Raw genomic sequence first — 72,089 nt, 5'->3', positions numbered from 1 at the left:
AGGCCACGGAGCTTGCTTGCCCATCTGCCCTGCAAACCGGCTGAAGGCTTCGGCAGCCCCTGTGTACACCCTCCTTGTCGCTGGCGCCAGAGAGCCCAGGGCCCCTTGGAGTATCACTCGATGCCAAGGTTCCAAAGGGCAGCTGGAAACTCTTCCAGTTCTGGGTGCGCCCCTGGGATGAGCTGGCGAAAGCGGGTGATCTGCGAACGAGACAAAGCATCCGCTTTCTCATTGCGCACCCCAGCCACGTGCCAAGCTGCGAACGATATGTTAGCCTCCAGGCACGTGAGCACTAACTCCGTTACCTGTTCGGACTTTGACGTTTGCTTATTGACCACGTGGACTACAGCCATGTTATCGCACCAGAAGGTGACCCTGCGGTTGGCAAAATGGTTCTGCCATATGACCACCGCCAGCAGAATGGGAAAAAGCTTTAAGAAGGTGAGGTCTCGCCGTACCTCTTCCTTCCAGGCCTCTGGCCACCTGCCGGCGCACCATGACTTCTCATAAAGGACCCCAAAACCTGTGCCCCCCACTGCATCCGACTGCACTTGGAGGGAATCACTGAGTGCTAAGTCAGTCTGCCATATGGCTACACCGTTAAAGTGTTCCAGGAACTGTAGCCATACTTTGATGGCCGCCTTCATGGCTGCCATGACCCGTATATGATGATGACGTGCGTAAATGCCCGCCATGGACCTGGCCATCCTTGCACAGAAAGCCCTGCCCAGTGCGATTACCTTGCAGGTGAAATTCAGGTGCCCTAGCAGCACCTGCATTTCTCTCAACAGGCACTTCTGGTGGCTCGCCATTTCCTGTAACTGCTGCTTCAGAACGGCCAATTTATCCGGTGACAAACGGGATGAGCCCTCCTCCGAGTCAAACAGTATCCCCAGGTAAGTCAGTTGCGAGGCCGGACCTTCAGTTTTTTCCCTCGCCAAAGGGACCCCCAGTTCAGCAGCCAAGCTCTGAAAGGCCCTGAGCCTGTCCTGGCAGGCCCCAGATCCCCGCGGTCTGGGAAACAGAAAATCATCACGGAAATGGGTAGCCTCAGTGAATCTTCCGCATTCTCGGACAGCCCATTCCAGGAACATGCTGAAAGCCTCAAAGGCTGCGCACGCGATGGCACAGCCCATGGGCATTGCTTTATCTACAAACCACGCTCCTTGGAATTTTATGCCAAGCAAGCCGAAATCGTCCAGATGCACTGGCAGGAGGCAAAAGTCCGACTGCACATCACACTTGCCCATCAAGGCCCCCTTTCTGCATGCCCGAAGAATGGCTACTGCCTGGTCAAAGGACGCATATTTGATCGTGCAAAGCGCTGGGTCAATATGGTCATTAACCGAAGACCCCTTGGGATAAGATAGATGGTGAATGAGTCGGAACTGACCTTTGACCTTCTTTGGCACTACCCCAATGGGCGAAACCCTGAGGTTCTGTAGGGGCGGGTGGGAGAACGGGCCTGCCATCCTACCCGCCTTACATTCCTTAAGTAACTTTTCCCTGACTACCTCTGGCATGTCAAGTGCCGACTAGCGATTTCCATTGACCGAGGCTACTCTCACACGTGTGAAAGGTATACGAAAACCTACCTCAAAACCGGACAGCAGGTACTCTGCTGCCTTTTTATCTGGGCACCTGTGCAGCCAAGGCCGCAAAGCCTCCATCTGCACCGGTGAAGGGGCCCGGGAGAGTGCGCCTTCCCCTCCAGTCTCAAACATTCTTGATGGGTGTTAAAGGTCCAGGAGCTCCCGACCCTCCTTCCTTTGGAAGGATTGGGCCCCTCGAAAGGGCTGCTGGCTGCCACCCTCCTTGTTGCATGCCAGGCTCAAGTGCCCCCCCCCACACCTTTCGTAGGTATGGGAATAGTGGCAAGGTTTCCGGGTGCACACCGTTCGGTTGAAGTCCCAGCACACTGCTCCTGACTCTCGTCATGCTGCTCCCGCCCTTTGCTCCTTCTCCCGCTGCGCACGCATATGGGGCCCCACCCTGACCAGCCATGCATCCTGGTGCTTCAAGTCCCAGCGAGCCCGGGGGTTGTGAGATGCCATTTCCCTGAAGTACCTATCGTACTCCAGGGCTGCCTCGTCTTCCCCAAGCTCTCTGGCCTCCAGGATGTGTGCCAGGTACCTGTACAGGTGCCACCCACGCTCAGGGTATGCTGCACTAATGAGGGCTGCGTACTCGACATAACCTCTGAGCCAGTTACTGAATGACCTCTCGCAGCGTGGCACCTCTTTCTTCCTGGCATCACGGTGCCGCGCCCCGACATGCCCCTTGCCCCTGCAGGGGCCTGGCGTTTCTTCCTCCCTGCTAGTTGAAGAGCCCTGGTAGCTGACTTGACCCTCTGTGTCTTGCCGCTGCCCCCTTGGTGACGGCGAGCCCCTGAGTCTTCGGGCTGATGCCCCACTACTCCCTTTCCTCGGCTGTCGACCAGCCGTTTTTGGTGTGCGGCCCCGTCCCCGAGACTCCTCCCGCACCCTCGCGCCGGGCTCCTGATTTCCACACTGCCCAATGGGAATGGCCGCCGCCCACGTGTCCCTGACGTATAAAGTGCTTGCTCTCCTGGCAGGCCCAGCCTCCTCCCGGCCTTCCCTGGCCCCGCGCCGCTCCCCGCGAGCCACTCGCTTGGGGGCTTCCCCCTGTGAGCCGTCCCCTCGAGCTCTCTTCTTCAGCGCCATTGCGCCCTCCTCCCTTCTCCTAATTGTTCCAACCCATGAGGCAAGGCCTTCCCCTTTTTGTCCCCCCACTCCCCCGCAGCCAAATGCCGCAGTCCCCAGCGGCGCAAGTACTCTCACGCGCTCCTTCTTCTCTCTACGGTGGGGGGGGGGTGAGTGGCCGCAAAACCACTCTCCGCCGCCGCCTCACCGGCCTAATGCTCCACTTCGACGGAGTGCAACCTCCGTCAGCCATGGCTCCGAGCGGCAAAGAGGCTGGGCTAGCGCACGTGGATAGCTATTTGTAGCTCGCCTCTTCTCCACACCCCTCCCACAGCCCGCTTCAGGCCATCCTCTGCCTGCCAGCCGGCACGTCAAAGCTCTGCGCCTCTTCTTTGGCGCCAGCTCCTCCGCCCGTCAATGGGCGGCTCTGGGTAAGTCAGGGCCTTCTTCTATCCCTTCCCATGAATTAGTGCAGCCACCATTGGCAACGTGGTAGCAGGCCGAGAGGAGCAATGGCATCTTGGTTGGGACACGTTCTGCCGCAGTTGGGCATCACTCAAAGGGGGCGGGGGGCTAGCCTATTTAAGGTTCGGTGCATCACCCGCTCAGTCTCTCCGTGTCGTTGTTCCCTCAGGGCAACTTGCTGTTCTGAGGCAATCAGGTAGGCGTGCTCGCCCTCAGGGGATTTTGACAGTTGGGAAGGACGAGTGCGGTGCAGAGATGCGTGGCAGGTGCTGAACGGCCACGAAAGCAGCCATTGATGAGGGGGCCAAAACTGGGTCACCACTTTATTCTCCCTCCATGCCAGAACGTCTAGTTTCAGTGATGGGGAGGCAGGCTAGTGCTCTTAGAGCACGGGTGGCCTGGTCTGGCGCAGTTCCCAGGGCCCGGACGGATGTGGGAGGCGGTTATAGCAGAACATGAGGGAGGAGCCCAGCACCAGTAGAGCAGCTCGTGGCACAGGAGCTGCCAGGCCATCAGCGAGGAAAGGTGCTCCTTCCAGGCCTCGTAAGGTCCATGGGAGAGCTGGCCCACAAGGGGTTGCTAGGTCCTGTGAGAGGGATGGACCTGCACCTATGGACGGTGGATCCCAGAGTGATGAGGAGGAAAGCCCTAGGACCAGCAGGTCTTGGGGTAGGGCTAGGCAGTGGGCAAGCGATAGGAGGTGGGCGAGGGCACCTTCCCTTTCTTTGATAAGGGGCACACAGACAGGTTATCAGAGGGCTTCCAGCTTCACCCCCAGTAGTAGGGGGCATGATGCATGGGCCATAGAGTGGTAAGAAACTGCCCATAGATAAGTTGTCAACCCTCAGGACCTTAATTTCCAATATCCTGGACAGGCGTAAGTGCACGTTGAGGGACATTCAAGTCCTTCTTGGTCATTTAAATTTTGCCTATAAAGTGTGGCTCTGGGCAGGGCATTTTGCAGAACTTTGGCGCCTTAGCGTCAAATAATCATCAATGGGGTTTTAGTATCTCTGGTGGAGTCTACCCGATGTGTCTATGAAGGGGCAGCTGCTGACTACTTGGTCTTCACTAGAAGATAGCACTTCTATAGCCCTATAGACGAGGGCTTATTTTGCATTATTTTGCTCATCTGAGGGGCAGAGGATTGTCACATAAGTCTCTGTGGGTTATTTTGGCAGGGTTGTCCTTTTGCAGTGGGGCTTGGGACCCAGGCACATCTTTTTTTGCTAGGCAAGCCAACCAAGGTTGACTCCTGCTAAAGCCGACCTGAGGCGACCCATTTCTTTGGCTCTGCTGGGTAGGTTAATTGGGCTCTTGCCACAGATTTGTCATTCCCAGTTTGAGTCCAGCCTGTTTCAAGCAGCATTCAGCCTGGCTTTTCATGGAGCTTTCAGGGCCAGTGAAGTCGTGGCCCCATCCCGGTCGGGGAGGGGATTACATGCCATTTTATTCACTGACGTGGACTGGGCCAAGTCCAGGGTTTCTTGTCACATTAGGTTTTCAAAGTGTGATCAGGGAGGTAAGGCATCACATGTACATTTGCTTCCCATGCCAGGATTATCATCTTGCCCTGTACACTGCTTGGCTGTCTACCTTCACTGCCGTCCCAAACTACCCGGCCCTCTTTTCATTCTTTTCATTCATCAGGATGGGACTTGTTTATCCCAGTTCCAGCTTGTGGACGTACTTTGTTCATGTTTGGAACTGTTGGGCCTACAACCACAATATTATGGTTCCTATTCCTTCTGGATAGGGGCAGCCACTCAGGCACACTTGTCTGGTTATACATCTCAGCACATCAAGCAGCTGGGGAGATGGCGGTTCAAGGCTTATTATATTTGCCCAGAACATCTTTACTAATGTACGATTTTTGCAGGTCTGATTACATCAACAGTAGCAGTTACGATTGGGCGACTGTTAAGTGGTGACATCATGGTGGGGAACCTATCTCGGCTTGGAAGGTAGGTGTTGACTTATGTGGTCTGGACATCGAGGTCTGCTTTGGCCAGAGTTGCTGAGGATCGTGGCCGATGAAGTATACCATTTCAGGATGCTGGACATTCTTGTAATACACCGTGGTGAGAATGACTTACCTGTCATGTCCAGTTGTCAGTTGAGCATTAACATGGCCAATTACTTGGTAACTCTTCACCAACGTCTTTTCAGAACAATGCTGCTGTGGTCCGATATGCTGGATCACTTAAAATGGTGATCAGCTGTGCTGCCATATCGGGGTGAAACACAAAACAAATAAAGTGGTCCGGAAGATAGTTCTTGGTTTGGGTGCAGGGGTTATGCTTCACCCGGAAATTACTTTTCATTTACCTCCTTTGTTCATCTCTCCGAGTGGGGGTGTGATTTATGGTTACATGATGTTCAGTCAGGGCTGTTAGAAGTTTTGTTCCCTGGAAGTTGGCAGGAACAGGGTTCAATGGCAAGTCAAGTCAAGTAAGGAGCCTGTTGTTAGGAATTCCTGTCTGCAAACGGGAAGACCTGAGCGTGGGGGTCTCTCTAAGGAGATTGACCACCAAGTGGGTGCGGCCTACACAGTTGGGAGGCCAGGGGCCCATGGACAGGTTGCCGGGATAGCCAATGGAGGTGGATGCCCACTGGCTCCCTTCAAGCTGCCTCCCGAGTGATCAGTACCATGGCGTGGTGCGACCTGGCCTCTCAGCTGGAAGCAGGCAGGGAACATGTGCGCCACAGTTCACGGGTAAGAACAGCCGGACGGCTAAGTGTTTGGGCTTCCTTACTTGTTGGCTCTTGGGCCAACCCCCTTTTGGGGTGGTAATAAAGTCTGCGGCGATTTTACTGCCAATGCACTGCATTGCATCCTCATTGGCATAGTCACTGCCTGCTAGACAATGAATCTAAGGGGAAAGGAATTTAGGGATTTTCAGGGATAGGGAATGAATATTATTTTCACTCACTTTTTGTGATCTTTCTTTGTTATTGTGTTTGAGAATACCTCAGTTACTTTATCGAGACATCATAAAGGGTGTAAAGTAAAGCAAGCAAAGGGAAGTTTGTCCTGCAAAAATTTTGAGGGACGCACCTGAAAATGTAACGTGTCAATCTGTCTTGGCTGGTATTGAAAATTTTTTTCTTTTTATGGTTGAGGCCAGGGCCGACTCCCGCCATTCAATCTGGGATCCTCCCATGTTCTGTCCATTGTGTTTACCTGTTCCCACTCTCATCAGCAGGATAGCAAGACTGTGGCCCTGGCTGGTCGAGGGGTTAAATTGGATTAGTAGTTTGCCGCCATCTTTTAGTCTTACTAATTTTAGTCTTAATAATTTTTATTATTATTTATTATTTATTATTTATTATTTATTATTTATTATTTATTATTTATTATTTATTATTTATTATTTATTATTTATTATTTATTATTTATTATTTATTATTTATTATTTATTATTTAATTTTTAGACCGCCCTTCTCCCAATAGGTCTCAGGGCGGTTTACAACATAAATAGTTAAAACACAATAAAATCCCCATAAAAACCCCAATTAAAAGTTACATATAACATATAACATATAGCGGCGGTGGTCACAATTCTGATCTTAGTTCAGCCTGGTGGAGAGAATAATGTTCAGAAGAGGGTGGCACCAATACGATAGATCTAACCATGATCTCAGTGTTAGATATCTCAATATTGGAGGGGATCCTCTGATGGATTAGTGGGAGAGCTGCCCTGGCCTCAACCATATGCCTGGCGGAAGAGCTCCGTCTTACAGGCCCTGCGGAAAGCTGGTAGATCCTGCAGGGCCCTTAGCTCTTCTGGGAGCTCATTCCACCAGGTTGGGGCCAGGACTGAAAAGGCCCTGGCCCGGGTCGAGGCCAGGCGAACATCCCGTGGGCCCGGGACAACCAGTAAATTCATACCCGCAGAGCGGAGTGCCCTGTGGGGGGCATAAGCAACCAAGCGGTCCCGCAGGTAGACGGGAATGTATCTGGGTATTATGGGGTTTTATTGTATTTTTATTCTTTTATTGTGTGGACCGCCATGAGCCCTAATTGGGAATGGCAGTATATAAACCCCAATAATAAATAAATAAAGTAAATGTACATATATGCCATTTACATACACTATGCACATCATTTATATGTATAAAACAAGCTGATTTATTGATGGTCAAGTAGCATAGGAAATATGCACATTGGGGGGGGGGAACATTTAAAGAGAAGAAACAAAATGGCTGAAAATGAAGACTCACATATTCAGTTTGTAATAAAAAGAAACAAAATCAAAACGAGAACCTCTGAGTTGAACCACAAAATGACAAAGCTAATATCTATCTCTCTTAGTGTACACTTAAGGCTTACTTAAATATGTACCTAGAAACATAGATCCTAATTCATAAAACTGTGATGAATAGTCCTAAATTTTCTACATCACAAAGCTTTTTAGTAATCTGGGACTTTGTGTGAACTGTTCATGGACTGTTCACAGCATAAAAAAAATCCAAACTGGTTTCCTTCCTCATCTGTTTGGACTGATCCTCTATCCAGGTCAGTATAAACCTTGGAGAAAACTTTAGAACTATTTCATAAAGCATAGGAAAACAATGCCATTTTCTTTCAGTAATCTATTGATCCAAAAGGAAAGCAGAGCTGAGCAATGACAATGTTCATCCCTGAATTTTCATGGCTGCAATAATTAACAGGAGGGCTGTAGAACCCTGTTTAGAATTTATGTCTTCCAGTAAATTTAATTACTTCCTCCTATGGCTTAAGATGAGGGTGACTTCAAAATAAGGGCTCTTTGTATTAAATTTAATTACATGCATCATGGTTTGAAATGGTAGGGGTTTGCTCTTAAGGCAGGGCCGCTTCTAGAAAAAGAAATATGTCAAGTAACTAAATACTGTTCAAATGTAGATTCAAATGAGTAGTCGTGTTGGTCTGAAGTAGCACAATAAAATCAGAGTCCAAATGTAGTTAATAAATAATTGTGAGATGCTCATTTGTAAAGCTCTGCATAGAGTTTCTGGGTCTCCCACTGTAATGGGGGCCTCCCACTAGGAGAAACATTTTTAAAAGCCCATGTTGCATGTAGCATATGGTTTTACTATAGCATTTCCAGAGATCCCTAAAGCAAAATGATCTTGTTTCCAGGTTTTCTTGGAAGTGATGACATAACATGTATGACAATGGGCATGAATCTGCCCTCCTAGCTGTGGAACATATAAGCTTACCACTTCTAGGACCTCTTTTATGACACTTTCTTAAATGAACACCTAGGTCATTAACAGTGCCTTCGATTTCAAAGGACTGCACCTTAAGGAAACTAAAAGTGAATTAGTGGTATGGCTACAACCTGCAATCTTCTTGCCAATAAATTTACCTGTTACTGGAGAGGGGTTGCCTAGAAATAAATATAATAATAATAATAATAATAATAATAATAATAATAATAATAATAATAATAATAATAGCAACAATTATGATGATGATAGAATAGAGTCAGTTGAGATGTACAATAAAATAATGTAAAAATGTTGATTATTTATTATAGTGCACAATTAAAAACAGAATAAAAACTTCATAAATATAGAACTAACAGCACATAAGACCAAACATGTTTTGACCCTACTGGGACGTCGCTGCCGCCACCTGAGCCCCTGCTCTGCTTGTTTTCCTGACAGCGCCCCTGACTTTCTGCCGCCCACTGGGGGGCGCTGCCAGCAGCATCTGCACAGTGCAAAGAGGGAGCCCCAGCCATGGCAGCCGCTGGAGAGCACTAAAGGTGAGCCAACGGCAGAGTGGCAGGGCAGCCCCCGAGGTATCAGCTGGGAAGGAGGATGAGGAGGAGCCGCGGCCCGGTACCGACTGATCCATGGACCGGTACCGGTCTCCGGACCGGGGAGTTGGGGACAGCTGATTTAGGGAACCCATAGCTTTGATCCATCCTAAAGTGACTATATCCACAGATTCTGTCTTTCTGCATCATGTAATTCCTCAGGGTCTCCTGTAATCTAGCAGTAGCATTTCATAGAAATCAGTGAGCTGCAGACAGAGGCAGGAGACAGGAAGGTATCACTATCCTAATTGAAAATTTAGTCTGAATCAAATTCAGTATTTTTCTTGAGAAGTGCCCCTAACCAATCTAGTTCTACTTTAAAGACTGAATGAGAACTATGTCCCAAAGAGGAAAGAGTGTCCTTCTTACACTTAATGTTTTAGGTAGTTGTGGTCTTTTCTATAGTTAACGGGGGGGGGGGGGGGACTGACCCCAGCAGTAGCCATGGAAGAAATTTAGGACAGTCATCATAATTACTTTCTGTATCTACTATTCATAAAAATTCCCATCAAAACGATTTTCAATTACATTCCAGAAGTAGCTCATGGGGAAAGGAGACTTCATTACCTTTAGAAAAAGTTACAAACTACCTATAATTACCATTATTTTTATCTATATGAGCGTCTCTCTTCACCATTCTTATTGCCCAGCACAAGAGTTCCTTCATAAATTTCACATGCTGTGGCCTTTTAGATACAGCTGTGACACTTGTTAAATGTCCCCTAAGATATTAGTAATAAAACAGCTAAATATATAAATAGACACTTAAGTACTCTCTGGGAAGAAAAAAAAAGGTATATAGAACTGCCATTATATCTCAGTCATTAGCAATTGGTTTAGTCACAGGATGAGCATATAATAAATGCTGACTGAGGCTGTATTAATGAATCATCTCACTCATAGGGACAGACGAAGCCTCTTGATTCTTGTGCATTGTCCTTTGCTTTCTCTCCCAGATCTGGCAGCTATACTGTAAGAATCACCATATTGTTAAGGAAGTGCTTTGCAAGGGGTACAGCAAATATTGCACTGGCATAAGTGAAATGCTGCAGTTCTCCAGGAAAAGTGCATGTAACATTTTAAAGTGATTTTTAAAGACCAATAATAAACAGAAGCAAGCCTATCCTTACATTTTATATCAAAAGGCCCAAATAGAAATGAGAAAGAATATTTTATGATCCTGTTCTTCCAAAAAACGTGTTGCTTCTTTTTGGTATTCTTTCAAAGATTCCTTTCCCCCCATTGTTTTTCCATTGGAAAACACTGCAGAGAAAGGTACTTGTCCTCAGCCCACAGATGTGTGCACACATATCTGCAGCTTATTATACCCTCCTCCATGCCTGGCATTCAGATGAATGTGGCAACACCCCACTGGGAATTCTTGTATAAACTCAATTGGATTCTGCACCATTTTTATTTTGTAACTAAAGGAAAACAAAGCTAGTTCAGTGTGTGAAGGCATGCAGTGTCTGCCCTCAGCACTATTGTTACATAGTCATATGTACTGCATGGGAGAATAAAATATTAGATAAAAATTGCTGAAGAAAGTTACTGGATAATCTAAAAGGAAAAGAAGTGGAAATGGATATAGGTAGCCTTTTGAAAGAACTTAAAACTGAACTGCCAATTGATTCTCATATATATTTTTAAAAGACATTTTCTCTCTCTCTCTCTCTCTCTCTCTCTCTCTCTCTCTCTCTCTTCTATCTACACAGAGAGAGAGAGAGAGAGAGAGAGAGAGAGAGAGAGAGGGGAAAAGTCCACTTCTGGTTTAGCCCTCATCTGCCAAATTTCATCCCTGAGGAATTTTTACAGCCGAGCTGTAAATCCTTGAAATAAGGGATTTGCAGTATAAACACTGACACAAGCTGAACTATAATGGTTGTTGTAGGCCTAGCTGTACTATTATTCCTAAGAACACAGTGAATTTGGCCTTTACAAACTTACAGGTAATTCATTTTTTTCATACCCACAAAATAGGTCACTGACAAGAGACAAATTAGTTCTAGCTTGAATCACAGATCTAAGCAGCTGAAAGAACAAAGTGGCTACTGAAATTTGAGAACGTGAGAGAGTTTTACTTAGAACCACTTTCCAAGTTACTATTTTTGCTGATGGCAAGATTCTACAAATTGCTCATGTAATAGCATGGGAAGGGCTGACTGTGAGTGGAGCATAGGTCTGCCAAGATTCTAGCAGCAGCTTGGAATAGCTACATATAAGAGAAAAAATAGACAAGTTTGCTAACAATTGGGTTGCAAGATATTTTATTATTATTGTCAGGCATAGGTCAAAATTAAAAATCTCATGGTTTATTTTTGTAACCTAATTTAACTCTTGGGCTCTGGGAAGGCATGTGCACTCCAAAAAACCAACCCCAAAGGTAAAATAGAAACAAAAGTTAAGAGGAAAATCCCAATAAAATGTAACAACCAAATGAAAAATGACTAGCTGGTTTGAAATTAAGGCAAGTGTCACCCTTTCTAATGGGGAGGGTTCAAGTCAATAAATGACAGCACCCTTATGGCTTGACAAAATGAGAAATTGCTTCAAAAGAAATGATTTCAGACATTGAAAAGTTTTAAATGTAACAATATTTATCATCAACCCCAGAAGTGCAAAACATAAAGGGAAACAAAATCTTCAGTTTCCTTCCAAAAGGACATTCAGAACAGAACCAATCCTAACAAACACTGAAAGAAGAAAGTCGAAACTTGAAAGTATCGAAATAGCAGCAGCTGCTTTTTTGCTGCTGCTGCTCAGGAGTTCACTCCCTGGCTTGGGCCTGCAAAAGAATTGGCAATTTCCCTCAGTCAAGCTCTGGGCCTCCTCTCTCCTGCTGCAGGGCCAGCCTGACTGACGGGTGGGGCTTTTGCAACTAATATGTGAGCAACTTAACTTACTGCTCTTGCACAGTCACCTTTGGCTCCCTAGGCCTAAATCCTAAACTGTTTGATGGAAATTCTTTGAAATGACATGGGTTACACAAGCTCAAGTATTCCTCAAACAAAATAGAATGCAGTAATCTAATCATAAAGGTAAAGGTAAAGGTATCCCCTGTGCAAGCACCGAGTCATGTCTGACCCTTGGAGTGATACCCTCTAGTGTTTTCATGGCAGACTCAATACGGGGTGGTCTGCCAGTGCCTTCCCCAGTCATTACCATTTACCCCCCCCCCCGCAAGCTGGGTACTCATTTTACCGACCTTGGAAGGATGGAAAGCTGAGTTGACCTTGAGCCGGCTGCTGGGATTGAACTCCCAACCGCATGGACAGAGCTTTCAGACAATATTTCTGCTGCCTTACCACTCTGTGCCAAAAGAGGCTCTAATATAATCATAATAGACGTAAAATTTAATATATATTTAAAACATACCATCTTAGTACAATAAAATTAGCATTTAACACTGGTGGACTTCAGCAGGAATATTTCAGCATGTTATATAAATTCATTGCTTTATATTCTGTGGAAAATTTTTACTAGCAAAAAGGGGGAAGTGATTTTCATCAATTCCTTCTACTCTCTACAAACCTCCAATTCCTCCATAATGTTTCTCGGTGATCACCGATTTCACATAAGCAGTGTTTTAGCAATAGTGGAAAGGGAGAGGTGAGGAAGTCCCATTCCACTGATGGAAATCCCTTCTGTCATTGGAGATTTACCATGAAATACAAGCCTATAAATATGAAATTAGAACACAAATCAATATTTCAGAACTTTGCAAAAATCATGAATCAGGATTTTTGAAAAAGAAAATACCTGTTAAGCTATGGACAGCATTTAATGGTGAAAACGCATGCAAAACTGAGTAATATAAAACATATGACATGCACAATTTATTCATTCATTTAATGAATTATCCAAATAGCTATATTTTAGACTTGATTCTTACCTATAGGGAAGAACTGGTTGACAACATAAAAGTTGTGGGTGCGCTTGGTAGTAGTGACCATGTGATTTTTGACTTTATGATCATGGGGGGGAAAAGCTGTACGTAGTCACACATACAGGCTAGACTTCAGGAGCGCAAATTTTTAACAAACTTAAAGTTATGTTGGCTAGAATCCCGTGGTCAGAAAAACTTGAGGAGATGGAAGTCCTAGAAGGTTGGGAGTTTCTCAAAAGTGAAAGGAGGATCTTATAATTTATGAAGTGGAAGGAGGACCTTATAACCAAGAATAAATATAAACTAATAACCAATGCTTGTAGGGAAAGTGTTAGAAAAGCTTAAGCTCAGTATGAGCTTAGGCTAGGAAGTAATGCTAAAAACAACAAAAAAGGGCTCTTTAGTTATATTTCAATATATTTTATGTGAGGTTTTTATTGTTATATAACCCACTGTGAGATGGCTTTGCTGATAGTGGTGGGTAATAACAATAACAAAACAATATTCAATATAAGAAAAAGAATAGGGACATGGTAGGACCATTGTGGGGATCAGAAAGTGATCTTGTAACAGGTGATGAAGAAGGGTCTGAATTGCTCAATTCCTACTTCTTCTCAGTCTTCTCTTGCAAGGGGAATCATACTCAACATGGCAAAATCATTTTGTATGATGAGGGATGGGAGTTGTGGACTAGGATCATTGTAGTGGTAGTCTATAAACACCTAGTTTCTTTAAATGAAACCAAATCTTCTGGGCCAGATGAATTGCATCCAAGGCTACAAAAAGAACACGCAGATGTAATTTCTGAGCTGCTGTCCATTATTTTTGACAATTCTTGGAGAACAGTTGAAGTGCCAGAAGATTGGAGATGGCCAATTGTCCCTATCTTCAAGAAGGGGAAAGGAGGGGGGGAAAGGAAGATCTGGGTAATATTTTTAAACAAATAATCAAACAATCGGTCCTTGAGCAGCTAGAGCAGATGGCTGTGATTACTAAGCAGATGGCTGTAATTACTAAGAGTCAGCTTGGCTTCCTCAGGAACAAGTCATGTCAGACTAACCTTATCTCTCTTTTTTTGAGAAAGTTGCTACCTTGCTAGATCAGGGGAATGCTGTAGACATTGTTTATCTTAATGTTAGAAAGGCTTTTGATAAGGTTCCCTATGATATTCTTATTGGCAAATTGGTAAAATGCAGGTACCACTTTTTGTGGCTGAGGAATGAGAGAAGCAGGGTGAACATCTATTTGCTGCTACAACTTGCCATGTCATTGGCTTTTGGGTGAAAGTGATGGTGACATGGGCATTTTGGCAGGCTTCTTTTGGGCATTTAAACAACCATGGCCAGGTGTCTCTTCCTGTTTTGTTGATCTCCCACCCTCCTTCTTCTAATAGAATGTTTTATATTGTTCTTTGTGCTTTGATTTGCTATAGTTTTGGCAATTTAAGCACCAAGATGGATCGGGGGGGGGGGGGCGGAGACAGGACTTGTATGCCCACCTGGGGGCTCCCTTAAGGGATCTTGGAGGTGGAGCCATTAGCAATTTGCCCAGCTCTGGGTCTATTGTCTGGCTTTACCACAAGATGGCAAGGGAACCTCACAGTGGCTGGCACCCATTGGCACTCTTGGCTCCCTCCTCAGCAGGTGGGATGGAGGGCTGGGTTTCATCACAAAACAGGTTGTTTGATGCTTGATCTGTCCCCATGCTTGTCAGTAGTCCTTAGTTTGTTCCCAATAAAGGTACGAACACTTCAAAAACTGGTTTGTTTTTTAGTGTTTTCTCCCACACATTGTCTCCTCAATATGTCATGGGCACACAATCTTCCTCTACGTTTTTATAAAGGAAGGTATCCTCCAGTGCTGGCTTCACCAAACAAAGTTCCTTTGAGAAGGTCATCAACTGACATACAGAATGGAGAGCATAAGATGGCAGAGATGCAAAGTTGATTATTCCTTTCATTGATACTCTTCTCAGTAAAACCTTTGCAACTATCTTTCCCCTATGTACCTAGTTATATAACAGAATGCATAAGGGCTTCATCTAGTTCTGGACTGAAACCTATTTTCCTGCTTTTAATTAATGAAAGGAATTTTCAGAAATTTGTTCAACTTCTCAGTTTTTCTTATGGGGATTTAAATGTCTTCTCAGATTTGAAAATCCAGGCCATAGTCCAGCTATATATGGAAACCATATTCCAGAGAACACACAACCTATAACCTGCAATTGGGAAAGCTGTCATCACCAAGATGTTCCTCTGGCTAGTCCGATCACAAGCCAACACCTTTAGTTTCAGGCCAATGCTATCCCACAGAAGGAGCATACAAGTCCTGCTCTTTGAAATGCTTTACTGCCTTAAGAGCCATCTTATGCATCCTTATTGCCCAGGTTCCTGCTTTTCTAAGCTCTTATTGCTCTTTTCACTTTTTTTAGCTGAAGAAAGACAGGTGTCCTGTGGCCACATGCAAGTGGCTCAAACGCACATTACCTGCATTTCATTTTTGAGGCATTTATTTCAAGGGCAGAAAATATTTGTTCAAATTATGCTTACCATATTTAAAGTGCCCATCCATCTTCATTCTTGGTTTCCTGCTACTCTTAAAACAATTTTTCTACCTATCCCATTCCATTTCGCCTGGCTGACCATTTTTATCATGAATTTGTTTCTTTTGCCACCTTCTTTTCCTATTCAGTGTTCAATTTATTTTTGTTTATGGGATTTTGTTTGGGCATCTCTGGTAAGGACTGTCCATTTTGGGTGAGAAATTTCTGAAGATTTAGGGACAGATCTTGGGGGAAGTGGAACATGGGGAGGGGAAAAGAAACCTATCAGGGGTGCTGCTATGGAGTCTATCTCTGTAGTCTGGAAATGTTGTAATTCCAAGAGTACTCTATACCCCTGGAGGCTGCCAACCTAATTCTGGAATCCTTCATCCCAATTTATGTTGGCATCACTAAAATCTTATTTCCCCTTTGCCAAAAAATTGTGATGCTAGGTCCATTATATGATTATGTATGACAATTTAAAATATTCCTCAGATTTAAAATGTTACATGGTATTCATGAAGACAGTCATATTAAACATGAACATTCAAATGCATATATAAGTTGTACATCCTAATTCGTGCTTTAGATGACCTCTTTCTTTTTCTGTTGGGGCAAGTGAAGCAAAGAAACTTCATGCCCCTCTGAACCATTCCAACACTGGTCTTTTGGCTCATTTGACTGGCATATCCATTGAGATCACCAGCCACTATGATATCTTTGAGAGTACCAGACACTTGCTTTTAAAACCAAGGATTAGATTTCATTTTTTTCCATTGTCCAGTAACATTTTTTGAATGAAACCATTGCAGACACTGATCAGGTAGAGAGGAAGTTGAAATGATGACCCACATATGGAATCACTTCTCCCTCCCCCCGCCACACTATTAATCCTGAGAGCTATTTTACCTAACCATCTGTAACTTTTTTAACCTACTTAGCATAAATCTGAATGTTATAAGTATGCCTGTCTTTTCCTTTACTTAGATGCTGCTTTCTTCAAATTCCTGTTCTACTAGCTGTGCTGGAAAACTTGGGTCATGATTTGTTAAAATAGCACATCACAGTCAATGGCCACCAACACATCGTTTTCTCCACAGGGGATACTGGTTGTCTTCATAATCAGTTAATTCCCAAACTGCCAACCAACTCTGACTCTTCCAACGAGGCCTGAGGATGAGTAGAATGCATGGAAATAAACCAAACTCATGATAAATGACTGAAAAGAAGAGAGAGCAGCAGAAAACTCCTGCAGAGCCAAAACAATCCAGCCAAAGCCAAATAAACAACTGTCAACATGCTGCAGCAGCTGCAGAAAAAGACTAGCAAAAACCCAACTGTGAACAAGTGTTAGCCAACTCTTAGTATTAATCTTGCAGCAATTGATGCTGAGACAAGTAGGTCTGCCTAATCTGTTCATCAGCATCTTCCTGTTTCTCTTTCTGTCCCATTCAGGCTGCTTATTTGATCTCAGGTTTCATTTCATTTCCCATCAGGCCAATCTGTTCCTACAAACAAAACTGAAGAAAAAAGGTGCTGAACATAGAAATTGTAGCTTAAGTGTGCAACTCAAAAAAAAATCACAGAACAATATAACTGTCATGTTCTTGGAGAGGCACTTTGGGTACAATAGACCACAACTGGGGTGCCACCATAAAGCAAAACCTGTTTCTTGCTAGTGCTGATATGGGGAGATTACCTACAGAGCATGACATCCCCTGCAGATCTTCACACTTGGAAAAAGTCATTTCTAGTACACAGTACACCTGCTTTTATTTTAAAATAGCACTGCTCTTCATGTTTATGATACAAATTGACTGAAGAATAGCTGTTTTTTTGCACTTCACTTTTTATTACCTGAACAAGTTTTAAAATGGCTTACAATCACCTACCCTTCCTTTCTACACAACAGACTCTGTGTGAGGTAGGTGAGGCTGAAAGAGCTCAGAACTGTGATTGGCCCAATTTCACCCAGCTACTGCATGTGAAGGAGGAGTTGGGAATCAAACCAAGTTAATCAGATTAGAGGTTGCCACTCTTCACCACTACACCAAGATGTGTGAATAAACATTTATTTTTGTCCCTTTGGATTCAGTGTTTCTACATAATTATAATAATATCTAAAACTAAAGCTTTTCTGAGGATTTTTTAAAAAGAAAACAAACATCAGCCAAAAGTCTATATACCTAATGGGAACTGTGAAGAACCAGCACAGCTTCTGGGTTTAAAGTCACAGTGGGATTACCACAATATGTGAATAAGGTTAAATGAAAATTGTAATCTAGAGTACCATAAATACTTACACTTGGCAGAAGAGTTACAGTGTGAAAAATAACTCTGGTGTGAGATTTCTGAACCAAAGTGGAGCCGTTTTGTGATGATTTGCCCCTGTCTTTCTGTGCTGAAAGGTTTGTTTCATTATTAACTGACACATAGCCCCTAGCTACCCAGGGGCAAATCTGTGAGAAGGATTCTCCTGTAAATCCCTCAAAGAGGTAGAACTGCCCCTCTTCTGGATGGCATAGGCCAATGGCAAGCAAGTGGTGGAAAAGATGGAAAATAATCTGATGTTCAGCCCAAGTGTGGGTCAGTGGACCATTTCCTGTGCTGCCTTTGCCCTATTTATATCAGCGCACTAGCCAGCACATAGGTGAGCTCTCTGTGTTCTCTGCTTGGTGTCAGTATGAATGAGACTGAATGTGTTCTTTGAGCTTTTCCCTTGGACAGAGTTGGACAGAGCTTGGAATGAGTTTTCCATTGTTGGCAAATGTTCTTTCTTTGTGTAAGCAAATACACCCTGTACTCAGTAAACTGTGTTATTTTAAAGCCTGTTCTAGTCATCTATCTCTTCTGTATATAGGGGAAACAAGATCCTGCTGCCACCAACAGCTTGATCACTCTTGTGAGGTTGGTGATAAAGCAGAAGGCTGGGTTTAACCATAGTTTCAATTTACAAAGAGGATTTTCCAAATCCATTTCTGACAAGGACCAGCCTTTACAAAGTTACACTTTCTAAGTACATAGAAATCAATGAGTTTAGAAGGGTATAACTCTGTTTTAGTATTGCAATGTTAGACAATTAACTAGGATGAAGATGCAATGAAACAACAAGAGAGGCAACAAAGTAGCCCAACCTGTATGCACAAGTTGGGAACCTAAAATGTTGATCAGCAGCAGAATAGATATAAGTATAAAAATTAAAATGCAAATATATATTATAATACATGTGCACATATAAAAATTAAAAACATCAATGTAAATCACTCTATTGCACAAATCCAAAACATTTTGACCCATGGATAAATGACCAAATAACTAAACACATTTCAACCCCCCCCCTCCTTGGGCTCTTCTTTAGTGGTTTAAGATTTAAATGGACTCATGCAATGTTATAGGGTAAACAATCTGAAAAAGATAAATATGTATTATGAAGAGCATTGTATGCAATAAAAATCTATTAACTTTTTATATATAGATCTGTGTATAAATTCTTAGGGTGATAATTACTCACATGAATGGAAAGGCTCCCACACTAATGAAAAGTATCCAAATATATCTATGAAGAAGATGCAACTTGTGGATTGGAGTTGTGGCCTCCTTTTAGCCTGTAATTTTATGAATAATCTTCCTCTGTTCATTATCACTATGGATGCTTATTAAAACTTCTGAAACTATAGTATTTCAGGATCTTTCATACATATCCATATATATTTTAGGCCTACTATGTACATTTGGCCAAGGCATGGCCTGCAGTAAGGGTGAATCATATGCATTAAGGAACTGTATCATAAAATAAAGGGATCCAATGCTGCATTTACTTAATGTATTTTACACTATGTAGTTAACACATGTGTTGTGCCAGGATATTAGAGTAACTATTAATCTCCTCAACCAATTAATTCACCCCAGAACACTCAATCTCTAGCAAATGGGTCCCAGTGCAGCCCTTATATACTGTAGCTAAGGAAATGGTGTTAACACAAGATTGTTTTTAGATTTTCCAGCAAGGAATGAAAGGTTATAGCCAGGACATGTTCATTCCATTCTTCCTGGTAGCAGAGATGTATTTTAAGCCCAAAGGAGGCATATAAAACTGATTCACGGTATTGCTTTACTCAAAGAGAATCATCATATAGAGGCAATCTTTTTATTTCATGTAATTGTTTGAACCTCTGCTTCACATTACGAAAATTCAGGATGGGTTAAGACATAAAATAACATATGCAAACACAATAAATATAGAATATTGGAAACAATTACTTTCTAATAAACTTTTTAAAAAATTTAAATATTTGTTATTCTGGGCCAGTGCTATTTTCCAATGAGTACTTCCAGTCTTGAGTGTGCTATGATGGCAAGATTTGGAGAATAGAGGCAAAATGCTAGTTTTGCTTAAATCAGTTGGAATCAGTGCAACAGGTAATTAGGGATGGACACAAACTGGGAAAATGTGGTTATCATTTTGATTTATGGTTCATAGCATGAACCATCATAACATTTATGTACCAAACTAACTGGTTTGGTTTGTGAAGTATATGATGTGATAGAAATCCCCAGACCCCTCTCCTCAGCATGCTAGAGTCACCAAAATGCAGCAGCTCTTCAGATGAGTCTCCCCTTACTGGCTCTCCAAGTTAGGTGAGAATTGAAATTATGGAGTCTGAGTTACATCCCCAGAAAGAAAGTGCCCCTAGGAAAGTGCTTTCTGGGGAAATGACAGTTGCAGGTTCAGGAGGCTCAGAAATGTATACAAGTTCTAGACATCAAACTCACAGGTGACCTCCTCTTGATATCCCTCTGTGTGCCCTAGCAAGTACCCTATCCACACCACACAAGCAACGGAAGCATGCCCATAACTCTCAAAGCCCCCCCCCTGAAATACATAGTTCTAGGGCACAACCATCAACTAGAGCCTATTCTTCTACACAGCAAAGTAATGTAAAAAAGTTGCATTGGCAAGGCCATCCTCAAATTTCTGAAGGACAGAAAGGCAGACATCCCCAGAGTTTCACTTTCCAAAGTCACCCTATGGCAGCTTGGCATAGGGTCAAGCACAGAACCCAGCAAGGCATGGCCACAATGCTCCCAAACTCAGATACATAGATCCTCTGGCAACAGCCCAACCTCAGGTGAAGTTATTCGCCATTAGTGGAACACATTAATTGTACAAATGCTATGGAAAGGGGTAGTCAAACAAGGGCTTGCTTGTATAGGCAGATGTTTCTGAAGTGGGTGGTACTCAGGTGCTATGGATATTGTTTCACGGAACAAGTGTTGGCTGAGGGAGATTTTCTTTGAGAAAGGGTTGGGTGTGGGGCTAGTTCACTACCAGTCAGCAGAGGCAGCCATCTTCCCACAATCTGCAGGTCAGATCACCTAGAGGAGAAGAGGAATGGAGAGATAAGAAGGGGAATAACGGGAGGTCTGGATCTTACTCTCTGAGGTATTGGGAGAGCTAGCTCAGCAGTGAGAGGTCGATACTGAGGAGGGCCAACTCATCCATCCTGATTGAGTTTAAGTGGGAGCAGTAGGGGGTGAGAACATCCACTCACCCTGGACACTGGTGGGAGGGCAGGAGAAGTTAGATCGTATGAATGACCAGTACTCTATGAGATAAGCAGAAGAGTGCCCAGGGAACTCAGTGAGATATTACCTTACCATCACTTCTGCCAAATTCTCTGCCCTTACACACTTGCCATTCCCACCACCACTGACCTCCCAGTTCACACTTGATGACCAGGGCTACTCCCTGGATGGGCTCTTTGAGGCAGAGATGTTGGGCTGCAGCTTGTCCTCCTTGTCCTCTTCCTTCTCCCCTCCAGCCTCTTCCACCTGCTGTCTCTTAGACTGTACCCTTTGCAGTTGTTTACAGAATTCCTGCTTCCATTGCATGAACTCTGCATTCCAGGGGGCAATGCAGAAGAAGTAAGGTTTATCAGATCATCCAAGGAGAATTGTAAGTATAATTAGCAGCCAGGAACTCAGCACGGGATGCTGCGGGAGGCGTCAGGAAGAGTGGCGAGCATGCCACTAATGGTGTGCGTTGGAGATGGGGGCGTGCATGTGCCTTTAATAGGCCCCACATGCGCTGCCATCCCTCTTTCAGGCCAGGCAGCCGAGCAGCTTCCCTCCCTCCCTTCCTTGTTTTGTTATATTTATAGTTGTTATGTTGTTCTATCGCAGTTGGATTAGGCACGGTAAGTGCCTGTTGGCAGGGAGCCCAGTCTGCATACTGGACTCCCTGGTGTTAGGGGTCTCCTTAAAGAGACCGGCTGAGATCGAGCGCAGCCTACCTGACTGGGTGGCCAGGGGCCTGTATCTAAGCGACTCACGAGGCACGAAAGTGAGAATGAATGCCTGGTGGGCCTCGATAGGGTCTCTTCCTGGTGAGGGATTCCGGATGTCAAGGACCTGCCCTCCTTGCTGGGATGGAGTGGATCCCATGGCGTCCAAGGACCCTCGGGTAAAGCAGCATGATGGCTGAGGCATCAGGCTACTTACCATGCCAGGCCAACCCTTTGGTGGGTGGTACAACAATATGGCTGCAGCCATATTCACACCAAAGTGAGTAGTCGCATCTTCCTTGGCAGAGATGCCACCCTGCTAATCAATAAAAGTATATCAAATGCTGTAGATTACCTTCTGTGATGAATTGATTCACACCTTTTTCATTCCACCCAGGGTTGTTGGTGTACTCCTTGCATATTCAAAGGGCAGAAGGAATGCATCCTGTAAAGCTTTGTGTTCTGTTGTTAGTTTTCCCACTTGCTGGAGTTGTTTGATTAATGCCTTGATGGTAGAAAGGACATTTGAAATGTCTGGACAAGCTTAAAACTTTTGAGATCTAGATTAGCTTGGAGCTTTCTAATATTTATTCTGAAATGCTTATTTTTTAGTGTTCTTTTTCTAAACAGCTAAAGAAGTCATTATCCATCTAAATACGTTCAGATGTTGCATGTACCAAAGGACTGAATGAAACCCTCAAGGAAAAACTCCCTTCACTTTTGTTGAAATTCAGCAAGATACTATAGCTACTTTCACTGGTTTGGGGGAAAAAATACCAAGTGTATGACCTCCCACATTGGAAAATATATACTCACCATTTTCCTTTCTTCAATAGTTTCAATTAGTTTATTAATATTTGTTTTCATGCTACAGAGAATATACTTTGGAACATCTGTTGAACTGAGTGTTGGGGAATGACAATTGGCTACTAATAGCTGCAACAAAGAAAATTATGAGAAGATTGTTTGTGAAGCACAAATGTTTGCTGTTGCTGTTTTCCAGCTGTGAATATGATTTGGGGGAGGGGAGAGAGAGAAAGAAATAAACATTGAGATGGGAGGCTCTGAGGTCTCCCTGCTGTCTGCATCACATATTCCATGAATGGGGAACATCATTTCATGTTACCGGGTAGCTAAACAACTGCTTAAGTGATCGATAAAGGCCATTATCTTAAATCATAGCATGAATTCCCAATATCATACATAAAATCAATAAAACACACAAAGAACACGATGGAAATTTCCCACTAAAAACAGAGCCTGCTGCTTTGGAAATAATATTTAGTAGGCTGGATTTTTTTTTGTTTTACTAATTATGAGCTCAGTGGCAGTTTATTCTGCAGTAAATCTGCTGGTGTGAGATTAAACCTGTTATTGAACAGAGTTTTGAATCTACTGCAAGGCACTCATCACCGCTGGAGAGTGAACATTGCTGTTATCTCATTTAAAAGTTGGCCAGCAAAGCAGCCCATTTGTTTAAAATGCAATTAAGCTGGTGTCTTGAAGAGAAATTAGCAAGGAGTACTTCATTCTGAAGGCATAACAGGTCTGTTCATAGTCACATCCACCCTGTGATTCAGGGAGCTTTTGCAACCTGAGACCTCGTTCTAAGAAGCTGTACATGATACAGAAGTTCAAAAAGAAAGATTTTGATCTTTATTACAATTCAAAATTATTTCCCACAAGTTATTGCCATCTTTGGTAGCTAGTTAGAGAAAGAACTCATATGTAAAGGCAAAGCAAGGGATTCCAGGTTTTCTGATAAAGTAAATGGTTATTTGTGAACTGGATTCTATTTCTACCTCTTTCAAAACACCCAAGTTGTGTTGATCATTCTGTCTCTCTCTGTCTCTGTCTCTGTCTCTGTCTCTGTCTCTGTCTCTCTCTCTCTCTCTCTCTCTCTCTCTCTCTCTCTCTCAAAGTAAATAGAGAAAAAATGACCACTCTTATAACAATATTTTGAAGGCAGATATAAATATTATAAGTCACTTTGAAAATCAGAAGTGCTGCTATTTGTTAAGGTGTTTTTTCTGTATGAATCACACTGAAAAGTCAAACAAGTACTGAAATAGCCTTTGCATCAAAAGTGACAAATACAGCATGCCAAGCATGGTTGTGGCATTTTGTTTTCTAGTCTTTATGGACTGCTGTTTGTTGTAGCAATGTACTAGTTTACTCTACACGGTCACTTAAGCATATTCACTGTTCTAACAGGACAGGACTTTAGTTCTAATGTTTAGTTCTGGTTTGATGGCACCTTTCTTAGCTGCTCTAAACCAGCCCATAGGGCACCAGACAAGAGGGCTGGGAAGTAATCTAGTGGCAGAGAGTGAAGGGACGAGCTAATGAAGGAGGGGTAAATTACTGTAATGGCATTGATATGAAAAACCAAGCATATACTTCACTATAGCCCATTATGCACGGGCCATAATGCCCGTGTTGGCGGCAGCAGCGCTTCAGGAAAAATAATCAAAAACGCTTGCTGCCGCCACCAGCGTGGGCGCCTCCAGCTCCAGGTCTACAGAAGGCCCGCATTAAGCAAATGCAGGATCTTCTGTAGCTTCCTGGGTAAGCCGGGGCTGTGGCGGGCTGGCACTGTTCATAATTTCCAGCACCAGGCCTATCGGCCCACCCAGCCCCAACCCTACGGTGGGGCAATTTTATGGGAAGTGATTATCTTCCAGTCTTTTTTCTATAGATTTCTCTTTGGAATACTATTCTGGTTCCCACACACAGCTTTTCTCTTTCCCAAAATCAAAATGTTTGTGAGTTGTATTGGAACTCTAACTCTCGTGATAAGGCTTGAACTGTAATGGGATCCATTCTTTGTAACTACTTAGTTTACTAGATTTTGTAGTCAGTCTTCATCTCCAACTGTTTGTATAATTTTCATGAGACATTAGATCTGTTTTGACCTCTCTATGTGAAAAAGAACCTTGATAGGATATCTTTTGAAGCCAAGAGGAATAGTCTCATAGTGACTGTAGAATAATGAAGAGGTGTGTTCAACAGAAGCATTGTGAGTTTAAAAGCAACTGTACAACATTAATTCTCCAAGAGTTTATGGAACTGAAGAAAATGTATAGAGAGCAGATCAAGTTGATACAGATGGCCTTCAGTAAGAAATGGGGATTTCAGCTGTTAACAACAATAATAAGAAGGCCTTCTGATCCATTGTTAACACTACTGTTAATCCAGATTTTAAAATCTCCTGCTGTATTGTCCTCTCAATATGGGAAAACCATTTCAGGAGGCTGTTTTCCTATGCTAATATCTCTTGATTTACCAGCACCATGGCTCGAGGTATTTTTTTTTAATATATAATTTTATTATTTATTATTATATAAAGCATTTACAGAGAAATTGAGAAGAAAAAGCGACCAGCTGATATGGTTTGCCATCTCTTTTAACATACATATTCAGTTCCCATCACATATTATTCCTAATCTAGAAGTTTTTACCATTTTTCTTAGCCAAGTGATTGTTAATACATATGAGAGTATGATCTGTTATAAGAATACATTCTGTTATTATCTTAAATGATATTAGGTCAGTCTCCTTCATAAATTGGCCCTGACCCAAGAGTTACTACTGCCGTCTTGTTAATGCCTATGAAGTATGGTTTGTCATCCTCTTTTAAGCATACATATTGACATACATATTCAATTCCCATCGCATATTAATCCTGATCTAGGAGTTATTACCATCTTTCTTAGCAAAGTAGTTGTTGATACATATGAGAGTATAATCTATTATTAGGATATATTCTATTATTGTCTTAGATGATATAAAGTCAGTTCCCTTCATATATTGGTCCTGTCCTAAAAGTTACTGCTGCTGTCTTTCCCACAGGAAGCCAGGGGAATACTCCATTGTTCAACTCATCCTTCAGTTGGTCGCAGAAAATGAAATTGTGTTTTTTTCCATAGTAGTGTGTTTCTGATTATCCTTCTGTCAGGGCCAAAGAAATCTCTTACTTGATTCTTGCTTACAGTCGCCTTTGAGTAGGCTCTGAATACTTTATCAATCTGGGTCTCTTCCTCTGGTCGCACAGGAATATCTCCTGATAGCTTCCTGGTTGCTGTCGCTTTTGAATAGTCTCTTTTTATTTTGCTGATCCAAATCATTTCCTGCTCTGAATAGACTTCCAGGTTTTCGGTGCTTTCCTTCCTTGAATCTGTTTTCCCAGGTTCTTCAAAGGTACTTTGGGTTTTTACATCTCTGGCTCTCTAGCCCTCCTGCTGATTAACTTCCAAACATTGAGTTTTCGTTTGATTTATTATTGGCAAAGCTGTATCAGCTGCTCTCTCCGGACCGTCGGCTCCGTCTAAAAGCTCCCCCTTAATCCCACGGATTTCCTTTTCCAGCTTATTGACTGCTTTCAGTATCTTTGAGTTCCCTTCGCATAACAAATGGAAAAGCTGTGCCTTAATTAATTTCTCCATAGTTCCAGGCAGTCACAAATTAAAAACAGAAAGTCTCGTGAGGTCTCGCGGGAGCACGAGCGATCCCAAATTATCAGTTTGTCGATCTCCGTATCAAGTCAGCTACCCCCACTGAACTCTCTCTTTGTTTGGTTAGTGGGTATAATTAGCTGGGAGTCTCTCAGTCGGCGAAAGAGGAAATTCACTTGTAAATTGGTTGAGGAGGGGGGGGGGAAGAGCTTGTGGAAAAAGAAAGGGAAGAGCCAGAAAGCTTTCAATCCTTACTGTTGTAGACTTCAGCTGCTGTCAGCGCTGCTGTCAATCTGGTAAAAGATGGTCTGGGAAAAATGTAAGGTCAGCTGGTCGTTTCAAGCTTGTAAAGTTGTTTGCGACAAAGACGCCATCGTGACCTTGAGCACACGCCGCTATTAATCCGGGGAGTTCGGTCCCCCTACCTCCGCACGGATCTGTAGGACCCTCAGGATGCCGTTCCTGGTTCCTGGGGTGACCGGCGAGCAGATTTGCGTATCTGCTCAGGTCAGCCAGGTGCAGAAGCTCCTGACCCTCGGCATGGCTTAAGAGCTGAACAGAAGTCCAGCTTTTTATGGCGCTATCTTCAGTCGAGGTATTAATCAAAAATTTATATACCGTATTAAGGGATTAAAACGGGGAAAAGTCTTTGGCTCTGATCTAATTCCAGTGAATTTTTCCAGGCTGATCTATAATGGTGAGTCACAGTCTTAGCCTAAGTTTTACTCAAATTAATTCCAGTGTGTAAATTCCTGATTCTTGCTTGCTTGCTTGCTTGCATTGGGATTTGTATCCCATCCCTCCTAGCAGGCCTGCTTGGGGTGACTTCTATCATTTTAACATCACATACATAGCTATACAATACAGCATCTATAAATTAAAACTTTAAAAATGTTAAAAAACCTTAAAATCAATGCTCTCAGCTGATTCACCTGCATAGATTACTGCATTTGATTTATGGTTTTGGTGGGTTGTATCCATATCAAGGGAGCCCATCAATTTTATATCTAAAGCCATCTTGATGTTCATTGACTCCAACCAAATGCCTGGCAGAAGTGCTCCCTTTGAAATTGAGCCAGCTCTTGAACAGCCTACAGATATTCCAGTAACTCATTTTACCATGACAGGGCCAGAACTGAAAAGGCCCTGACTCTGGTTGAGACCAAACACACTTCTTTTGGATCCCAGGATCATCAGTTTGTTGGAACTGAATGATCATAATGTCCTTGGGGAGTGGGGTATAGTTAGCCAAGCATTCCCTCAGATACACTGGGCCCAGACCATGTATGGCTTTAATGTTTAGTATCAGTACATTAAAGTGGATACATTTGATTATTGCTCCAATATTTACAGCAGGTTTAGATCCTGCTTTCAACCAATTAGCCTTTCTTCTTTAGCAAGGTTATATTCTACTTATCTACTTAAGAAACTTTTGGAATGAATTGAATTAAAAGACATATTGGTGCATGAACAGAGAGGCTTTATGTAGTGTTCTCTACCCTTTGGGTGATAAATATTCATTTGTTGAGGGGGTGGATTCTATACGGGCTTTATTTTCCTTAAAGGGGCCTTTGATTCTATAAATCGTCCTAGATTGTGGAATAAATTAAATTTATTATGAACAAAGGCCAATATATAAAACTGAAATAGAGTATCATAGGTAAGAGTTTATTACCATGTTATAGTCCTCAAATTGTAATTTAGTAGTCTATGAGTTCTAAAATGTTGATATTTTATTTCAGACTATAGAATTAGTGAAAGACTTGATCCTCATCACATATTAGTTGGTAAGACTTGGTCCTTTAGTATTCTCGTTTTGATAGGTAAAAAAACCATTCTCTTGATTAATACTTATATTTTAATTTATAGGATACCTATTGGAAGAATGACATTTCTTTTCTCTATGCATTTAAAATAGTAATAGGAGGTGTGTACTGTTGGAAATTGGGGTAACAAATTTGTAAGGAAAAACATGTTCTTCTCTTTTGTACTTAGGAAATAATTACTGACAAAAATGTATTAACTGTATTATTTTATATTCAGGAAACAAACACTAATGAAAATGTTACATTGAAAATGGTACAAATCTAGAGTCTGATTGTTTGACTACTATTAAAAAGAAGAAATAAGGTATACTATAACTTGTAAAGTGTATAACTATTTCTTATAACCTAGGATTGGTTCTTCTTTTTTTGGCTGCTATATTCATTTTGAACCATCCTCTTTTTGTGGTGTACTCCTAGAACTTATACAGTAACTATATTTGGGCTTAATAGCCCAAGTACATTGAAGGACACTTAACAAATTGAAAAGAATGTATGACAGGGATGTTTGCTTGCTCGTTCTTTGTTCAATTTATATCTAAGCCATTTAGCATCAGTCTTTGCTGACTGCTGCCACACACCAAAACTGGTTGAGTCTTGTGTCCCTGTCTTGCTTGACATGGATGATGCTATTATTTGGTCTTGAACCAAGTTGGTCTACTAAGTGCCTTGAAATCTTTCTCCAGTTACTGTTCTTGGGAAAGCTTAGATTTCTCTGAAATCTAAGTTTTATTCAGGACCAGGGAATGGAACCAACTTCAGTCAATAAGTCCAATATTGAGCAGGTTAAGTCCTTCTCTTATTTGAGAATCCTTGGTAGATTTATCCCCCCTTTCCCAACTTAGAAGAGCATTCAGCAAAGTTTTTTTTCCCATAGTAAGGTGAGAGAATTGCATCACTAGAGCTGTGCAATTCTTCAACTTGAACGTTCTCCCCCCTTCCTTATGGCTCAGCTATTTGGATAAAAGAAAAAAGCTGAATGTCCTCCATTGTGTATCAAATGTTGTGTTAGATAAATATCCCTAGAAGCAGCAGCATGGCTCTACGCTTTCAAACTGAGACTAAAATTCTTCTGCGCTGAAGATGGGTTTCTAGCTTCTCTGAAACCCAGAAATCATTTTGAATATAAGCTTGGAATGAGAAACTGATGTTAGTTAGAATGCTGGGTAATCATGTTTCTGATCTGGGAAAATCCAAAACATTTTCTTTGATTAAAAAGTGTGTCCTATATGTTTATTACAGTAGTTTTAAATTAAGAGCCCATCAAGTTTGCTTACCTCTGTGTTTTGGTCTTTCCCCTCAAAAATTACCCTCCCCTTATGTACTATTTTACTATACCGCAATACTCCAGAGCTTTCTTATTTGCTAGGTTGAATATTGTACCCTCAATAGTTCTATGGGGAAGATTTCTGAATAGGCCTTATTTGCCCATATGGGCTTATTTGATATATCTTTTCATATTATGCTTGAATATAAGAATTTATTTTTAGAATATGTGGTCTTTGTATTAAGCTACTAATTGATCAGTTTGCCCCCTTACAACCTTACACCCCTCACTCCTTTGTTTAGTGAAAAGGATCCTAAGATCCCTCTGTTGGTCATCGCAAAATTCATTTCAGTCCTAGCCATTGCATCAAAAAAGAAGAATGTTCATCTTCTGCTGCTCAAGATTTGTTAATTCATGAGCTTCTAAAGGAACAAAAGAAAAGGTAACCCCCATCTTCTTGCGGAAGTCCTTTATGGGATCAGAAGCAATTGTTCTGGCCTGCAGGCAATTGATCTGAGGTGGTCAACGTATTTTAGTCATTCCCCTGCATGAGCTAGTGTTTGTTAACCAATTTTACTCCCTTCCTGATAATTTCCTCCAAAATGGAGCTTCTTACAAATTGCCTCACTTTTTAATTTAGATAGAATGAATGCCCATCACAAATGGAATAGTTTAAAGAAGATTTCTTACTTGCTGGGAAAATCTTAGATGCTTTGGGAAGCCTTTCACACAGCCAACAGAAATGAGAGTTAAAAGTAAAGCAAAGTTAATTTCTTTTTAATTATCTTTTCTTTCTTTTTAATTATCTTTTGATCACAGATAAGAGGGACAAATTACAAGTGTTTCTTCATTATCGGCAGAGCTTGATGATGTCTGGTACAACATGCTGGTAATGTTTCCTAGTTTCTTCAAGAGGCTTTGACAAAATTGTCAGCACAGAAGTTGTGGAGGAATGTAGTTCTTGTGCCTTTTAAAAGTGTCTATAAGAAATGCCAAAGTTTGGTGCCTTTGAAAAAAAATCAGGCTAACAGAAGATTTTTTTTAATTGCTGATCAACAGGGGCTACAAGTGCTGCCACCTTTTTAAAGAGTAGATAAATGCATGCAAGGAGCTCATCTGTGACTCTTAGCTAGAAGGATAAGAAGTGCTGCCTGCAGTAGACGCTCTGCTCCCTTGGTTCTAAATACTAAACAAGAGGATGAAGACAGAACCATCTTGTCTTGTTTTCTTTTTTTTAATGGATTACCTGGCCTCAGTGAGGGCAGGGTTAAAGTAAATATGACACTACTCCCTTTCATATATCTTTGTATCAGCCACATTGTCATCCTGCTGTCCCTTCAAGGAGCTTGAGGTGGTATACATAGTTCCTTCCAGCTAACACCACACAGCTTAAAATCCATGGATTTCAATGGAACAATAATGCAATCTTCAAATGAGTGGATGGGTCATCTCAGAAATTCAGAGATGTGTATATCGAGATGGAAATATTTCTATTAATGCTCTGTATATTTCCACATTTGTTAGCAAGTGTTTTTAATGTGGAATCTGCCAAAGAAGATAGTTTCAGAGGGTAACCACACTGGTCTGCACTAGAATTCAATTCAAGTCTAGTACCACCTTTGAGACCAGCAAGATTTTCAGGATTTAAGCTTTGGAGAGTCACAGCTCCGTTTATCATATACACATCTGAGAAAGGAAGCTTTGCCTCTCAGAAGCTTATACCCTGAAAATCTTGTTGATCTTTGCCAATAAACAATGCTACCAGGTTATGTGTAAAGTGGAATTATATGTCATACAGTTAAATAACTGTGCAATCCTAAACAGTGTTACACCCTTCTAAGCCTGATGACAGAAAGTGTTTCACAATCTGACCAGCCCTTTCAACCAGTGCAACAAAGCAAGAGAAGGTCTAAAAATAAGGAGTTCAGGATGCTACTGCCCATCTCTACTTTCCTATCTGCTAGCTGAAGCCAAGGCAGAATCCCTATCTATCCTGCCATTCTAACTGTACCCAAATTGCCCTCCTATACAGCATGCAGTTCCATAGGGCTGCCTACAGATGGTGTTCATGTCACTATTCTTAGGAAAATTAGCACCTTCCTAGCAGGTAGCAAACCTATTCAAGCCAACAGCTGTATCTGGTGTCTCTACTTCTTCTGGGGTTTATCATTAGTTTCAACCCGTGCATCTTCTTCAGATGTGTCCTTAGTCACTCTACATGTCTGAATGGTGCCAAAGATGTCACCCTAACTTGATACCTGTTATTTTTTTGGTTACCATGCATGGTTACCATGCATGCAGTTCACTGAACCATAAACTACATGGCTAATGTTGACTAATTTGAGATTACGGCTGGGTAATACCAGAATCCAGTTTTAGATGAAGAGATGGATGCAGTCTTAGATGGAAAGGTATGTTTTACTTAGCACTTGCTTATTTCCAAAATACTGCATTAAGTATTTTGACTAAGATATACTACATCTTCCACTGGGACTCTTAAGGCTCTGCAAGTCTGTCTCTTGGTTCACCCTCTCCTCTATGTTGTCAGCTATGGTGGGAGGGGAATCTTATGAGAGGCAAGAGGGAAGGGAAGTCAATAAACACTGCTTGGGGATCTGCGTCCTTTGATTTGAGAGAACATTTCCCAGATCCCTCTTTCCCCAAAGAATGCTTTTGGGTATACAGAAATGAATAGTGATGGGTAATTGGCCATCCTCTCAGCTGCTGTGTATCTCTATGTCCATATTTCCATTTATGTACCCAGTAGCCCCAAGTCATTCTTAAGCCTTTCTTCCATTTTTTGCTGTACAAACAATCACAATGTAAGAGCAACTTCAAATAGTTATTATGTATAACGGCATTCTTCCAATGATACCCCTTAGGAGCATATCCTCCAGCATTTAAAAGATGAAACTAGGTACATCTGTTTTACGTCAAACAAGTGATTCACAGTGCTTACACTAAACAAGTGAAGCAAAAGCTTTCCAGGGAGTCTGGTGGCTTTCCCTTCCAAAGGATTTTTGAAATGTTAATATCATCAAGCAACACATTTCTCTACAATCTGGAGATCACATTTGAATGCACGGGTACCATGAAAAGTTTCACCCTGTTGTACAAAATCAAACTCAAGCAGTGATATTGTCAGGATTTCAAACTTCAGCAACCCCTTATACGTGCACAATTGGTGCATACAGATGGATGGTTCAACAGCCCAAGCATATCACACTATCTTTGGAGTAGAAATACTTTTTGAGGCAAGAATAAAGGGAGGGGAGAGAATAAAGAATGAAGAGGAATTTGTGTCACTAAATCTTGAAAACAGTTTTCTAATCCTGCATAACCAATGATCCAACAGCTTCTGAGACAATGTGAGGAATGGTACAGCTTCTTGTTGTAGACAAAAGTCTTGGAACTATTGTTCACATAGTAATGGGACTAGCAATGTGTATCTTAAAGCCATTATTTTAAATAATAATTTTTGAGATGTGTCAGTCTTAAAGAGTCCTGTGGGAAGATTTATCTAATGAAGTGGTGAGTTACCTAGAAAACTTCATGCTACAACAATGTTATTAGTTTTTAAGCAGCCCCAGGATTGTTTGTTAATTTTGTTAAATGGGTTAACATTTCTGTAGGTATGGCATTTCAGACTTACCACATTCTATACATTATGTTAGCCCTGGGGGTGATGAGAGAGATGAATCCAGTTTCATTATATAGGAAAATGGTCTTTTAATTCATTCCCTAAACAAACAGGGTGGATTCTGTGTTGTGAATTTTCTAGCACTTTGTCCAGCCTTGTTTTAAAACTGCCAAGCAATTTGGCTTCCATTGCTGCCACTGGGAGACTATCCCACAATTTAATAGATCTTGGTGTCAGAAAATATTCTCTCTGCTGCCAGTTTATTCCCATGGGTACATATTTTAGCTGAAGGAAAGAAGCCACATTTTGGATGCTCCTACTGGTATTTCAGATATTGGGTGAAGGTAGCCAAAAACCATCTGGTTCCCAGCTGGTACTTTATATTTCAAGACACCTAAAACCTTTCCAACCCTCTTTGGCTCATATCTGCTTTTGAAATCAGCTCCTTAATCATTTTTAATCACTGTATTGTTTTGCTATCTGGAACATTCCTTTGTATGTATACAATTATTGGAAGGAAGAATTTAATTATAGTTCAGAACCTATTATTACTATGAACAAAGCGGTGGAACAGCTTTTTTCCCTCTCCATTTCAGCTTAATTATCTTTAACAAGTTTTAATTGTATATCTGCTCCCCCCTCCCCAGATTGTAGTATGCAATACTATCTTGGGAGATGTACAAATCTTTTGGAAAGGGGCAAGATTGGTGGTTTTGCTTGCACATAAACACAAGTAAAAATAGATCTTTAAATCTCAGCATAGACCAAAAATCATGAAAAGCAATACAGCCAACCTTGGCAATCTTTGAGAAAAGATATTCAATTACAGATGTAAAAGATTGTTTGGCTTGAGAAGCTATAAGCTGAATATAAGGGGAAAGATATAGGCATCTTGTGTTGGGCCTGAACCCTTGAAGGTTTTTCCAGCAGTGTCCACACATCATTGCACTGTGGCAATAATTCACAACTGATGTTCATATAGGAAAATCCAGTGGTAAATGATTTCTCTAGTGATAACATAATATCCAGTAATGTGTGAATACAGCCATAATACCAGAAGTCTAGAAAAAGACAGTGAGTTGGACTCAGCTATCCTCCAAGGAGCCTTTCTCCAACCTAGATAGCACCTCTCACAACTCAAAAATGCAACCACAAAACCAAACCTGAAAAGGGGGTTTTGCAAATAAAAACAAAAGACAAAAATGAAGGTTTTCTGAATAATGACACAAACGTTATGGGATTCTCTCTCTAGGAAGATTTGTTTGTTCATTTCTCTCACTGTCTTCTGCTAGTAAGCAAGGACTATGAGCCTAATACATTCATCTCTCAATTTGCTAAATTATGAACATTCATTTTAATATTTTACATTTTTTTCAATGTTTTCGTTGTTTGCTATCTTGAGGACACTGAACTGAGTGGAAAGGCAAAATAAAATATCATCATACCTAATAAAATATACAAGGTACTTCCGATGACATGCCTGCCCTTTGACTGGCCCTCAGGGGAGGGCCCTCCCCCCACTGAGGGCCAATCAGGGGCTCTTTCCCACCTCTATGCAGGGTGAGGAGTGCTGATGGCCTCTGCCACAAGTGCTCACCATTCTGGTTTGACTCACAGCCTCTGTGAAGGGCAAGGGGTGCTACCAGCCTCTGCCTTGCCCTTTGCATGATATTTCTGCCACCCTCCTGTCCTTCCAGGAAGGCTGTGGGAAGCTGGGTGCATGCTCTTCCCCGCCTCTGCTGCACCCACAGCGTTCCTGGCCCCCAGAGAAGGTGGTGGGAAGTTGACCCCACCACACTCAAAATCCTTCTGGCCTCTGGGGAAGGGGGCTGGAGCCTGGCTGCATGCTCTACCTGCAACCCTCCTGCCTTCCATGGAATGGAACAGGAGACCATGGCCACAAAGTGCTCTCCACTGGCTTTCTGGATGCCTGGAGAGCTGGGGATGCCAGGGCTCCTACTGGTTTCAAATGAAATAAAGTCTCAACATGAGGAAGTGAGGTTGGAAGTGAGTGATCACCACAGTCAGGAAGCTGGGAAGGACAACAGCCAATAAGGCTGTGTGTTCTTGTATCATGGAGAAAATATAACTTCAGTGAGATCTGGGAGGCGGTATCCATGCCCAGGAATATATCATGTAGAAGTTCCTGGAACACTGATAGTCCAGCTTTCTCAAAACCTAACTCCACAGTAAGGGTATGGCAGGCTGAATCTCCAGTTTAATGTACCTTGGGAAAGGCCCAGGTCTGAAGTCAGGCTAGAACATGGGTTGAAGCAGGTGGAGGTGATAATTGGAGAACAAGCCTCCTGGAACAGGATTGTCAATGACATGTCTGGTATGAATGAAAGAGCAATTAAAGTAAAAGCACAGCAACTCATTTTGCTAGGCTGACTATGCTGGAGATGTGGGAGGGTGGGATATCCTGATGCCATTGGCCTTCAGATGTTCATGCATCCAGTCAGGAAAGCCTAGCTTCTGACACTCAGCCTGCATTGATAATAACAGTTAGATAACATTACTTTCATCTTCTTTACATGAGATCATTACTGAATCAAGACACAAATCAATCAGTTATTAAGAAGAATGTTTTTTATGCTGCTTTTCTCTATCCTGAAGAGTCTCAAAGGGGTTTACAATTTCTTTTCCTTCCTTTCCCCACAGTAGTCACCTTGCATGGTAAATGGGGCTGAGCGAGTTCTGAGAGATCTGTGATTAGCCCAGGAGGCTTCATGTGGAGGAGTGGGGGATCAAACCTGGTTCTTCAGATGAGAGTCCACCAGTCTTAATCACTACACGATGTTGCCCAATACCTTACTTTCTCCGGTGAGTGATAAGGCACAGGAGCCATTTTTCAAACTGCCTTTGTATTCCGTTTTAGTAATTGGTTGCTAATGGTTTTTCCCCTGACATTTCAGACAGACCCATTTTAGTAACTGGCTGTTAATAGAATTTACTTAGCTGTTCATACAAACCCACTTATGTTGAATTAGTAAAGCGTGGTTGAGCTGCTTTTTAAGGAAACTGCTTTCTTCCATTTTCTATCCCTTTGTTGCATTTCTGAATTGCTGTGGTGTACTGTTTAAAATGCCCATAGCACTTTCTACATTGCCTTTTTCCACTCTGTGATCTTCTTCAGAGTTTTTTTTTTAACCTTCTAAGTCAGACTCTGTAGCACTAAACCGATATATGATTCCAGTGCTATAGCGGCACCAATGAGATGCCTTGACTCCAATGCATGACTCCTGTCACTCTGCATTGAGTCAATTGAAGAAAAAAAACCCTCCAAGGAAGACCACCTGACAAAAAAGGGCAGAAAAAAAGCAGCAGTACTGTTTGAAATGGCCACAGTGCTTGAGAGATGGTTCAGTAAACTGAAGGAAATTTGCTGTATGAAACCCCCGTCCCTGTATCACTTTACCTGAAAACAGGCCAGCAACGAATAGTATCCAGTTTAGAATGGTAATGTGAAAATCTTCAGAGACTCTTCCAAGGAAAACAAAACAAATAGTCTCAAAAGAGTGTTTGGGGGCCAAAACACTCCTACAGAAGAACACTGCAGGGAGGAGGAGATGACAGTTCTTTGAATTCTTTTCAGAGAAGAGAGGAGGAAATGCCTGGGAACATGAGACTGATTTCTATACCCTGGTTTGTATGAGGCTGGGGTGATCTCTGCACTGGACCTACCAGTGTGTCAAAACATGCAAACTGATGTTGCCTACACAAGGATAGAATGCATAAACAAAGAACACCCAGAAAAGGAAAGGGAGTCAGATTTCACACTGTAAATCAAAAGGCAACAACAGCAAGGCTCTGTGACAGTTGCTGCTTTTAGTGTTGTTATGAGACAGCTGTCTCTGTACTCTTCCTTCCACTCCATCCTTGTTTTAAAAAATTAATACAATTCAATAACAATTGAGCCAGTATAAAACAAGGCCTATAATTTTCATAGGCCAGTGAAACTTAACAGGGAAAGCCAAGGGTGTAATGGTTGGGTGGCAGATGATCACTTCACCGATTTCATCTCCCTGCTCATTCCTGTTATGTATCACAGTTCTTATCACTCTGCCGAACTCCCTGCCAGGCCAAGCGATAGTTAAATTAAGAGCAACCCCCCCCCTTGTTCATCCTCCTGGATGGAAGGAAGGCATCCAAGATGGCTGTAACAAAAACAATACAGTGATGAAGGTGGTATGAATCCACTCACAGCAGGCTGCAAAAGGTGCAGAAGTGTGGAAGAAAGCCAAGTGCCACTGGCACTTGCCAATCCTTCGCCAGCATCTTTCCTCTCCTCACCCAGGCTCCATCCTTACAACTGGACATTGTTCTCCATGGGGATGGAGATCTCATCTGTAGTACTCACTGACTTTTGCCCACCAGAACCATAGAATCATAGAGTTGGAAGGTACCTTCTCAGTCATCTAGTCCAACACCCTGCACTATGCAGGACTCTCACAACCCTATCACTCACCCACTGTAACCTGCCACCCTGATGAACCTTCACAGAATCAGCCTCTCCATCAGATAGCTATCTAGCCTCTCTTTAAAAATTTCCAAAGATGGAGAACCCACCACCTCCCAAGAAAGCCTGTTCCACTGAAAAACCGCTCTGTCAGGAACTTCCTCCGGATGTTGAGACAGAAGTTCTTTTGAATTAATTCCATCTCTATGGATCTGGTCCATCTCTCTGGGGCAAAAGAGAACAAGTCTGCTCCATCCTCTATATGGCACCCTTTTAAATACTTGAAGATGGTTATCAGATCCCCTCAAGATTGTCCTGTATTCTGATTCTGTCTTCTGTTGTGTTTGCCACCTCTCCCAGATTAGTATCATCTGCAAATTTAATAAGTATCCCTTCTAGTCCCTCATCCAAATCATTTATAAATATGTTAAACAACACAGGCCCCAGGACATATCCCTCCACTTGTCACTCTTCTCCAAGAGGATGCTGAAACATTTGCAAGTACCCTAGTTATCCATACACCTGACAGAATTAGGATCCATACCACATTTTACCAGCTTGTCCACAAGAATATCACATGGAACCTTATCAAAAGCTTCACTGAAATACCATGAACCCCAGACTCAACATCAGGGTGTCCCTATGGAATTCCTTGCTTCCTAGTAGGACTGTAGGAGCCAGCTCTGTTCCCAACTCCTTCATAAAACTGTACATTAAAAAAAACTTTCTAAAAAAAGTATTTATTACGTTTGTCAATTTTGCTCTCCCTGTTGGTTTTGGCACACAACAATCTGCTGCTGCATATCATGAGCAATCTGCCCACAGCTGTGTGGCTTCTGCTTAGCTTCTGCTGCCCCTATTTCAAGTTTGAGATTTTCTTAGGTATGACTTACTTAGCTGTTTTTTAAATGCTCTTATGAGTTATACACATTTGGGGAAAACTATACCTAAAACATTCAGTTTATATGTTTATGTTGTTCTTAGGTTCATCTGGAGATGTTTAATCTTTGTAAGTGGATTGCTGCCAAGATAGCAACAAGATAGACTCCTCTTTTCTATTTCTCCCTCTTTCCCACACTGAGAAGGCCACCATCCCTGAATTATTTCTTAGGCACAATTCGCCATCCCTTGATCATTGTTCAGGCAGCGGTTTGAATCCTCTCATATTTTCCAGAGACAGGAGGGATTTCAATCAATGTGCAGAATTTTGGAGGGGCACCTAGCAACAGTTGGAAGTCTGTAATGTCAGGAGGGATAACACACATTGACACACACACACACACCCTTGCATTTCACAGAAGTCATTCACCAGGTCCATGCTAATATGTGAATGCTTGGTGGGAAACAAACATTGGAACAGTAACGTTTTGTGGAAAACACTTAAAATGTGCAAACCTCATGAACTATTACTGTGTTGATCTTTTGTATCAGTAATGTACAAACAGTGAGCATTTATGAACTTTGCAAGACATCACAGTACCAAGGGATGCCACAATTGTTTTTATCATGAACAAGTTTATCTAAAGGATTTACCATAATGCACTAGAATGATTCTGGTGAATGAATTTGTTGATGCAACCAATGTCCTGAACTCCTCCCAAACCTGGATGTGGAGAAGGATGGCAACTGGTTGGTTCATTTAATCTTTAGAGGGAGGGCAGTGTCATGGCTCACCATTCAGCTCAGTCAGTCAGTCTCCCTAGTGGCTTTGTTAGGTCAAGCCCATAGTAACTCTGATGAGTACTCAGAAGCAGGTGAGGAATGCCTGTTGACTGAGGAAATGCCTGGGTTGTTGACAGATGCAGACCCTTCTCAGGTTTTATAACCAGAGCTGTCAGCAAGTACAGGCACTGCACAAGATTTAAAAGTGGAGCCATCCACAAGCAGGACCTCTTCTCAGAAATTACAATCTGAGGAGGAGAAAATCTCTCCACCTATGCTGCTAGAGCATCAAAGGGAGAAAGTGAAGGCCAATAAGTGCTCATGCCAAGAGAAACTGCTGGCTGGTGGACAGGGATAGGTTGTTACAGCCCCATAAAATCTGAATATAGTCAGTTCTTTGCTGGCAACAAATTTCATTCCAGTTTCTTGCTTTTCCTGATGACTTGCTGGATCAGCTGTGCTCTCTGAGTCGTACCTCAACATATATTCTGGACCTGACTATGCCTCTTGAACTTGGTCTCTGTAACCTGGTTCCTTGTCCACACCTTCATTGTAGACCTAACTTCACTTTCTGGACCCACCCAACTTCCCGGCCATTATTCTTCAACTTCTGAACCAGACCTGACCATGCCTCTTGGAACTTGCCCTGTCTTGACTTCTGACCTTGGTGCCTAGACCTCTTGCCTGGGGGTTTAGTTGGGATTGTTTGCCAAACTCAAATGCTGGGGCCTTTCTGTGCCATACTGGCACTGGGCCCTTTTCCTTGACCACAAATCATGACAGCTCACTGAAGGTTATGTGTTTTATTTCAAACAGAAAACACATGTGTGACACTGTGAACAACTGGATCTTTCTGAAGACCCACAGGATATAATGAGAGCCACGAGAGCTAGCGTAGTGTGGTTAAGAGCAGCAGCCTCTAATCTGGAGAATGGGGTTTGATTCCCCATTCCTTCACATGAAGCCTCCTGGGTGACCTTGGGCCAAGAGACTGGATGTAAAATCATGAGGATTTATGCCTCAGATTCATGTGGCTCTACCAAAGCAGCATAATAAAGCATTGGATATGGTTTTTAGGATGTAATCTGAAGACACAAACATGATCATTTTAAGAACATATTCTGTAGTGCTGTGATTGGATAGTGGATAGGTAGGGGCTTTTATACAAAACTCTAGAGAATTCATGGGATGCGTGTATATCCAGCTTTTAATTTTTTACAACCATGCCTTGTTTTATGGGAAATGGTGGGGGCTAGCTCAAAAACAATTAATGGCGAGGATGAAAAGGTGAGATGTATTTTAAAACTAATTAATTTGGGAAACCTTTTGTCATAGATTTAGATTTTATTGCACAGAATATAATTATATCCATGCTGTGGCACTCTCAAGCTGTTGGGAAAACATTCATGTGTGAAAGCTATGTGCACATACTGTTGTACAGCTATTGAATGCTTCTGATGAACAACTCATTGATTTATCAATCTGATCATCAATAAATCAGTGGCATATTAGCAATGGGTGGTTTCAGTGAGGTCTAAATCGGCATGTTCGGGTTGCCAACTTCAGAGCCTAGAGGAGCAGAATTTGGAGACTGAGGGAGCGTAGCACAGATATAATGTGGAAAAGACTACCTTCTGAGGCTGCCATTTTCTTCAGAGAAATTGATCTCTGTTTTCTGGACTTAGGTTTGCCAGGCCTCAGCTAGGGATGGTGTAATGCAGGGGTAGTCAACCTATGGTCCTCCAGATGTCCAGGGACTATAATTCCCATGGGCCCCTGCCAGCAAACGCTGACAGGGGCTCATGGAAATTGTAGTCCATGGACTTCTGGAAGACCACAGGTTGACTACCCCTGGTGTAATGGACAGAAGGTGATGGGAGAATTTGTTACTTAGTGCAGGAGGGCAGTAATTATCATCACTGTGTTATAATGTCATTTCCAGCACAACCTAGAAGCACCAGCATTGTGTTGGGGCAATGCTCAAACAATTGGCCCAAACTTCACGGAAGCCATACAGTTTTTTTTTATGTGAGTGCTAGATCAACATCATTGCACAATGCCAGCTCTTGCAGGTTCCACTAGAAGTGATGTCATCACACGGCAATGACAATCATGCCCCCATCACAGATGGCATGTTTCAGCCTGCCAACCAGCTGAGCATCAGTGGGCAGCAGCTAAAATGGCTAAAGGTCTGATGACCATAAATCAGCAGCTGGCAACACTAGCTGCAGTTAACAACCCCCTGGGAGCAAGAGGAGGGAGAGCCTAGTGTGCCAATACCATGTATTGCTACTGGTAAAAAATGGAAGCGACATTATATGGGCACACTAGGATTTTCAAAAATTCTATGGTAAAATTCCAATTTCCTCCCCAGTCCCCCCTCCCCCCCACACACACACCCATTTCCTCTTGTTGGCATTTCAAGAGATCTGGCAAAACTTTCTGGAGATAAAGTTGCCAGCTCCATGTTGGAAAATACATGGAGATTTTGAAGATGGAACCTGGGGAGGGGCGGGAGGGATTTAAGTTTGGTATAATGTCGAAGAGTCCATCTTCCAAAGCAGCCATTTTATTCAGGGGAACTGATCTCTGTCTCCTGGAGCTCAATGGTAATCCCAGAGAATTTCCAGCCACCACCTTAACTGGCAATCTATGTAGCTGGGAGATCAGCTGTAATTCCAGGAGATCTCCAGCCCCCATCTGGAGCTTGGCAAGCCTATCTAATGGTAACATGGATGCTAGTGACATAAACACATTTACCAGGTCACTATAGCGTTAACAGATGGAAAGCACCAACTCCCCCCCTCTCAGTTTCAAAGAGAAAAGAACAAAGCCAGGGAAAGAAATGTTGGCAACATGTATGTTTGTGCATATGTAATATATACACAATTAGCAATGTGAATTAAGATCAACATGAACTGAAAATCTACCACCAAACTGGTATTTTTCAAGTTGATTTCAGCATCCTAAATGTATTTAAGCTTTCTTGGGGCGGGGGGAGAAAGGGCAAAAATCCCAGATATATTCAAGGATTACTGGGTATGTCTGAAAACATCAGAGAGGTAGGAGCAGAAAGTCCAAGTCTCTCAGCTGTTTGGCGGGCTTCAAGTGCAGTCTCTCTAAAGTTTAAAGGGGCATCAGAAACCAGGCCAAGGATCAGCTGTGCTGGCTCAGCATTGGGCTGGCTTCTAATGCAGTGCGGTTTAAACAGTGTGCGGCATGCGGCAGAGCAGGTCCTGGGGCTGGCTTCTCATTCAGCCTAGTTGACGCCTGTCTCCAGTTGAAGTAAACCCACCCACAATTGACTATGCCACATAGAGCCATGTGCTCTTCATGTAACCGTAGTTCCTGGAGCTTGCTTCTCTTGATAGATTGTTTCCCATCAGGGCAGAGTCTGAATTACTTTGTTTATTCCATATTCAATCCTGTTGAATTCAGGTTGATTTGAACTTGGGTCTTCCTCTTCCCCCCTCCCCATTGAAACAGGAAAGTGTTCTGCACGTGGTTAGGGTAGTTCAGAAGGAGCCAATCCTCTTTCTTTCTTTTCTTGAAGGGGGTAGAGGAGAGGAGCCAAGCAGGGAGCCTCTTTCTTTTATTGGAGGGGGGGGGGAGAGGATTGAAGAAGGCAGATAAGGGGGGGGGGAAATCCAAGACCGACAGAAGTTGAAAGAAATTAGGGGCTTCTCCTGTAAAGCAAGCTTGTCACATGGGCACTTTTGGCCAATCAGGGCATCTCTACCATGGATTCAAAACAGCCTGCTTTCTCAATACGAATCTTAAAATATTGAGGTTTAAAAGCACTCTAAAATATCGCACAATAAAGGTAGGGTCACTCCAGATCAATCCTTCTTGCTGCAGAAGGAAAATTTAAATTGCCCAAAATCCAAATGGAAATCGCATTCTGTGTAGACTGCAGGGACTGAATTGACCTGGGATTGGAATAAAATATCCGTGCAGTTTACACCCAGATCAGCTTTTAAACAGTGTGTTTTCTTTTCAAGTCTACTGATACACACTCTCTAAAAAATTTGGGATTCTAAACAATCCTGGATTTTTTTAAAAAACATACTAGTTTGGGCATCTGGGATTTTTCAGAAATCCCAGGCTTGCTTGCTTGCTTGCTTGCTTGCTTGCTTGCTTGCTTGCTTGCTTTTGGGGGAAGTGTCAATAGGCCAGAAATGAAAAATGTTGACAGAAAAGCACACTCCTATACACAATCAAGAAAGCCTGTCCTAAGCATGCACTGAAGAAGAAGAAGAAGAAGAGGAGGAGGAGGAGGAGGAGGGGAGGAGGAGGAGGAGCCTCTTCTGCTGTAAGGCCCTACTTGACTGGCTACCAGGATATTCACACCCAATATATTTTGCCATTCTTCTTTAAATTCTCAGGCAGAACAGATCACCTTTATATTTGTCTTCTCCTATCTGATAGCTCTACTGAAATGACTTTTAATGCAGCAAAATATTATGCAGCAGCATGTTCAATAAGGCAGAAGTAACTGGCTCCCAGTAATCTTACTGTTGTGTTTTATGTACAGGTTTATACGATATTAATAATTTTTATCATCTGTTCTGTGAATGAGACCTGTCTATTTTGTTATGGTTGTTTCTGTATGCTGATCTTGGATTGTAATAAAACAATTGATTGAGTGACTGACTGACTGACTGACTGAAATCTCCCCTTTCAGTTTCATTGTCTCCTGACTTTTCCATTCTTTTGCTCTGAGTCTAAACCCTGCTTCAGGGTTCTAAACCAGGCTTCCAGGCACCAGAATAATAACGAATAATTAAATATTAACAAATGTTGCTTGTTTTCCTATAGGCTTGCATGACAATAATGGCAATAATGAAAGGGACTTTTTGGTCATTTTTATTATTATAAGATAAGAAGCATGCTGCTATACCTCCTTCTGGAATTGCCAGCAAGAGCAGCATTACTCACTTCTAGGCACCTTCATACTGCCCCTTAAACTCTCCTTTTCAACCTTACCTCAAGTCTCTTGCTTCAACATTCTTAAATTGTCCTGCCGCTCAAGTTCAGACAGATGTGAAGAGCTCCTGCTGGGCCTTTTGCCCATGCAGCTGTAATGACAGGCAGCTGTGGGGCTTCCTCTAACAGCAGGGGTAACTTTTTCAAGCTGTCAAAATCAGTTATGCCAACAGGATTCTTGATGGGGAATGATGCTGCCTCCTTCCGTCATCCAGATGGTTTACTCATCTCACTCAGTGTTACTGCCATTCTGTATCCCTATGCATATTCCTTTCCAGGACATCTTAAGCTCATTTCTGGACTGTCACAGACTTTTACCATGTATATGATTGCTGTTGTCCCTTGTCCTCTAAACATGGACCCCGTATTTTGTACTGAATTGGGAAAGAGAAGTTGTCTCTCTGTTCTGTAGCATCATTCTTCTATAATGCAATCAAGGCATGCTTCACTTGGCCTGTCAACGAATCAACCACTATCAATAATCAAGGCACCTTGTTTGCTTTTGACTGTTGGTTTTTAAAGACCTTTGATCTGTGTCTCTTTCTGTAGTCTTTGTGTCTCTTAGCAAAGACTTACAGAATCATGCCCTAAGTAACCAAAACTATCTTACCTGCAATGATAGGTGGACTGTACATCCTTCTGTTTGAATCACTGTTTTACCATAAAAGTAGAAAGAAATTGTCAACTATGCTACTCCAAAAGGAAAATCATAAATTGCTAGGATCACCCTTAAACACTCAAGGAAATTCTTGCTTTTTCTCAGATTTTTGAAATTATTTGAAATTGCGCTGCAAAAGTATTGTATATATGTATACTCATTAGGCTTCCTCACAGCCTCCCTGTTCCATTACTTTCCAATTCACACAAACTACCTGATAGTGAGAAGATCACCTTTCAAAAAGGGTGCTTTCTAGTAAATCTCTCTCTTTCGTTTCTTTGTATATTTATTTCTACTTTTGTCAATAGTTATGTTTTTTTTAAAATATATAATCTTATGGGAAATTTATAATAATCTTTATATGTACAATTTGGGCCAATGTGTGTGTGCAAGCGTTTGTGCATTTCTAATGCTTGCTAAGACTGCACACTTGTTAGGGGAAATGGTTAGAAGACAGAGAAACTGGCAAAATAAGGAGTCGGGTTCAACTTATCCAAACTGAAATGAAGTTTTTTGAGTCATACAAAAAGAAATGTTTTTTTCCCCAGATCAAAATAGAAAGGGTGAGACATCATAATTCCTAGTCCTGAATCTGCTGATGTGGTTGTTGGAAAGTTGCACAGCTTGACTATCCAGTATTTTAATCTGGCCTATTTTGGCTGCCTTGCTATGAAGAAAAAAACTGGACTTCTTCCACAAGCAGGATGGATAAAAGCTTCCCAATAGCTTGTAGGACTCCCCTGAAGAAGCCTGACATAGCTTCTTCACATCCCAGAAATAGGACAGTGGTTGTTGGATGGGAAGCTTTCAGCGTAGCCCTAGTTTTGGGAGAAGGACTATTTCCAGAGGGAAGCATTGCTTGCACTCTGGGTAAGTTCACTAGCATGACATGACTGGCAACAACCAATCAAAAAGGCCAAAAATGCAAAATGTGAATTTGGCTGAATATCTACAAGGGCTCCGCTCCCAGTTACAATTAATGGAAACTATCATTATCATCTACTTAATATGTACCCAGTGCAGAATCTGTGTTGGATCAAACACAAGCAACTTTATTTACAAAGTTGTGAAAAAGTTATCACAGGAGCTCACCATACATACACTATTATGCCCAGGCTTTAAAAGATAGTCTACTGGACAGAACCACATAGACATGGTAGAGACAAGGATTTATTTGATGCAGCCATTACCATACAAAAGAATGTTATGTGGACGATCATCTAAAGACAACTTCCTAAGGTGAATTCTCCCCAGATTTTGCAGACATGAATCACTTGGCTGTATTTTGGAAGCAGAACGGCTACACCAGGAATTATGTAGTCTTTGTATGTTTTATTATTATTATTATTATTTACAAAATGCTGATAATATGAAAGTTGTTGCAATTTTTAGCACCTTTAGTTTATTGGAATCTTTATGATACCAATGCTCACACGTAGCTGTGCCAACCAGCAATCTTATTTTAATCACAAAGACGACTGGATGAAGACTCTTCCCGGGCCAAGCTTTACCAGGGTTCACATGTGTGTGCTGGTGAGTTTTTTCTTTGCAAAAGTCAGTGCAATTATAACACATGAGTACATCAAGAAAGCCTGTTTGCAATGCTTTATTGAGGAGGAATATGCAACATCAGAAAAGTAGAAAGATGACAATTGATCAAACTGCACATGCTCCAATTCCAGAAGCAATTTTAGAAATTCTCCTTGCTCAACGGAAATTTAGAATGACTACAAATGAAATAAGGGAATGCGGAGAATTGTCTCTCCTGCATTCTCAACTGTGCTGAGTGAGATTCATTCCAAGTTTTCTGATATCATCACTCCAATGATTGCATCTCTGCCCCCTTCTTTTGCTGCTACTCCCTGGACTGCTAGTGAGCTGTATAAACTTGAGCCCGTGGGAGAGTGCGCTTTCCAGCTGCACAGGCACTCTCGCTTGGCACCTTCTCCTCATTGTGAAAGCAAGCACCACTGGGGTAAGCTGATGAGTGAAATTCACACTGCATGAAAAGCATTAAGTTAGCAAGTGATTTACATATCTCATTTATTAATGTGTGCTCAGAGCAGGCTCTTGCAACACAGGCACACCGAGGAGATTTTCAAAAACTCGAGGAATTACTTCTCCTTTACATGGAATGTATTTTGATGTCATCTTTCTTTGCAACAATACGATCTTAATGCACTGATTCTGTTTCTGTCTAGCAGAACCATATGCATGCCAAAATGTTTGACCATGAGTAACTGCTGGTTTTGCTTGTGTGAACGTGTGGTCAGGACTCATATCTGTCTTCTTTTTGCATGTTCTTGTAGGAAAATGTCTCCAACCCTCTGGACTTCTCAGAGTCTGGCAGTCTCACTTTCCCTTTGTGCCGCATCCCACTAAGCCCCTCAAAGTTTTGTTAAAAGGTATCAATGCACACTCAGGAACAGAATAGGGAACAAAGTGGAGGTCTGCAATGGGAGGGAGACAGAAATGTCATTCTACCAAAGGAGTTACGTGGCTGGATAAAGGCAAAGTGTTCAAAGCCTCTGACAGAGATTATATCAATAATCCTTAAAACACTATATAAAGTCAATAGGTTCATCTAAATTATGCAGGTATTCCAAGTGTTCATCTCTGTTCTCAAAACGGTTGTGTTCAAATATTTCATTACCTTGGTGATCCTTATTATTAATGATGAGGTATTATTATTATTATTTACTATCTCCATTTTTCAAATGATGGCAAGAATAACTGGCAGTGAGAGCTCAATTAAACTTTGTACTAGAGATCTTCCTGCTCACAATTCATGCATTTAACCAGCTCTTCACAAATGTGTGCTTTTCATAGACTGCAATGTATAAGCCATTCTTTTTCTTTCTGGAAGCGATATCCCTGCAAAGAATCTCTTTAAGTATCTGAAATCTGAATGACAGCATGAAGCCGTTCCTGTTGGCACCGGAGGATAGGACCCGCAGTAATGGCTTTAAACTATGTGCAGAATGATATTGGCTAGATGTCAGGGGGGAAAATGTTCACAGACAGATTCTGCAGTTATGATTTCCCAGTATGTTTCCACTACTTTGGATTCTAAATGTGGACTCTGAATTTGCCCCTGGCATTCTACATTTGTGGTTTTCTCCTGTCATCGGTCAGGGGTCCAATTGCGGCATGTGTTTTGCATTTACATCAGGAAAGTGGGTGGTCCTGCCTTTCCCCTTTTTTTGGTCTACACATGTGCAGTAATGCACTCACATCATAACCCAATCAGAATTTTAACAATTGCACCCCCCATCCCTCGATTCTTGTGGCATGAATCACCCAAGCAAATGTGGAAGTGGGGTCTTGTTTTGATGTGTGCTCACTCATGCATGAAGACAAAGAATGTCAGCTGCCATTATACATCTGCACCAAAGTTACAAAGTGTCCCTTTGTACCTTCAATCATGAAAGTTAAGTATGTTTAGATGCTGGAGGAGGACACAGGGGAGGCAGGAAAGGGAAGATGTGGAGTCCTTGTTTTTTATTTAAGGTTAACTTTCTGGAACACTCCCAGAAGGTGAATGCTATTGTTCTTGAATATTTATGTTGTAATGTAATCAGGTTCATTAAAAAAGGGGGGAGGCAGGTAGTGGGCGGAGTTCATATGTATCTATGATGCCTTTGCTGGAAGTGAGAATGGAGGAAGAGGCAAACTCAAATTCCAAGCTTCCCTGTAGGATTCCCACAGATTTCTTTCTGGGTGGTGGGAGATATCACGTTTTCACATACCTCAGAGCAAACTGGGATTGCATTCAGATCTATGTCTTATGAGCCAGATTTTAGTGTAAAACATTTGCTGTTCCACAGAGTTACATGAGTTCTGCAGTGGCGTTTTTCATTACTGTGGAAACAGTCTTCGGAATAGTTCAGCAGTGGAATCAACAGCCTAGAGCTCTCCCTGACCACAGTTCCCTCACTACTTGTCGTGGTGAAAACCAGCCTACTGCACAGACCACTCAACTCATCTGGTGTGCTCAGTTCAAGATAAAACAAGCACTGAAAATAGAGCATGACCAATGTTTAGATTTCTATTTTTCAAAAACAGAATGATCGGAGTCCAGAACATATTTAGCAATGAGGGACAACTACTCTTTCAGATTGATCTTTCTCTAAGAAACATTTCCAGCCAGTCATTTCCAGCCACCATGTATGGCCTTGCATGTAAGAACCAAAACCTTAAGCCTGATCTGGAATTCAATTGGGAGCCAGCTGGGTTGTTGAAGTATAGGCCAGATGTGAGATCTCCATGGTGTATTGGTGAGAATCCTGAACGCTGCATTCTGAACCAATTGCAGTTTCCGGGTCAAGGATAAAGGTAGGCCTGCGTAGAGCAAGTAGCATACGTCCAGCTAGAGGTGACAGTTTCATGGATCACTGCATGCATGTTATAAACCATGAGGATGCCATGATGTTTAGTTTGGCCTCCAGCTCCTAATTGTGCCAAAGACCATGGACATGATCTCTTTTATCGGATGAATGTCAGTGAATGTGAAATTTCACATTTCCAGTACCCTTTGTTAGGCACAGTAAACAGTAGTTCTCATGCTTCCATTTTCATTCTTACATGTGTACCCAAAATTAACTCCTAAGATGTTGACGAGAATAGGAAGGAATTATATAATTGGAAATCAGATGTTGGTTTGCTGATCTTTTGCAGGTCACTTCCATGATCACTACACCATGTTTTAATATGTGAAGGGTGAAAACTACGATAACCATTGGACTTGGATGAATGTGTGTTCTTCATAATCTATCAAACTATATTATTCTGTTCCTAAAGAACCAAGGCCAACATGATTTATTAATTCTAAATTTCTTTACTGTGGCCTAATACACAGTGAATACTATTTTGGATTATCTGCTGATCACCAAGATCACTGATAGACAAAACATATACTCATATTCCTAACATCCAAGCAACCATCGCCATCCATTTGTCCCTCTGTGTCTATTGGTTAAAGCTGTAAAATCTTTGTTTCTGACATGCACGGTCTTGCTTTTCACAAAGATGTATCCATTTCCTCCTCTTTTGCAGTGAATAATCATTTTTTTAAAAACCCTCAAAACTTCTAAACTGAAGTAGGAAGATATTGGAGCTTTGCTGCAGGCAATTTCATGAAAGGCAAGCTATTTCAGGCAAAATAAAAATGTCCATTATGCAGTCAGTTTCAGAGATGGCAGTTTGTTTTTGCATGGGTTACATGTTCCACTTGTCATGTGGCAGAAGATTAGCAGCCATAAAGAATCTGAGGACGGGCTTAAATTTAGTAGTGGCTAAAAAGACCTTTCTGAACAGCATGTAGTTGTGCCCCAAGCAAGTTATCTTCAAGATTGATGTGCAGATAATGAGCATTTCTTGCATGCAAGTCTGTTTCTTTCTGTTTGGATGATAGAACACACTGGGAAACTGTACCCTCAGAAAGAAAACCTTGTCACTGTTTATTCTGTGCTGCACAGAGATGATGGTGCCAAAATCCAGCTGTAAAGTCTCTGGAGGTCCTAGGGGTAGAAGAAGGGGAACAAGCAATGGGGGAAGAATAAACAAAGCAGACACACCAACTATAGAAAAACAGTCTACAGCTTTTACTGAACACAGTCACAGAAGCACTAACACAGCATAGGGCATGGATCAAGCATTGGGCAGCCTTCCCATTGGCCAATCCCCCCCCCCAGACCACCTGTTGGGGGAGCAACTCAGGTTGGTAAGCCCTGGGGTCCCAAAAGGTGCAAGCCACTGCGTGGTTCTCTTGCCATCTGAGGGCTAGAGCTGGGCAACAGCCACCAAGCTGGCATATTGCTGAATGCCCTGTAGCCACAAAAGTGTCCTCATCTAAGTCTGGGATCATTTCTTCCTGACATTTTATGTTTTACATTTATTAATGATTACAACTATATAACTGTTCTGTACTTGAAGATGCATTCTATGGAAACACTTTCAGTGGGAATTATTTTTTCCCCTATTGATAAGCTATGCTTTTGTGAGAACACAGTTTATAAATGCAAACAACATTCACTGGGCCTGGGCTTGGGATGGAAACAGCCTTGGTTGCCCTGATGGATTATCTTTGCTGGGAGAATGACATTGGGAGGGTGTCCCTATGGATTTTCTTGGGGTTTTCAGTAGCATTTGATACTATCAACTATGGTATCCTTCTAGAGAGGTTGGTTAAGGGGGGGGGGGGAATCAGTGCTCTGGTAGTTCACCTCTTAATTTCCTGAAGGTGGTACTGGGGCACTGCTGCTCATCTGTATGAAGTTTATACTATGGGATGCTGGAAAATTCCATCTCGTCCCTCATGCTGTTTAACGTCTGCCTGAAACCAGACCGTTTCTACACTGGGGGCTTTGCTCTGGGCTGCAGGCTGTAGTTTGAGTTGAGGCGTTACCCCACCTCTTCCTGCTCCTGCACAGGGGAACATTTAGCCTGGTGCACCTCATCCATCCCAGATTTGTGCTCCAACATGGGATCCGGGGCAGCAAATTTCCCAGTGTGGAAACAGTCTGGAAGAGATCATCTTGGAATCTGGAGTAAGGTTTGACCAATATGCAGATAACACTCAGTTCTATTTCTCCTTATCAGCTGATCCAGAAGGAACTGCAGATCTGCATCTCCCTGGAGATGGAAATGGAATGGATGAAAGTCAATAAACTGAAGCTCAATCCAGATGAATGGCAAAACTGCTTCATGATCAAGGAGTTAACTTATCCTGGGGGGTAAGTTGCCTGAGGACAACAGAGCTTACTGCTATGCCTTATTTGATCTATAACTGTTAAATGGAATATAGGTATGTTGGTAAATGGATCTAGTTTGGTTTGTATTACTTTGTACACATTATGATATCTTGTTAATTATTATGAAACTATTTATTTGTAGATTTTGGAGTAGCAATCATTGAGGAAGAATCAGAAAACAGGAGAAATGTACCTGGGAGCCCGTTCTGATTGCCAAGGAGTTGAATGATTAATATATCTAATATACCTAATAAGAGTGGATGAGAGACTCATTACTTTGGCCTTTTGATTTCATTTTTGGCACATTTGGACTCAATGCAAAGGATGCATTCAGATTATGTTCTCACTTGTCCAGAGAAATGCTACATATGTCACTGAATCCTTAAACAATTCAAGAACAATTGTTTCTTTTTTTAAAGGTACTAGAATTCTTCTCTTTGATTAGCTTTTTTTGGATGCCTACATTCATCAATAACAGGCTTTTCAAACCCAAACTGGGATATAACACTATCTTTTCTCTCATAATGTATCAACATTTGTCTAAGCTTTCTGAAAATTTGCCATGACTGAAAATCTCGTAACTATATAAGAAGTGCTTAATATCAAACAAACAGCCTTAAAGCTTCAACTGCTTACAACTTAAAGAAACAATTAAACAATTTTGAACAAGGAGCCCCACAGAACATTAACTCATGAAATTTCAGTGTTAATTTTTCATATTTCCGGCAATCTGTACATATTTTGTATAATTATTTTGAGAAGTACATCTGCTTCAACACCTGCAGAATTCTCGCAAGCTGTCATTTTCATTGTTGGGAAATTATTTAAATTTTAGATATGGCACCTGTCAGAAAACAAACACAGTGAAAGAAAACAAAAGGGGGGGAATAAATGTTTATGAAGGGTTGTTTTTATACGATGGCTCATAATCACCAAGTTTCAACCACTCACATAGAATGGCAGATGATACTTCAAAAGTGGAACAATGTCAGCAAAACCAGAGAAGAAACATCCTGCAAAGTAACATCTCCTGACATGATGGATTTTATTCTGATTAGTCCATGGAAAATGGATTGCACCACAAAGATAACTTATAAACACTTGACGATGCTTCATCCCAAAGTCCTGTCAGAAACTTTCTCACTGGTCCCAGTAACATGAGTCTCAGTTTCAGCCCCTGTCTGACAGACTAGGATGTAGGGACCTGTCAGCTAAAGAACAGACGAAGATTATTGTTAAGGGGATTTGGTACTTTGTGTATTTTGCCTAATAGGAGAGCCTGTGCTCAGCACTTCCTGAAGCAAAAGAAGACAGATGAAATCTCTGGGCACTTCATTGCTGCTGCCTCTCAAAGATTTCCTGTCAAAACGGGCCTATGAGGGGAGAAAGGTTTTCAATAACATTTTTTTTAACCTGGCAGGATTTCCAGTCTTGCTACGAAGAGAGTTTGAAGGCGCTGTCTTTGTGAAAACCTTGGCTGCCAAACTACCAGATGTAGTTGTGTTTAAAAATAAAAAAGCAATATGATCCACATTACCATAGTGTACACACTAGAAAACTAGTTTTGATTGACACCTTATCCATATTTTATATAGTGCTTCCTACTCCCCACCCCAACCACTCCATCAAACACAGCAAGAGACTTTGATGTTAGTGAGGTTCACAACTTAAATAAGGCAGTTGTTGCCAACTATTTTAGTGGCATGGTTTCAGCTGAGAATGAAGAGAACTAGGTACATCTTGAAACTGGAAGCTGATGCTTTGGTTTTTGATTCTTTGAAACACTAATATTTGGAAGCATGCTGGCTATTGATGAGCATGGTATCTGGAACCTATTGCCAGTTGTGATACAGTAGAAGTGACCTCAACTCTGATTCCACTGTGTAGCAACAATGGCTGACAAATGACTAACAATTTCAAATGCCTCATTATTCATAAATTTGAAGAAAACTTCTGCTTTGGAAAAGAGCTGCATTGGCGGTGGGGGGGGCACAAACAGAAGAATGTGTCAGCAGTTTGGCATCTTGTTGTTATTAAAAATGTGTATTCCTTTCCCTAGATTTAACAGTCATTATCTATTCATCCAAAGTGTCTCACCAAAAGAAAAAGTCAGTTCCCTCCTGACACTATAAAGAGAACATTTGCCACATCTCTCATGCATTTCACCAATCTACTTGATAGCAGGTTGCTCAGTGTTCACTTCTCAGAATGTGTCATTAGCTGTTTTATCCAAAGTACAATATTTTGGATTCATGCGGTTTCCTTAGACTCATAGAATCATAAATGTGGAAAGGACCTCCAGTGTCATCTAGTCCAACTCCTCTTTTGGGGACATACTAAAACAATATGAGCTAGAGAATCTCCTTGATCCAGACATTAAGAGCATTTATATTCCTCTGCGGGAATTCTAAGGCATTACGCTTTGCCTATAGAAAAGCTCGTCTAAACTTATGAATTTCTAACCCATGGAAATAGTCTGGCAAGGAAAAGTAAGAATATCTAGAAAAAGAGCAGAGAACATTTAAGATTTATGTTCTTGATCACCAAAGAACAATCTTAGTTTAAAATCTTATTTTGAAACTTTTTACAGCTTACTTCCCTAGTACTGTTCCTTGCAGTCTTAAGTTGCTCTGTTGTAAGGGAAAGTCTTTTATCTACATTCCTACTTCTGGTGGACACAGAAGAATCTGAAATTCACAATTGAAACAAATGACTCAAAAAGGGGAGACTGAAATTTAATGACATATTTATAAATACTAGCAGATAGGTTTGGAAGCCCCAGCTCTAATCACAAGGTGGTGGAGGAGATACACTGTAAAATATCAAACAGGTTTCTAAAGAATTTGACTTGGAGAAAATCAAGATGTTCTGTATGGCCAGCATATCTGATGATTATTGCTTAATAAAGGATCATAAGTGCTGGAAAAAATGCCCTTTTCACTATAAAAGAATTTTTAAAGAAAATAAAAGAGTTTAACTTCTGCATTAACATATGAATATGCAAATCCCGTGGGGGATTTTGTGTAAATATAACCTCGAGGTACTTGAAATTTCTTACTATCTCAATTGACTTTCCGAACCAAGATAAAGAACATGTCCTTTTTAGTTTGGATTTAGAGACGATTAGTGTCTTTGTTTTATTGAAGTTTATTTTGAAATGTTCTTTCATGCAAAAATCATAAAACACATTTAATATTTTCACTAAACCTGCTACATAATGTGTATTGAAAATTTAATAAGAATTAAAAATAGTCTGAGAACAAGGGCTTATTTTCTTTATTTTGCGATCTATTTGTCAGGAACCAAAGAGACTGAAATGTTTCATAACATTTGTCAAAGTGTTTTCATTATACTGCTTCTGTCCTCCATTCTGCCTGAAGAAGGGCACTATGGAATCAACGGGACTGGGGCTTATTCCCCATAATGTTAAGAATCATACATTTTGCACTCAGGTACAGATGACATATCAAACAAACAGAGTATGAAGAAGGAAGTACAAGCTAGAAAAGAATACATATTTTGTATGTTTCATCATAAGAGTCTCAACTTTAAAACATCTCAAAAATGGTGCTGGGTCAACTGCTGAATGAGCTCCTACCAGTCAGATTATATACTGCTGAGCTAAATTAATCAACAGTATTACTTCATTTTGTGATAGTCATCTAATGTTTCATTCGGTTTTTGTCCTGCAACCACAACTTTAAATTTATCTGGGAGATGAACAATGTGGCTGGATAAAAGAAAAGCAAATGGTGACTAGACAACACTGAAAAAAATCCAGGATGTATGTGGGGGCAATATAAAGTTAACCTGCATCCAGTATGCAGGCTTTTTCGTACACCTGATGACCCAACTATGCATTCTATGACTGAATCCACATTGTTGGTTTTGCACTATCTTTGCCCTACAATGATAATGTACTACGGGATTGTCTTGTCCATGAAGAATAATACAGTTGCCAAAGACTACTGTAGCGAGACAATAGCACAGTATCCAATGATATATTGGAAGCAGCCTACCTGGCTTCTGTGGGATTCAATTGTTGTCTTTGGGAGGCTGAGAAGGATTCTTTGGGCAATCTTTGGCTTGGTTTGTCAAAAAGTTCCTTTTCACCTGATCTACTTTGTCTGGAAATGTGTGAATGAACAATAATGAGACCTGGAACATGACTTCTTAGGATTTTATTACCGGTAGCCAGACTAATACATATAGTGCTTAGCACTTAGGTTGACCTAATTGGTGACCACTAGGCATGTGCAAACACCCCCTCTGATATTTTTCAGATTTGGGAATATTGGATCACAAAAATATTGGTATTTCCAAAATATTGGTATTGCCTAATGGCAAAATTGGTATGGCATTTGGATACAGAAAATATTGGCAAAAACTGGATTTTTTTAGCTCAAAGGGACTGAGATCCATTTAAATGCCCGCCAAACAGCTTATCCTGTGGAGAGAATTCACTGCAGCATGGGTTTGGGGCCTATGGTGGGGCATGGTTTCAGCTGAGGGCCTTGCAGAGTACAACTAAAAGCTGATCCTGTGCAGGGAACAGTCTCCACAGGATGGGCTTGGGATATGCTGGAGGCTGGATGTGAATTGACACCCAGCAGAGTCCGACAAACAGATGATTTTGCAGATCCTCCACAAGACAGGCTTGGAGTCTGCTAGGTGGACTGTTTTGAACCAGGACCTCCAAAGAGTCTAGCACCTAGCAGCCATTTTAGCAATTTCTTTTGCTTTTCTCCTTTTGGAAGAGGGGAAGTGAAAGAGAAGGTTTAAATGGCTGTTGGACATTTAAACAACAGCTGACCAGCAGACTGGTCAAGCTCTAGGTTTAAATGGCCAGCTGATTTTTCAGGTACCCATTTCACTCCCCCCTCTTGAAATGGAGGGAAGCAAAAGATACTGTTTAAATGGCTGCTGGCCATTCAACCTTAACAGCTGACTGGTCAAGCTGGTAGATTTAAATGGCTGGCAGCCATTTCAAGGACCCATTTAACTTTCCTACTCCAAATAGAAGGAAGCAAAAAAGTCTGCTGAAATGACTTGCAGCCTTACAATGGTTGGGCAGTGATCCAGTGATCCTTTTTGCTTTCCTTTGTTTGGAAAAATTGGGCAAATGAGAACAAGATGCAATTTAATAAAGATAAGTGTAAAGTTCTGCATCTGGGTCAGAAAAATGAAAAGCATGCCTACTGGATGGATGCTTCTAGGTAACACTGTGTGCGAACGAGACCTTGGGATACTTGTGGATTGTAAACTAAACATGAGCAGACAGTGTGATGCAGTCATAGTAGTTCAGCAGTGGAATAGGCTGCCTAAGGAGGCGGTGAGCTCCCCCTCACTGGCAGTCTTCAAGCAAAAGTTGGATACACATTTTTCTTGGATGCTTTAGGATGCTTTGGGCTGATCCTGCGTTGAGCAGGGGGTTTGACTAGATGGCCTGCATGGCCCCTTCCAACTCTATGATTCTATGATTCTATGAAATGGTGTGTGAGTGAAATGAGTCCCTAAAATGGCCAGTTGGGCATTCAAGATTAACAGCTGATGGGTGGCCCATCAAGATGCTAGGTTTAAATGACAAGCACCTGTTTAACTGATCCTTTTTGCTCCCTCCTGCTTGGAAGTGGTGGTGGGGTGAGCAGAATGGACAGCTGATTGGTATAGCTGAATATGATGGAATAAAATCTGGAGAAATCTGACTTTTATTCAGTCCAACAATACCAATAGCCAAAAATAGATTCGTGTCATGAACCTCGATTCATGCCTGCTTAGTTTCGTTTTCTGAAGGCTGGCATGGTCGGGGATTATAAACCTGTAAATCTGTTGTCAGGTTCCAAGACTCCCCTACTTTCCCAGCAGGAGTTTTCTTCCATTGCTTTATCAATCTCTTCCAGCGACCTTGCATAGACAGCCTAGTCTCAACAGGGCTGTAACTCTAGAGATTAGATTCCGGCTATCTGGCAAGCCTGTGAACCTTAGAACCTTTGGTGCCCTCCTGCTATCCCGCCAAAATGCCTTTGTACCCCTCCCTTATTGAGAGAACCCTATATCTGTTCTGAAATGACTATTGTTCCTTGTTACTATCAAGATCTTTGCTTAGGAGATCTTGACCTGCTTTAGCTGTATGTAGACTCTGTTTAATAAAGTTCCTCCTTGGATTTTCGACTACCTGTTGGATCTCGGATGTGTCTTTATCACGGACTCTGCTAGCTGGGCTCAGCTTGATTCCTGACAATTAGATGATCTGTATTCAGTTAGAAATACTGAAAAAATACTGAGGTATTGTTGTTTTGGTTCTCTTGAACTGAATGCACATAGTGCATAGTGAGTACCCTGGGGCATCTTACAATGAATGGAAGTTTCCCAAGCTAGCATTACCATAGACTTGCACAACTAGGGTCCCCTTGGGTACCCCTAGGGTCCCCTTGGTACCCTTGGGTCTAGCAGGTTATATCTCCTCCCCATCTTCCCTGCCGCTCTGATAGCAGGGGGTGGGAATAATGAGAGTTCTTTCCGTCATGTTGAGATTGTTTTAAAGTCTTTTAATTGGTATTTTAATGGGGACAAAGACTACTGTTACCTGCCACGAGCCTATGGGGAGTGGCGGGAAATAAATCTAACAACAACAACAATAATAATAACTAAGGTGTGGCTCTACAGCTGCTGAATCATAAACCCCTAGCTGCATAAGACACATGTTAGGGGAAGGGATATAACGTTAAAATGCTCAGCATAATTTCCTGTTCAGGCTCAAAATGAAAGCACATCTGCCCTTCAACAATCAGCCATAAACTGATTACTTCAGGAGATCAAGATTAGCCATAAACAGTTTATTCAACATGTCTAGGATTTGGTGTTTTTATTTTGGTGTTCAGAGTCAATGGGGAAACAAATTTATAATGGATCTTCCTTTTAGAGGGTCTACTGAAGTCAAAGACACCAGGATGCTAACTGGACCTCAGGTACATTCATGGTCCAAGGCAGCATGAGAATGATGTGTGATGGAGTCCTCCTAAAAGTAGCTCAACCACCTCCACCTAGACCTAAGTTCAAACAGTGTGTTTCTGCTGTATGTTATGAGATTACATTTGAAATTATAAGCAAATAAAGAAGGAATAGCTCTCTGATCTACTTTAATTCCACCATTTAAATATTCATTCAAAGCAAAGGTTATTTTGCAATATCCTAATGATGCAATACATGATGTATTAATAAAACAGTGCATTTCAGTATTTTTGAAGGCTTGGAATTTAGGGGGAAATCAGAACTTTGTTATTCATTGTTCAGCCTCCTCATCAGTGCTGCAATTGTGTAAATCACATTCCATTTTACCCTCTAATAAACCACACACACACCTGGGACTGACATCATGCTGAGGAACTTTCACAATTAACACTTCCACTGGTTGACAATGTTTGGCTTTCAGCAGCTATTACTGCCACACTATTATCTCCAATTGCACATATTCTTATACAAAAGAAACAAATCTAATAATTTCAGTCTCTCAGTTGTTGATTGTAGCCCAAGCTACAGCATATAATCATATCATGATGGGGAGGGTCACAAGTAGAAAGCAGTCATAGGCAGTGACCTTCTATGATTTTTTAAGCTAGTCATTTGGGTGTTTTGTTATTTTTGTTGCCATCAAGTCACAACTGACTTAAGGCAATTGTGTAGAGTTATCAATGCAAGAGTAATTCAGGGGTGGTCTGCTATTCCCTGCCTCTGTGGCATGACCCTGGTATTCCTTGATAATTTCACTTCCAAATACTAGTCAAGGTTGACCCTGCTTAGCTTCTGAGATCTGATGAGATTGCTACCCAGGGTGATCCTGGTAAGGGAGCTTGTGAACGGGGGAGTCAAATCACTATACATTTATATGACAAAGTATATAGCCCCCTTTTAAAAATGCCCATCCAAAGATTACATAGTGTCTCTCTATAAATAAGGCCTGCTTCATACACAGTACCTTCTTTTTATTATTCCTAAGAAAGCAAACACTAAAAGCGATTTCTAAAAAAAAATAGTGTCACACCAGTGAAATTGTGTGATGCTATAAAAATCATGTCCCCTGCCATTTCTCACCTTCTTGCTCTCCCGCTTTCTTCTGCTACTTTTTGGCACTTCCTAGCACTCCACATGGCTGCCTGAAATGGCAGAGGAGAGGGACACACTATATACACATCTCTCCCTCCGTCAGTCAGTCATGCCAGGCAGCCAATCACCTTTCCCCCTGTTTTAAAGGGACCGCAATACGAGCATTTTTTAAAGTGAAACTTCTCTGTCCGTATGCCTATGCATCTAATCATAGATGCATAGTGCTTATTTTAATGCCACCTCCCCCAACCTTGAAGCTTAAGAAAGTATTTTTTTCTTTTCTTTTTTAGGGGGGGTCTGAGAGGCATGTTTTGTGTATCAACTGGTGGGGGATTTTTTTTTCTCTACCTGGATGATCAATGCATATCTGTTGCTCCAGGCAGTTTGCAACCAAAACAAAAAAGCCCCATTCCCAGGAGAAGGAAGAAGGAGGCAGGTGCAAGGGTGGGCACTGGAGATGGAGGTTGTGCTATTTTGCCTACTTTGGTTATGCATATTTATTTCACATGTGGTTGCTGGTTGCTCTTCTCCTGCTTGCGCTACATAATTGGGGGAATCCAATTTTGTGGATTCCCCAACTAGCACTTTAAAATGGTGGATGTAGCTGCTGGTTTGCAGCTTGAATGCTGGATGCTGACATTGTCATTTGAAATGCCCCCCCCCCCCCAAAAAAAGCGTCTGCAAAAGCTAAGCCTTTCACTTTATTTCCTGGGTGTGGAATGGCCCTAACTGTTTGTTTGTTTGTTCATTAAAAAAAGTAGAATCATAACCAATTTTCTTCTTATTTGTTTTTCCAGTGTACATAATATTGATACTGGCCTAGCCTAGGGAACCAAGGGAAAAGATAAATCATCTTTCTATATTCTGCTTTTGAAATGGCACACAAGAGGTTTTGGAAAGTCCAAAATAGGAATATGTTTTATTTAACTTAGAGGAGAAAAGGTCAGGTGGAATTAGAGGTAGGATGTAAGCATGTGCAAGGAGAAGAAGATTTTAACAATTTTTTATTTGGCCAAATCAATTTGAATATGGCTGAATTAATTTGGTGCCATTGAAACCAATGGTGCCATTCAGTCTATGGGGATTTTCCCCTTTCTATTTTTCTGGGCTGTGGGGATGGGTTTGAGGTAGAGGCACGAAACTTGCAGCATGGCTGTGGGAGCCTCTCCTAAAAAGAACCCACATCCTGCAAAAAGAGTGTACCCTCATCCAACCTCCATTATTTCCTAGGGTGAAAACCGACCAGATAATCAGGTTTTCTCTCATAGGAAATAATGAAGATTGAATCAGGGCATTCTCTTTGGGTACTCCTAAATGAGATCCCCTGGTCCAATCTTTTCACAACTTGGGGTGGGGGGTTAGGAGAAGCTCCTGTATCTACGCTTCAAGTTTGATGCCTCTATCTCACCCCAACCCTGACCCTGAGAGAAACAAAAAGGGAAACTTTTCCCTCTTTCTCTTTTCCTTCCCCTTTAAAGTTTAAATAGCCACATGCTCAAATTGGTGCATTTTATGGTGGTGAATCTATATTCTGCGATTCCCAAAAACACGGATTAAAATGCAGGCAATTGTGAGCCAGCCTCTGAAGATAGAAGACGTCATATGGAGGGGCCAGAATATGCTGCCTGCCTTCAGAGGCTGTATGGCTACATTTCTCATGTGCTGAAAAGCCCACAGAAAGTGGATTCACCACCCTCAAATGCACCTTCCACCAGCGAACAACCAACCTGCTACCAGCTGAAAAGATGTTTGAAGGATGAAGGTCTGCCCAGCTTTGTCCTGCCCTTGCACCAGCCTCCCTTTTCCATGCTCCTGGGCATGGGAAGTAACATCTTTTTAAAAATGGTGATGTGTGTGGAACAGAGCATAGGCGGCTATGTGTGTAGGCGTTTAAAAAATGTTTAACAAATGCTATGCATCTCTGCGACCATGCATATGCATTGCAACAAATAAGTAGTACTTTTTGTAAACAAAAACATTTATGGCCATCGCAGGAGCTTTAAACATCAACCAGATATTCTGGGTGGAGACTGGTTGCCTACACTGCCTTTTCCAACTGCTACTGAGGAGAGTAAAAATCACAAAAAAGGTGGCTGGAAAAGGCAAGACGGCTTGCAGGTGAGGATGCCCCGTGAAGTGCAATATACTATTGCATGTTTGCGTGAAGGATACATGCCGCTATCATGACCAATGTGCGGAAAAGCCCTTTGTATTCACATAAACATCAGCTAATTTTTTAATAACAAGGAAGTGTTTCTGTTATTCAACAAGGTCTTAAAAACATTGAAGTGAAAGGCTTTCTTCAGTTTCTGCCTAAACACTCAAGCATAGGTTTTTGAGTTTCACCAACACCCCTGAGTCATCTGCATGGCCCAACCTTGTGAAATGAGCTCCCGGAAGAATGAATGGTCTTGACAGAACTTGCTAAGTTCCGCAGGGCCTGCAAGACAGGCATTTGGTTGAGGCCAGGGTAGTGACCAGAGATGGCATCTATGGATCGCCATCCCCATGTCTATGATCATTATAGAATCATCAGTGCTGAAACAGATATTGGGTTGGAGAAAGTATGCCACTGCTTGTCTTTTGGCTTCATTTTTAGCTATTGTAGGTTTTTTTTGGGGGGGGTTATGGGTTATGTGCTGTATTGTATTGGTTTTATGGTTGTGTTGGTTGTGAACCACCCCGAGATGATCTGTCATGAGGGGTAGTATAGAAATGCAAATCTATAAATAGATAGATAGATAGATAGATAGATAGATAGATAGATAGATAGATAGATAGATAGATAGATAGATAGATAGATAGATAGATAGATAGATGTAAAGTTAAGATTGCATGAACATACAAGCAAGTTCCCTAAATCCTTCTTTAGACCCAGGCCAGGCTAGAAGCTATTTCACTGCTTAACTGTGAAGATATCACTTATCTTTATTAGATTCTATTTCCTTTTTGGGTTTGAACAAGGATGCTCCTTGATCTACTCACCTGAAGAAGAAATAGTCAGTGCTTGACTGTCTCTCCTTCAACTGTCAGTCCCCGACTGTCATTCCTTATTTGAGTTTCTTAATAGAATTCTAGGCAAACGTCTTGTCATTCAAATGTTCTCAGACTTTGTTAGGCATTAACCTTTTACAGTCCATCACACACCCTTCAAAGTTCACTGAAAGCAATTTCTTAATATTACTTAGAATTGCACTGGTTGCATACTGCTGACTGAAAAGCAGTTTGTGAATGGGGATTCCTCCCAAAACAAGTTCACAAAAGCTCATAAGAGAAATTACAGATGGATATGCGTCTCCTCTAGGAGGGAGCAGGATGTTGTAAGTGCTTTCCTTTAGAGCCATACAGCCTAGGCCATGCTTCTGCCATGATCCCCCATATCTGATTAGACACAATCCTTTTATATTTTTCAAGACTCCAGATCCTCTTCTTGGTTTCTTTAATCCCTTGCCAGTGCCTTATCAGCCTCTCTCACACAATTTGAATTCTTCCCCTCCGTATGGTACCTGGAGATCTATTGAACTTACAACTTATGTCCAGACTGATCATTTCCCCTGGAGAAAATGGCTGCTTTGGAAGTCTTTATGGCATTATACTCCACTGAGGTCCCTTCTCTTCTAAAACTCCATACTATCCAGGTCCCACGTCCAAATCTCCATGAATTTCATAATTCAGAGTCGGCTACCCCAGGACTTTCTCACCTACTTCTCTTGATAGTTTCCTGTTTATTTCCAGTGTTCTGGCCATGCTGGCCAGTTCAAACCCTGTTTCTCCTGTGACCTTTTCTTTGAATTGTCCCACCCCAGCTGTGTCTGCACAGAGCAAGCAAGAGATCCTTGCTGGCAGTTCTGCCTCCAGCCATAGGCTTGGGTTGGATAAACTCCTGCTGCCACCACTGTGCCAAGCAGTTGATTTCCATGAGTCATGTGCTTCGGTAGGTAGTGTACTCCTGTCCCTATTGCCGCCATTGGCCTGGGTGGTATCCAGATATGTCTTGGATCAGCTACTGCCTTTGGCCAAATAGATCTGGCCTTCTCTGGCCCATGCTGCATCCTCCTTCATGCAGGATGTGAAGTGGCTTACAAATTATTAAATGTGCATGGTTTTAACATGAAACTGCCATTCTCTTCACTGCAGAAAATGGATACAGAAAAGCATTAGGATAGTCTATTTGAAAGGCCTGTATGAGACTTTTACAGTCTCTGGGAGACTCTGTACATGATATCAGTAAAAACCAGATGGTTATCAGTTATATAATCCCTCTCATCATACTTCTGAAATGCACACAGAAATCTTAAGACAAGATTTTAGCAACAAGATACTATTAGTTCAGCTCTCAATTGGGCAGATGACTGACATCACATTTTACAATTGTTTATGAATTCCAAACATGAAAGCTTCCTCTGTGTTCATTCTAGCTCTCATATTTGATCTCAGGTTGACAGTGACTTCAGCCTGACCTCTCTTTAAAATTGTATAAACTAAGGAAGAGTGTGTCTGAGATTTCAAATTTTGATATGAGGGACAAAATTATTATTTTAAAAAGCTACCACTATCACAGAATTCACTTCTTAAACAGGACTTGAAGTACTGAATCCTTAAGCGTAGCTGTGAGCATCCAAGACCTCAAGTGGAGCGTTGTTCAACTGTCTGAATAGTTTCAGTCCAAAGTCCTTCTGCCTCTCAACTCATGGGTTATTCTCTGATGGCATAACTTTTGTTTATGTTTGTGTGTTAAGGCCTCCAAGAGACTACTCTAGTCTGTAAATAATCTATAATCTAATCCTTCTGACTGTTGTTGATTTTGAAAAGCCATCTTTGCAGTTCCTTTTGAACTAGAAAAAAGAAGACCATAACATATGGGCCCTGTTTAAATATGAATGGCAGGGTATACACTGTTTCCAAGTATCCACTGAAAATTTTGGAGGAACGCAAATTCCTACCATGGTTGAACACCATTCTGCTTCCAGGTGCCCATCAATCCCCTTTAAGAGGTTGTCATTCCACCCCCAAAATGCTTCTGTTACTCCACAGAGTTATCATTTTACCCTGGTTATTGTCTTTCCAATATGAGAATATTTCTGCTACTCCAGGGGTCATCATTCCACTCTTGGGGCTGTCAATTCCCTCCCGGAACACCTCCACCTCCCAAGAGCTGTCATTACAGTTCCAGAGCACTAATTCAATTCCAGGGACTGTCATTCCACTCCAGGGTCTGTTTTTCCATATCTGCTAAATAATCCCATCCCCATTGCGGAAATGGAACCAGACATCAAGGTATGGTTCAATCAGAACTTTTCTGATAATTTCCAAAGGTTGAAAATAATTATATTGGTATTTTGTGCATTTAATTCATATTATTCAGGTTGAATTCTCATTAGTGAATTTCTGAATGCATGTCTGTATTTACCATAATAGTTTGTTTTTGTTCTTCATCGCTCAAAGAATATCATTGTTTTGGAAGGTCTGTCCTTGGAATACAATTAGTGAATTTGTACTCAAAAATCAATGTAGCTTTCCTAAGTATAAAGTCTTGTACAAAACAAAGAAAGGAGGAGGGGGAAAAAATCTCTAAGGCATTTATTCTAATGATAAAATATTTTACTTACGTTTAATGAAACAATCAATGGCTTTGTAGTCCTACTATTGGTCTGTTTTATTGCCTAATCCCACACATTTTTCTTTCTCTTCTGTTTCATCCTGTATTTACGACATAATCACTGAGGCTGATGAATCATCATTATATAAGGAGAACTGTGGGTAGTGCTACAGCCAATACTTTTCTGGATCCAATCTAGTTTCCAAACTCTTTCAACTTTCAACAAATATAAATTCTTTGGCTTTGGACCCATGTCATCCTTTGATAAAGATTTAGTCATCAACTTTTGGGCTATGACTCTGCTTGCATCCATTCCAATCCAGGCACAAGCTCTTTAGAGTTTCTGAATGACCTTCTTTCCCCTAGAAATGAATAGGATTTTTTCTCTTATAACCCAGTTGCTGGAAAAGCAATGTCTAAGGACTTGACTCACCTGTCTCTCTACCACAACCTTCCTCTATGGATCTCTAGGCAATGTATACAGGAACTTGCTCATTTTATTTTAGCTTTACGATATATGGTAAAGTACATTAGCCTGTGAAATAAGGGGCTGGATCCTGTAGAAGAGATTTCTGTCAGCAGAATGGGAGTTTCTCACTTCCTCCTTCTTGCCATAGTCAGGAGGGCTTCCAAAACACTGCTTCTGGAGGACAAAGTCCCCCCTTCCCATAACAGTGACGAGTGAAGTTGAATGATACAAAATGGTCCTGTAAAAATATGTCAGTGGAAATCCATTGCCAAAAGCCACTCAGTCAGTTTTGTACTGGAGCAGAGATTTGAAACCAGATTTTGTTTTTCCTGGACACAGTTGAGTGCTTAGTTAGCTGGGCACTGGGCACCTAGCTGGGCACTGACTATCCTTTCCTGCTTAAGTCTTTTTTAGCCATCTCCTAAATGAATATGCTGATTAAAACCCTGAAGGCTACAGGAAGGAGGAATTCTCAATATGACATAGATTGACACTATAAATGAACCCTCGGTTTACAAGGCTAAGATAAGACATTTTGGAGGACATTAATTCATAGGGTTGCCATGTGTTAGAAGTGGCTTTACAGCACTTAACACATACACGCAGCCTCCATCTCCTGGTTCCACCTCCATGATTTGTGGTCTGCAATCTAAGATCCTGGTACAAAACTTTTAAAGTGAATCTAGCTACCATGTATTTATGCACCTGACATAGGACAAACATCATAGAGGGAGAGAGATTTCTATCACCTCCTCCACCTGGTCCTAGTCCATGTTACAACAATGAACAAAGTTCCTTTCAGGCAAATGCCTGAAACAGGAAACCTTCTATCCCAGGCAACTGGCTGCCAGATGCTTTGTTAAATTTTCTCACCTGGAGCACAGTGAGGTTGCAAAGAGGCAAGGAGTGGGCAGGGATGGGCAAGACTGACAGTTTGGCCCAGGATTCAATTTGTCAGTATGCTTGTCTGTCAGTTCAGCTGTAAAGACCAGCTGGCAGTACATCTGAAGAACATGCTGTGAGCCCCTTTATATATTTATATCTTTGTTGCATCTGCTCTTTTCAACAGCCTTTTTCATTACACATCTGTCTAAATGCCTACCCTCCTGTTGTGATATAGTTATCTGAATCTACAAAGAGCAACAGCCCACTTCCTGTTCCTGTCTGAATCTCTCTGTCTCTCCAGTTTCCTGTCAGGCATGTTATTGGTAGTCCTGTTTTCAGTTTTAAATCATCTTTTTAAATAGTTTGTGTCTGCTGGTGCTTGGCTATGAGTTCAATCTATGTGAGAGCTGAGTCAGTGTACGTGCTGCTAACCTTTGAATCAACTCATTGTCAGGTAAAACTACTGTACTAGGAATATTTTTAAGGGAGGTTAGCTGACTGGTCACCTAAAATTCTGATTCTCCTCCTTTGAATTCTAGTTTCTTTTACTGTTTTCATTCCAATCCTCCCTTGACAGTCACCTGTTATTCTGAAACCTTTGTTGGGGGGTTAGCAGTAGATAGAGTGATAAATAAGGACCAATGTGAGAACATAAGAGGAGTGGTTCATCTGTTTTATGCAGCAGTCAGCTAATTGCCCTAAAGGGCCAACCAACCAGCCATAAAGGCCAAAGCAGGCTTCTAGCAATGGTATTAACAGGTTTGTGGCCTCCAAGATGATTCTTTAATTATAGTGGTTAGTAATCACGGATGGACCTCTCCTCCTTGACTCTTTTAAAGCAACTTTTAAAGCAACTTTTAAAGCCATTTTAAGACGAGAAAAACTTGAATTTAAATCTCCACTCAGCTATGATGCACCCTTGGTTATGCTATATATGTCACTGTTCTCAGCCTAATTTCTTTGAAATGATTAATATGAAGATAAAATAAAAGAATCACTGGTATGCTATGCTGGCTTCTTTGGAGGAAGGGTCATTGAATGGCATGCAAACAACTGCAGAATATTTGATCCATCACATGTAGATCATTTAAACATTCATTAAACATGGGTATAGTGGTAAAACAGGGGAAAGCCTTTTAAAGATAGGTCAACATCCTTAATGAGGGTCAAATATAACTCTGGTAGGCACTTTTATCTAAATGTTATCTGAGTAGTACCCTGGTGAGAGAAGATATCTTGGGAAATAAGGCTTATCTTCTTTTACTAGTAGTGAAGGTTCCTGTTGTGTGTTTGGTACCCTGGTGAAAGCAACCCAAATGAACTCATAAAAAGCCATGAATGGCTCCATTTATTAATTAATCTGCAATTATCCCCTGAGGATACTTTGCAGTATTGTATATAGGTAAAGCAAATTTTAAGCCATTATTGCACAATTAAGTAAATGAAGCACACAGCTGATTGCTCTGATCAGTAATGAACTTTCATGAAAGCCCGATCACAATATTGTCACATAATTTGGAGAGCTGAGAAGTTCACAGGGAAATGTTTGAGCGATGCTGGCATTTTTAAAGAAGTAAGATTAGCCAAGATAATGCTGTCTTACATGCAAATGATGTGTGCACATGTGTCTTAAAGCATAGGCATTGCTTTGGGAGAATTATGCTTCCTTGGTGCCATGTTTTACAAAATGAGGTGTTCACTTGAGTGATTTTATGGGCCAGCGCTATGATTTGCCGTATCAGCTACAGGGCTGCTGAGCCACTACATCTGTCACAGTCTGAAGTGTTACACTGGCATTGTGAGCTGACACACCACATGCACAAGGCAACACAGTAGGGAGAAGGATCTGACTGGGGACAACTGCCCATCATGGTGAGGTTGATGGTGAAATTATGACAGAACAATCTATTGGTGGAGTCAAATTGTGTTACCAGCTCTGGGCTGGCCGTTGGTCAAGTGTCCTTGCAACTAACAAGCTTCTAACAGGATAGATTTTTCTTCCCAGCTATCAAGATCAGGAGTCTGCGTGGAACCAGGATCAGACAGTTGCCTCGGTGGAAGTTCCTTTACCTGTAAAGGAAAACCTTTCTGTGCAGAGGCTCAAACTGCATAATAATTTCTCTCTCAAGTATGGGATGATAAACTCCCTGAGGCATATGAACATCTGCATTACATTACAGGTAAAAAGGAAGGTGATTCACCCATCTGCTATTCTGCCACTATAATAAAATGTCTGATCTAGGGAAGCATCTGACCCAGGTCTATAGCAGTATGAGTCCATCCTCACAGCTGTTAACTGCACAGTATATTCTTTAATATCACAGGATTGGCTTTAAAAAATGTAGATGGCATGCAAAAAACTAAATAAAGAAAAATGCTTGCTGAGCTGTTGGCTTTGCAAGGACCTAAAGATCCCCAGTGTGTGTGTGTATAAATTTGACATTACATAGTAATTTTCATCAGTGTTTATATTGGTCCATCAACAATGAGATTATGGCGAGAGGAAAAGTCAAAATGACTGCTGATATAAAATTAGCTGATCTGCCATCTCAGAGCAGAAACTCTGGGAGCTGTAATCATTTTTTAAGGTTATTGTACATTTGTGCACTCAGTGACAAGAACTGAGTTTTCTACTTAATGCTATAAAGCAACACTGTATAAATACAAATAGTTTAATTTTCCTCTGCAGTCACATCCTCCTACAGTGGAGAGTGCAATTAGGAAAAAGCTACATTGCATGTCTTGAATAGTGAATGCAGCTGATTGTTAATCATTATATTTACATAGTTTATATGAAAAATATTTAAATTCATGAATACTTTAACTTTTCTTTGCCATAGCATTAATACTTGAACAGGAGTGGAATGTATAATATTGTATGTGCTGCTCCTTTTGTAGCATTTGCTGGGGAAATGGGTTGAATAGCAGCATCCAAGGTAAGGACCATTCAAGCAAGAGTCAATGGGATATTCCTTGAACTAAGATGACATGTTGCAGAATGGGAAAAGGGGAGAGATGCATAGATTACTACATTACTACAGAATCATATTTGCATACAGAAATGATAAGCTATAATATATTAAAAGATATGGGGGGAAATCACCCCTGTGAAGCCTAATTTGCAAACTGCCTGGTAAGGCATATCTCAGATTAATTTTGCGATATTTTGTCATTGGTGTTCATATTGATTTCCACAAAAACGCATTAGATAAAGAATTTATGCGAGACACAGAAAATCTCATTTGTACAACAAACAGTAATAGTTGTGTCTGCTTTATGCACAGAAGCAAAAGATGAAGAAAGGTTGCACATGTTTAGATAATTTGCAAAAGGCTTGAAAGTAGACAGGTTGTATTTTCACAGTCCCAGCCATCTGAGAATGAAAAATGGGACTTTGGGGGAAGTGTTCAACAAGTTTTATTTTTCTTTATAATTATATATACTTATTTTCCACCCCATCTCCTTATATATCTATAAAGAGCACCTGATAAAGAATAAGAACCATCACTATACCCTGAAACATGCAATAGTGAGCCACTTCTGCATTTTTGTCACTTTCAGAGGTAACACATATCAAGGTTGTCATGAGACATATCATACTAGGGAGTAATATACAGGACTAGCCTAAGCAAATCCATACCCTTCTAAGCCTATTGGCTTTAATGGACGTAGAGGGATGGAACTTTCCAGACCCTGTAAAAAACAACTTTCATAGGTTGCATGTGGGCTATGTTTCTACTTCAAACAGGATCCCAGTGTATCTTGGAGTAGAATTAGTTCCTCAAATATCTGGAGGGGCAAATATTAAAACATTCAGAGCTTGAAAATACTTTGACTTAGAGACACAGTGTTTCTTTTGCATAGATCCATCCCTGACTTTTAGCATATTAACTAACTCACACCAATTTAGTTCATATTTAGGGGGTATTAGAGCCTCTTGTGGCGCAGAGTGGTAAGGCAGCAGACATGCAGTCTGAAGCTCTGCTCATGAGGCTGGGAGTTCAATCCCTGCAGCCAGCTCAAGGTTGACTCAGCCTTCCATCCTTCCGAGGTTGGTAAAATGAGTACCCAGCTTGCTGGGGGGTAAACGGTAATGTCTGGGGAAGGCACTGGCAAACCACCCCGTATTGAGTCTGCCATGAAAACGTTAGAGGGCGTCACCCCAAGGGTCAGACATGACCCGGTGCTTGCACAGGGGATACCTTTACCTTTACCTTTAGTGTGTGTGTATGTGTATACATGCACACCCCAAACCCCCCCAAATTTAATCATTTCTAACATTTTTGTGAACTTGAGGTATTTTTCTATCCCATGCATATATCTCTGAGGTTATCATGAAGAGTCATCAGATTGTCATGAAGGACTGTTTCTGTCCAGGACACTTAGAATATTTCCTTGTATAATTTTTTAAAAAATCCTCAGGTTTGTATTAGCCTAGTAGCAAAAATATGTGAATATCTAGGATAGTGCCTTTTTTCAGAATCAGAAGGTGAACTGTAAATGGTGCTTGACTGTGCTTTAGGGACACTGTTTACTACTGTACAGGAGACCATGTTCTAGAAGGTATGTTTTGTTTTTAATAAATTATACCATAACTAGGGATGGGCATTCAGCCAGTTCATGAGTCAAAATTCAGCATGATCTTGGCCAGGTATGTGGCCCACAATCTGATGTTTGGTGCCTTCCCTGAAAATTTACTGGACTTTTGTCTGGTTCAATTAATTTGTTCAGGTCATTTCAACCTAACACCTGCACAGAGTGAATCTGCTCATCAATTTCCAAGCAGGAAATGACTGAAACAGACTGGTGAAATGGCTCACAGACATTTCAACCAAATAGATGATGGGCATGCCAGCCATTTAAGACTAACAGCAGGGCGGGTCCACTTATCAACTGTTAGGTTTAAATAACTCTGAGCCATTTAAATTGTCCCTTTCACTCCCTTTTAAGCAGGAAAAGCAAATCCTTCCTGGGTGCTCTCCCACTCCTTTCTCCCAGCCACCATTTGATTCATGGAAATTCCAGCTCAGTTTGATTCAAGGACTACCCTGAAATGAAGCAAATTGAAATGTTTAGATTCATGCCCATCCTTAATCATAACCCAGGGTTTTTCATTTATTTACATTTTTTGCTTCTTGAACTTTATTACCAGAAACTTCATTTTGACTTGATTTCATTGTACAGTCCATCCAATCTCTTAGTCATTTATTTAAAAGCATTTTTACCCTACAATTTTGAGTCATAGCATCCAGGGCAACTTTCAATATCAATGCTAAAAAAGGAAGTTAGTTCAAAGGATACATGGAATAAAAGCATAATGCATCAACTCTAATATTCCTTACTGGAAAATGCCAGAGTTTTTAAAAAATGGGCAAAAGAACAGGAGGGAAAGATGACAAAAACTGGATTATGACTTGGGTCCACCAAAGCATTTCTGCAGAAGGATTTCCCCCCACAGTCCATAGCTTCCTTGTATTTTCCACCCCAGTGCATCTCAAATGATTCTACAGAATTCTGCTTCCATAGGAGAGAGTTCATTTCTGGCTATAGCAGGAGGGGTGAGGTGAAATAGCCATCCTCTGTAGGCAGAAACTTTTCTGTCTGTGTTCTATGGTGGATCCAAGGAACGGCACACAACTCAATGTAGTTTCTGCAAAAGTTGTCCAAGCTAGGCACTTGACAA

At 41.5% G+C, this 72,089-nt stretch overlaps 1 long non-coding RNA gene across 2 annotated transcripts; it reads left to right on the top strand.

Annotated features, from left to right (window-relative positions):
• The first annotated feature begins 35,546 nt into the window (after window positions 1–35,546).
• On the top strand, window positions 35,547–54,556 carry LOC143836803 (uncharacterized). 2 transcript variants are annotated; one of them, XR_013230751.1, is made up of 3 exons: window positions 35,547–35,656; window positions 51,199–51,332; window positions 51,493–54,556. It is a non-coding gene; the product is annotated as an uncharacterized LOC143836803 (long non-coding RNA). The 2 variants fall into 2 exon arrangements; XR_013230750.1 differs by lacking the exon at window positions 35,547–35,656 and adding an exon at window positions 46,503–46,573.
• The last annotated feature ends 17,533 nt before the right edge of the window (window positions 54,557–72,089 follow it).

The sequence above is a fragment of the Paroedura picta genome, chromosome 4 (genome assembly GCF_049243985.1).
Source record: "Paroedura picta isolate Pp20150507F chromosome 4, Ppicta_v3.0, whole genome shotgun sequence".
Taxonomy (NCBI): Eukaryota; Metazoa; Chordata; class Lepidosauria; order Squamata; family Gekkonidae; genus Paroedura; species Paroedura picta.
Note: the sequence above shows the minus strand (reverse complement) of the source record. Positions and strands in the feature narration are given on the sequence as shown.